Source organism: Nelusetta ayraudi, unplaced genomic scaffold (assembly GCF_046127955.1).
Source record: "Nelusetta ayraudi isolate G7.1 ecotype Tasmania unplaced genomic scaffold, CSIRO-AGI_Nayr_v1 ptg000003l, whole genome shotgun sequence".
In the NCBI taxonomy this organism is placed as follows: Eukaryota; Metazoa; Chordata; class Actinopteri; order Tetraodontiformes; family Monacanthidae; genus Nelusetta; species Nelusetta ayraudi.
The window spans coordinates 2,590,001-2,655,000 of record NW_027466053.1 but is presented as its reverse complement, the minus strand read 5'-3'; the positions used below and the strand labels follow the sequence as shown (position 1 = coordinate 2,655,000).

The 65,000-nt window shown below is 47.3% G+C and overlaps 2 protein-coding genes across 3 annotated transcripts; both read left to right on the top strand.

Moving 5' to 3' along the window:
• Positions 1 to 20,069: 20,069 nt before the first annotated feature.
• On the top strand, positions 20,070 to 21,739 carry LOC142890240 (cortexin-3). Its single transcript, XM_076029142.1, has one exon. It carries the CDS (start codon positions 20,207 to 20,209, stop codon positions 20,456 to 20,458), a length of 252 nt encoding a protein of 83 aa, XP_075885257.1. The 5' UTR covers positions 20,070 to 20,206; the 3' UTR covers positions 20,459 to 21,739.
• A 24,996-nt stretch (positions 21,740 to 46,735) lies between these two features.
• On the top strand, positions 46,736 to 64,579 carry ptpn23a (protein tyrosine phosphatase, non-receptor type 23, a). Of its 2 annotated transcripts, XM_076029313.1 has the most exons (25): positions 46,736 to 47,107; positions 48,587 to 48,661; positions 49,107 to 49,234; positions 49,362 to 49,438; positions 49,583 to 49,632; positions 50,279 to 50,410; positions 50,490 to 50,570; positions 50,654 to 50,785; positions 53,872 to 53,919; positions 54,000 to 54,056; positions 54,160 to 54,218; positions 54,299 to 54,378; positions 54,645 to 54,759; positions 54,843 to 54,908; positions 56,087 to 56,232; positions 57,657 to 57,980; positions 58,069 to 58,223; positions 58,318 to 58,649; positions 58,728 to 61,152; positions 61,930 to 62,114; positions 62,186 to 62,290; positions 62,369 to 62,507; positions 62,599 to 62,712; positions 63,344 to 63,370; positions 63,486 to 64,579. In XM_076029313.1, exons 1-25 carry the CDS (start codon positions 47,024 to 47,026, stop codon positions 64,038 to 64,040), a joined length of 5,691 nt encoding a protein of 1,896 aa, XP_075885428.1. In that variant the 5' UTR covers positions 46,736 to 47,023; the 3' UTR covers positions 64,041 to 64,579. The 2 variants fall into 2 exon arrangements, with proteins under 2 accessions (XP_075885428.1, XP_075885437.1); XM_076029322.1 differs by lacking the exon at positions 63,344 to 63,370 and having other exon boundaries at positions 46,739 to 47,107.
• Positions 64,580 to 65,000: the final 421 nt, after the last annotated feature.

Genomic DNA, 65,000 nt, shown 5'->3' with positions numbered 1-65,000 from the left:
TTGATGGCTGTTATGATCTCCTCTTTTCCTGGGGGGGTCAGTGTTGAGGTCCAGGTTGGCCTCTGCCCCCTGTATATCTGCCTCTGCTGGTGATCTGTTAAGAACTTCACTGAAGTGTTCTGTCCATTGTGCTTCTTGCTAAGTAGTTGCCCCGGTTTGTGATCCACGAGCGGAGCTTCTGTGCTTCTTCTGTATCTGCCACACACCAGCTCGGTGATCTTGTAGACTCTGCTTTGCTCTCCCCTGCTTGCTGCATCTTCTGCCTGGCTTGCAAGGTTGTCTATGTGGTTACGCTTGTCATCCTCTTCACTGTACAGTTCGCCTCCCAATACTGTTGCTTGTATCTCTCTTTAAGTCACTCAGGTTTGACCTTCATGACTTTCTTCTTGAGAAATCTTCTGTTCTCAATTGCCTTCCAGGTATTCTCTTGAATCCACTCCTTCTTCTTCCTGTGCTTTGTTCCAAGGCAGGTTTTGTATGTCTGCTGATATGCTGTCTTGAGTTGTTGCCACTTTTCGTTGATGTCTCCTGAGTCTAGTTGCGTCTGGTCTTCACCATCTACTAGCACATGAAAACAGATCTTTAGCTGTAGGATGAAGTCTATCTTCACTTTAATGTTCCCCAGTTTCTCCAAGTGTTCACCAAGTATTGATCATTTCTGAGTGAATCTGGTCTTCCTCAACTTCAATTTCCGTGCAGCGGTCACAAGATGATGGTTACTTCCCACATCAGCTCCTCTTTTTCTCACTTTGACGTCTAGTAGTAATCGCCTCCACATCCCACTCATCATCAGGTGGTCAATCTGTTTCTTGTCCCTTCCATGAGGGGTATACCAGGTTATTTTGTGGATATGTCGATGTAGAAATGACAAGATCATAGGTGGTGCAGATTTCTAGTAGCCTCTTTCCATTGTTGTTCATGGTGCCACATCCTTCTCTCCCCATGGCTCTTTCATAGTTCCTGTTGTCATTTCCAACCTTTGCATGAAGATCTTCCATCACAAGCTTCACTTCATGTTCCCCAGTTCTGCTTGTAGCTGGTCGTAGAAGGTGTCCTTGCTGTATTCATCACTGTCATTTGCCGGTGCATAGCACTGGATGATGGTCATGTTGATGTGTCTCCCTTTCAATCTCACTTGCATGAGCCTGTGTTGTTTGGCTTCCACTCAATCTCGCGGTCTCTGAGGCACACAAGCCCATCGACCACGACAAGGTGGCGATCATTCGATGAGGAATAAATAGGGTAAAAAGGGTTAGAATATCCACGTACATGTTATTTGCTGTCCAGTAAACTCATGCTTAACTTGTAATTTGCAAATTTCCCCAATGTGGGATTAGTAAAGGCTTCTTCTTCTTCATTTGTCATTTGTGGATGTCAACAATGTTAAAATTGTCTATGTCTTATTTCATTTCTTTTTGTGAAAGCATGTAGGTTGTAAGCAATTGGTGTGCATGTGTAATCATAAGCAGGAGAGAAGGAAAAGAAGACAGGTAGCACAGGTTAACATGTAACGAGTGAGCGTGGACATCCACACCTGTGGAGGAAAAGTGTGATTGTAAAACTGGGATTTATGGCAAGTTAATCTACGTAGACATTTCAAGGGAGTTGCAAACTAAAACGTCTGCTGGATATTTCCGAACTCTAACTCGAAAAGCCACTCATTAGCCCAGTGAGTGGGTAAGTAACAGTGGACGGGTTTTAGCTAACCCAGCTAGCCACAGCTAGCTTTACCTGGACGTGAATAGAAGGACTACCGGTTAGCACTGTGAGCCATCCTGGAGTTCATCTGGCTACGTGGGTTTCACCCAAACTCCATTGTGAATGTGCTCTACTGCTACGGCTGCTTTCTGGATAGACAGCCACGAGCTGTTAGCATCTCTGGATGATATCATGGGTACTGACCAGTTTTTATTTTCTGCTCCATTGGAATTGAAGTGAACACTGCACTTTTGGTCCCCACGAAACTAATCAGCAGTACAGTCCTGCAAGTATTTATTTGGTAATTGATACTGTTTTGTTTTGGGTTTGAACGTTGCAGATTTGCTTTCCAATGTGAGGAGTGACACGATCTCATGCCTTGTCTCTCTAGTTTATATTAGAATGCAAATGAGACTATCCCTCAGCAAGGTTACTGGCCATACCTACAGTCTGGTTTTAGCGCCACCTTGTTTTTTCGTTGTTTTGTTTTCCCACTTCCACAAACCCGTGAAAGGTTTAGCAGGAGGCGGCAAACACAAGGCTAAATATGCTGCTTTATTTCAGGTCCCAAGAGTTTGTTGTTTGGTAGAAAGAGTCTAGCTCAACTCGCTCCACCTTTGAATTTTGGGTGAAAAATAAGAATGTCAGTGTGTAATCTGCAGGTGAACTTCGAAGCCAGTCGCAGCAGCGGGGCGTTCATCATACGCAGCCGCAGAAGTCGCATTTTCCTTCAAGGTTTTTTTTTTTTTTCAATAGTTGTTTTTTTTTTTTAGTTGTTTTGTTTGACTGGAAAATCAATGAAAACGTTGCTTGCACGGCTGCTCCGGTTTGTTCACACTTTGGCCTTTTTCTCGGCACGCTGCAAGTGAAAATTCATTTAAGACATCAGAAAGCCAGAAAGTAATAAGAGAACAGCTGACTGTCGACAGCAGAAATCAAATATAAATCAGAGGCCGCAGCGCCGCTCACTCTTTATAACCGCGTGATGATTGCACAAACCGTTACCATCTGCCTCATGAAATATTAAAGTCACGACCTTGAATTAAGTCGGATACCTCCCCTCAACACACCCCCACAACCCCTTCCCCTGCTAAGATCTGTGGTATTTTATTCTTTTCTTACTTTTATTGAGGTTACAGCTCCCCAACATAAACTAATTTCGCTCTCAACTCTCCCTTCTTCCCCCTCTAAGCACCGAGTCAAGATTAGGGGCCGCCGCCTCCCTCACAGGAGAGAGAAAATTGTCTCTTTTCAGCACTACTCATCTTCCTCCTCCTCATTACCCTCCTCCCCTTCCTCCTCCCTCCCCCCTACCGCTGAGTCGCGGCAACAGGGGCTTATTACTCTGCGGGTCATAAGTTAATTGTTTATGTGACTCGAATGACGGCAGGAAAATATGTCATCTGCATCCCTGAGAGAGGAATAAAAACCTCGACACTGCCGTTGACTTTTGGACCTAGCAGGCGCCCAGAAGTAAGTGGATGGGGAGAAGCGGGGGTGAGGAGGGCAGCAGGGGGAGAAAAAAAAAAAGCATAATTGGATCTTGATGCGGTGCTCAAGGTTTCGAGCTGGTTGGTCAGAGCAGCCAACTTCCTCTTTAGGTCGCTGACGGACTTTTGGGACAAAAAAAAAATCTGTTAAAAAAAAAAAAAACGCCACACGTTTCAGAGGCAACAACCTCAGCGCAGATTGTGTTGACCCTCTCTGGCCTGCCTGCCTTGTCTTGTCTTGTCCCTTGCAGGCAGTGGGCGTGGCGTGGGTCATCAGGGAAGTGGCTGCACCTGAGCTTTTCAAAGCCCTGGCTGCTCACTTCTCTCTCTCTCTTCCTCCCCGGCCTGATGCAGGATTTTGGTTTGGGTTTGCTTTAGTTTTTACACCTTACAACATCACACATACGCTGTTTCACTCATGCACTCAATTACACCATTGACCGATTACACGCGTCACATTAAGTTAAGTTCCTTCTCTTGTATTAGTTTGGTAATTAAAAACATTTTAATTGGCTTTCCTTGTGTCGCGTCTCCCACTTTGTCATGGCCGTTGCAGCCCAGTTCGTGACAGGATCTTTAGCCCAGACTGAGGGACTCATTAAAAAATGCACATCAAACACACGGTGGAAGTTCTTCTCGTCAGCCGGTGGAAGAAGAGGTGACACGCTGGCACGCTGCTGGAAGGTCGCGGGTTCAATTCCTACCTAGGTGGTGGGGGGGTAGCAGGGCTTTCTGTGCGTGTGTCACAGGGTCGCACTTCAATGTGCCTCCTTCTTTTTTTTTTTCCATTTATGCCCATAAAGATCGTAGCATCACGGCGTGGCCTCACAGCCAGAGGGTTGTGAGTTTGATTCCCATGCACAGCTTCTCGGGCTCCTCCCACACTCAGAATACATGCACGTTAGTTAGGCCAAATAGCAACTCCAGAATTGTCCGTAAAACAGAAGAGTCAACATCAGCCGCCCACCTACAGCCATGATTGGATGGAAGTAAAACTCCGGCCCCGTGTCGACTCATCTCTACAACGCTGGATAGATTTTCTATTCTTCTTCTTCTAATCCATCTTATTCCCCTTCTTCTTCTTCTTCTTCTTCTTCTGCTTCTTTCTCTTAATAATAATAACCATACATTAGACTTCCATAGCACTTTTTTGGACACTCAAAGACACTTCACATAGAAAACAAAACAAAACCTCTTCTTCCTCATCATCGTCGTCTCTCCCACTTCATTTTTTTCTGCAAATTGCACCTCTGCACGCAACGCCGTCTCTGGACCATTACTGTCAGTCCAAGATTGAGGAGACGACACTTATGAGGGATGCAGATTTCTGGGCGCAGGCGGTAACATAGTCCGTCTCTGTCAGTCCAAATGGGCTTCGCGGGGGTGCTGGATTGATCTAGCGAGGCTCACCTCATTGATTTCCCTCCCCCAAAGCCCAAGTCCCCCACCCCCTCCTCACCCCGCTTCCATTTGTCTCCCGGGTCTCGCCCGATGCGAGTCACATGGAAGTCGGAATGCAATGGTGGTGGCGTCTGATGCCTAATGAAGCAACACCGCGGCCGCTTTCAGCACCACAGTCGGACTCTTTGTGCTTCATTACCGGGCAGGGCTTTTCTTTTCTTTTTTTACTTTGTTGAAGCATTTTCATGTGCATTTCGCACACACTGGCGCATAAGAAGTGGAGAAAAGTGAAGAACAGTCCTCTTCTACCTCACAAACGAAAAATAAATGCGTTGCATCTGTCTCATAGTCGGTGCACTTTCATATAATCACTATAATCTTTCTCAACTTTTTATATATAAAGGACCAAATCACATCCAAAGGTGTCTCAAAGCACTTTTGCGCAGTCAAAAGCGATATAATGCTAATTGGACTTTCCAACCAGTGAACAGCAAAGTGAAGAGGGAGGGGCTTGTGTCTGGCGTGCCAACCCTGCATTTCACCTCACTTCACCGGCGAGTTGCTTGAGGTTTCACATTATCGCACACCAGCTTCACTTTCTTCGCTTGTCTCCATCTGGGACAGAGCCCAAAGAAAACACGTTAACCCCAAATGAAAGCGAGAGGTCACGCCCCAAAACATTTGTAAAAGGCCTCGTATTCGTGTGAGCAAGTTCTGATGGCCAGGTAGAGAGCGTGCGTGTTGCGCGCTAGTGCTAACAAGATTGTGCGTGTGTCTTGTTGCCGTGATGTCACGGTGAACATGTTGCAGGTGCAAACAGGATTGTTGGAATCAGGGTTCTGACAGAAACAAACCTGTTTGTTGAAGATGATTGCAGGAGAAAATGAATTTCCTTGCCATGGAGGAGGAGGAGGAGGAGGAGAAGGTGGACGAGGTAAACACACGGGTTCTCGAGGTTGCCAAGAGAGGAGGAACAGGAGGTGACATCAGGACAGAATGTCACTGTATATGAAGATAAACAAACCCAAGTGCAGACGTCGGAAGAGCTTGTAGGAAATCAATTTGCTTTGGACGCATGCTTTTGCCGCAATCCCACAGTCCTCCACGCAAACGGCAACCATCTGTGCAGGAGGAGCTGCAGCCTTTTGGAAACAAGCTGGATGAAGATGAGGGTGGTTCCAGGCTTTGTAAATCAAAAACGCAAAAGCTTTGGGTCAGAGATTGGATGCGACAACTACATTGCACGGTTCCAATGTTTCTGCAGCATCTCGACCTGTGACTCCAAGTCACTGCATTTTTTACCTTCATCACATACAGAAGGCGCTCATCTCATCCAGGAGGCTCCACACCCCCTGGCCCTTTCACAGCCTTGTGTGCCTCTGATGCGGAGAAACCTATTGAAAATTTTGAAGGTGTAACGAAAACTTTGTTTCCCAACTGTATCAGTATCAAACAAAGTGACCAAGCAAACCACAAAGTTTCATCCCTGTTTCTGAATGTGAGCTAAGTGTTGAGATGTCTTTTGTCTGTCCAGAACAGAACGGCTGGAATGCAGACGGTTGTCTGCAGCTGGTTGGACCCTCTCTTGGGCGGCTCAACAAGCCCCAGAATGTCCTGGGATTTTTATCTGCTGATGAGCTAAATCCTTCCATGCTTCCATCCATCCATCCATCCATCCATCCATCCATCCATCATCCTTTCATCCATCCATCCAGTCAGTCGTCCCTCTCACACTCTGTCGTCAATTGCTTCAGGTTTCCCTCAGTCTGCCTCATTAACTTACATACAGCCACCCTTGTTGTGAGCTAATTAGCCTCCAAAGTGGTCCTGCACAGATGATTGGCTCTCTCCTTCTTCCCTCTGAAGGAGCCTGTGTCTTCTAAACAGAGCAGACGATGACAAAGAAAGGAAAAACAGCTAAATGGAGAAAACGACAACTGCGTGATTTCTTGTCGCAGAGGTAGAGGGCAGCGATGAGGTAATGTCCCAAAAAACACAAAGGGCTCTGTGTGTGTGTGTGTGTGTGTGTGTGTGTGTGTGTGTGTGTGTGTGTGTGTGTGTGTGTGTGTGTGTGTGGAAAGATTTTCTGCACCTGAAGGGCCCATAACTCCAGCAGATAGTCACTTTGGTAAATGAAACACTTGTCCAGTTGCCTCGATGCTCCTCAGTGCGCCGTTCACGTTCACACACACATTCACACACACACACACACACACACACACACACACACACACACACACACACACACACACACACACACACCTAAATCCGAACTCAGCTTTGTCACAAATTCCTGCAGCCCCTTTTGTACCCGGCGTCGAATTTCAGAACAATGGCTACACAGCGACACCAAGTGGCCATATGCTGGTATTTCAGGACGCATGGATTTTTATTTCTTTTTTATTTAATTTTTTTCCCACACTTTTGCATGCACCACCACCACCACGTGGTCCATTGAGCACCCTGGCTAGCGCTACTCGGCGGAATTAATCTTTAATCAGTTAGTCGAGTAAATCGCGGCTCACCCGCTCATTAAATGGTTTTACTATTAATGTCGCCATATTAAACACAAAATATTGATTTACTTTACTGCTCGGAAGTTTCATCAGGTCGGTCAAATCATTTCACAATGTAACTGACTCACAGGGGCCTTTTATAAACGTCGCCTGAATAAAATGACCCGGAAAGAAATGTATGTCCGTTGCCACCCCCACCCCCACCCTCACCCTCAGAAATGTGTTGAAATCTTACTCCGTTTTCTGTCAATGTTCTACTCATTCCACTCTCTCCCTGTTTTTATATATGCTGGTTTTGCATATCAGTCACATTGTTTTTGTTTGTATTTACCACCTGTCTTTGAGTGTTTAATGTTTCTTTGTTGTAATTCTTTCATACCGCCTTGTTATCAAAGACAAATTTCTCCAATGGGGGACAAATAGAGACCCTTTGACTTTGACCTTAAGGGGGGAGTGGGTGGCACATCCTATTTTGCGTCTGTCACTAGGGTTGCCACCTCCTAGAGTTTCAAATCCGGGACATCTCGGGGGGGGGGGGGGTTCTCAAGTCATGGCAACCCTATCTAGACCACAGACGGAAATCAAATGAGGTTTTGTCATTTTCCCTAAAAAAAAACGGGACAAATTGTGTCCCGGGAGAGTTTATATTTTTCCCGGGACAGGTGGTGAAAAAACAGAACAATTCTGGGAAAAACGGGACGGGTGGCAACCCTATCTGTCACAGGTGGTAGAAAGGGTTTCCCAATATAGGAAAATTGTTTCTACTTCTTTTTTTTTAGAGGTAATTGGCCATTTGAAAGGCTTTTTCGACTACAGAAAAATAAACGTCATGCCTTGTATAACAAGGGGTATCAATTTAAGAGCGTTCACGCGATTTGGCAGGTCGTCACGTGTGGAGCTGAGGGAAGGAGGCAGGAGCGTTGTGGATGAGGATCTCCTTCTGTGAGATCAGATAAATGAAAATCTACACAGCAGCCATTTGCGCAAACACTCGATCATGTCTGAAACACTGCTGGAGATGATTCAAGGCTCCAAATTGGATTAGAGGAGAAACTTCTGCCAGCAATTAGACGGATGGAATAGAAGAGTGGGAGGAGGAACACTGTTTTTCATTAATGCTGGGGGGGGGGGGGCAGGGGGGTGATGCTGCAGGGTTGGAGATGAGGAGCTCTGGGAGTTTGACGTGTCACAAATCAATGAGGCCCAGAGTTCCAGGATGTGGCTCTACTGCCTCCCTTGGAGATAAGTTTGCTTGGAAAAAAAAAACTATTTGGTTTGACGTTTTTTTTGTTTTTTCTCACACAGTCACCCTGCACCCCCCTCGGTCAGAAATTTAATCTGAGGACTCTGTACAGCGAGCAGGCTGGCAAGTGGTCGACATGAAAAAGGCTCATGTTGTGGGCAGGGAGAAAGGAGGGGCCGGGGGGGCGACGGTGGTCGGGGGAAATTGTCTCATCATCAAATGCAACTCCGGAGCAATTCCCAGAGCGGAGTGCACTCGAGTCAGCCGCGGACCGCCAGTCTGACTGCCGGTGTCGGACACGCAGTCAGGCCCTCTTTAAATGCAAATCGGGTTGTGTAACCCGGCTGCACGGGGCTGAGGGAGGCAGCCAAATAGCTCCATCTCTCTGAAGAATACTTGAGGTGGAAAAGACTTTTTAGACAGGAGTCACTGGTGCAGAAGCACGAGAGCGACATACAGTGTGTGTCTAAGGCTTTCAGCTGTTCATAGAGCAGTTATTATTTTCATTTCAAAGTCACTGTGAGGATTAAATCCAATATTGGTGGCTGAATGTCTGAGATTTTAAGTCTAATACGTTGTCAATCCGTCTTGACAAGATTTCACCTCCACTGTTTTTTCTGCCAATCACAGACCCATCGGTGTCATTTCAAGGAGGGAGAGTTCAGCTGTGATTCAAAGTGTGTGTGTGTGTGTGTGTGTGTGTGTGTGAATGCTGCAGTTTCTTCAGTCTGATTAATTACAATTGGACCAAATTTACTCATTAGAATTAGTTTTCATGGGAACTACAGGTGCTGAAGGGTTTTCTCTGCTGCTGATTGGCTCTGTATACTGAATCTCCTCCCACTTTGGAGTCACCCTTCACACCAGTTCCAGTCGATCTAAGTCGGCCCTGCAGCAGTTTCCCGGCCTTTTGGTCCTCAGTGAGCTGAATTCTCTCGGACTAGAGCTCTAGTTGCCCGTGGCTGCTCCGCTGAAAACCAAACAACAGCTCCTTCAGCAAGTCAAGGATAATTTCTGGAGGGCCAAAAGAAAAAGTCCACACTCAACTTAATTGGTGCTGCGAGAAAGAAGCCGGAGAGTTTGCATCATGGCGTCATTAGTATTCATCATGCAGGCAAAACTTCAAAACTGCTCTGGAGGAGAAACTCTGCTCTTTGGAGAGTCCAGAGGCTCCTCAAGACGGAACATTGGAATCCTGCAACAAAGGATCCCCGAAACCTCGCAGTGAGGCTCCCCAGCAGGAATCTTCTTATTCTGGCACCTTTCCTTTGGATCCCTCCGTCGAACCAATTGGCAGCCTCTCTGTCCTGCCACTGAACTCTCAGAAGTTCTGCTGTTCTGGAGAAAATCATCCCATTGTGATATCACAGAATTATCGGATACTTCTTTCAATGTTGGCGACCACACCCACATTTAGGTGTTGGCACCGCCCTCTGGCAGGTGTGGAGAAGGGGCAGGGGGCAGACCAGCATTTCAAAACAGGGATTTCTATGTCAGTATAAACCCGATTTAGTTCAGCTCAACTTCATTCCATTTAGCATTTTAAAATAAAAAACTGCAGCTGAAACAATTTGCCCTACATTATTGAATATAATAACACACATGGATATAATTTGAAAATCAGACATTAAAATACTAAATAGAATAAAAAACACAAAAACAGAATCAACTTAAACAAGCAAAAATTGAGCAAATACTAGTTTCAATAATTAAAAGTTATAACTATTTTTAGATTAGATTTAACTTTCAATTGTCGACACTGGTTGAGCCAAACACGCATGACTGAATGAGAGGCCATTAAAGCGCTTTGGAGTACCATGAAGGTGCTTATTAATGCATCCCATTTACCATTTCTATATGGATATATCCATATATTGACTTTGAGACTTATTTTCCTGAAACAATTCCAAATACGAATGTGGAGTTTGTTTTCCTCTGAGACTAAAAGTGCCTCATGTTGTGTTGTGTGTGGACTCAGAAGATCAACAACGTCTCAGTTAGTCCGATCAAAAAGCACGTTGGCCTGTCAGGAACCTGCGCTGGTTCCACCGCTGGATGGTGTGCATGAACCTCCTCCAGTTGCTGCACCCCCCCCCCCCCCACGTACCCCAACCACCACCACCAGCACCACCCCTTCCTCTTCCCCCTCATCCTTCTGAAGCTCCTGCTGAGGGCTGAGAGACTGACACGGCAGCGGCGGCAGCCAATCAGCTTCCCCTGCTGTCCAATCAGCAGCTCCATGCCTCTCTGTAGCCAATGTATATATTTTCACACTGAAGCTGATCAAGTCGAGCAACTTTGTTTGTCAGTGCGGTCGACGCGGACAAGGTGGAAACTGTCACATCAAAACAGCTCCTTCCTGTTATTCCAGCTGACGGCTGCATCAAGTCTGTCTAACATGTACATTTGCAAGCCTTTTGTGCTATTGTGGAGTGTGTGTGTGTGTGTGTGTGTGTGTGTGTGTGTGTGTGTGTGTGTGTGTGTGTGTGTGTGTATTATGTCCCTGTGTACATTTAAATACATTGCCACATATTGTTCAATAGTATTTTCATGCACACACACATGCACACACCAATGTGTGCACATCACCGTCCAAAACAAAACAAAAAGGGAAAGATTTCTTTATCTATTTATTTAGCAAATATGTGAATAGAAATTGCCTCCAGATGTCAAAAAAAAAGTGCCTGTAGAATGTTCCAGTCTCGGTTCAACACATTTGTATGATTTGCAAATAATTCAGCCCCGTGTAAAGATATTTTCTTGCCGTAATTGCGCCTTGAGGAATGGTGAGGTGAGGTGAGACGATCATTCTCCCGAAAGTCCACCAGGGGGCAGTGCCGCCACAGTGTTTGAACACCGCTGTTGCTCGCGGACCCGCAGCTCATCCCTCCCGACTCCTCTGCACCGTCACTGTGGTTCTGACTCCTCCTGGACCGTCACGTCCTGCAGGAGGTGCAAAGGGACTTTCAGACAGTCAGTACGAGACGGCAGCAACTCTGCAGCCTGTCACTCCTTATAAATAAATAAATAAATAAATAAATGAATAAGCGGGATTCCTGCTTGAGATGCATGTACACAAGGATTGCTGCAGTATTGCACAGTAGTGTACAGTAGTGAACAGTATTCGTCTCATCTTCGTTTCCTCCTGTACATCCTCTGGTGTCTCCTTTATAGAAACGCCCTCCTGTCCTTGGCGTTTTCTCAGAATTTCTTTTAAAAAATAATAATAATGATAATTAAAAAAAAAAAAAAAAAAAAACCTGCCTCGTGAAGTGAAGTGTGGGGGTCTATTCTTGACAAGGAAAAAAATGTACAATATTTATTGAAGAATAGATTAAATATTATAAATGATATCTTATCGTCAATACACATTTTGTTTTACATCGGCGCCTCACAACAATTTTTAAAACACTGCCAAAAAAAAATTAAAGTAGCAATCTAAACTAGGAGTCAACGGAGGAAGTGATGAAGGAGGGAACCATTTCAGAGAATTACACAGTTCAAAAATCAGCCCATGTACTCCATCCTAGTCTGTCATTGTGTCCTTGGATCTCCTCTCCTGATCCACTGCCACCGTGAGGCAACATCTGCTGCCTCCAAGACCTCCTTGATGGCCCTTCACTTCCTGGTCCATGTGATGCCCAGCATGTTGTAGTCTCTGCAGAGGGACTGGCCTGCGAAACCTCTGCAACCAACCTCAATGGGCTCGCACCTGCTCGCCACCCGTTGCACCAGCACTCCTCTACCACTTCCTGATACTCGGCTCTCTTTCTTTCATTGGCCTCCTCGATATGGTCTTCCCAAGGGGCCGTGAGCTCTAAGAGCACGACCTGCCTGGGGCTTGCTGAAGTCAGCACCACGTCTGGCCTTAGCGATGTTGTGGCAACATTCTCTGGGAACTTTAATTGTTTCCCCAGATCAACTGTCAGTTCCCAGTCTTGCGCCATTGAAGATGTCCTGGCAGCAGCTGGTGGTTCTTCCCCAGCCCTGATGAAGGAGATGGTCTTCTTCACTGGGTGGGTGGGCTTAAGGTGAGCAATTCCACAGTGGATGGTGTTCGCTAAAGACCGACTTCAAGACCTACGACCCTACCCTTACAAGAGATCCGTGAAACAATTGAATATGTAGTCAAATGTAAATAGGATTTCAGTAAATTAATTCATGTTTTATTTATTTGAATGCAAAATAATTCACCTGGGTGTCCATAATTTATGTACAAATATATTACAACTTTTGATTAAATAATGGAAAATTCTATTATTTATCCAACAATATATTTGCTGGCTTTATTTTTGTACTTGTGCCCAGTTTTAAAAAATATTTTTTTTTAAAAAAAGCAGCGCTCCCTCACACCAAAGCAATGTGCTTTAACCAGTAGATCACAGACAGTATCTGAACCAGCATCACTGACGACCGACTGGGAGGAACAAAAGCACACAACCAAGGCCTTCACGAACCTCTTCTGGTAGATTTACACTTACTTTATATTTTGGCTGTCTGCTTTCACATGTTGACTCTCATGAGAGTCTAAAGCACAACCTCCTCAGTCAGCCAGCACCTTCGTGAGCCATTTGCAGTATCATGATGGCCTCGTCCCTGAGTCTTCTTGCCCTTGTCTTCTTGTCTTCTTGCCTGACTTCAAACCACTGCCAAAGACAGGAATCTCCTGTACCACCGTCAGCTTTCCACCACAAGATATTCATGCCGCTAGACAGATCATCCATCCATCCATCCATCCATCCCTTTTCAACTTCCTCTCTCTGGCTTTAAAACCTTAAGTTACTAAAGGGGGATTTGAACCTCCAACCTTCTGCACCTGCAGCTGAGCCACTGGTGACCGATGACATCGTGTTTTCAGATTGTGGCGTGATGACATTTTAGGAAGTTTTTACGAGGGTTGATGCTAAAAATAAAAAAAAAAAGGGGGCGACACGGTGGCGCAGCGGTTAGCGCGGCCGCCTCACAGCAAGAAGGTTGTGGCTTTGATTCCGGGGCCTGGGACCTCTCTGTGTGGAGTTTGCATGTTCTCCCTGTGTCTGCGTGGGTTCTCTCCGGGTTCTCCGGCTTCCTCCCACACTCCAAGAACATGCACGTGAGCTCAATTGAACGTTCTAAATTGTCCTTAAGAGTGCATGTGAGTGTAAATGGTTGTTTGTCTCTATGTGGCCCTGCGATGAACTGGCGACTTGTCCAGGGTGTCACCCTGCCTTCGCCCTCCAGCAGACCCCCGCGACCCTGAGCTCAGGAAGAAGCCGGTATGGAAAACCAATGGATGGATGGATGGATGGATGCTTAAAAAAAAAAAAGGCTTACACTATTTTTTTTGTCATTTGTGGTTTCAGACCACAAATTGAATTTGAAATTGTGATTTAGCAGCAGGAGAGCAGAATGGAGACGGTCTTGCAGGAGGAGGAGGTGGTGGTGATGAGGCTCTGGGAGCTGAGTTCAGAGCCTCCCGTGCCTTCTCGCCCTCCTCCCTTCCCCCCTCCATCCCCTCTTCTCTCTCATTTCTCTTCTCCCCTGCCTCTTCCGTTCATCCGTCGGCAGCGCTCAGCTCCGAAGCGCCTACCTGGAGGATTGCTATGGCAACAGGTTGCGCGCGAGACAGCGGGGATGAGCTGCGCGCGTGAGGATTAAAAAAATAAATAATAAAAAAAAAAAAAAAAAAAAAAAATCGTGCGCACACACTCACACTCACACCCACACAGCAGTAGCATCTGAAGCGGCAGCAGCGGACCGGAGAGGGTGAGGTCTGCCGGTTCCGGGCTGCACGCGGACCAACAACAACAACAAGCCGCGCGGGAGCTGCTTGCCAGTCGGCGCAAGGGAGCTCGTGGTTCCGCCTGTGGCCGCACGAGTGTGGGAGACATTGGCAGTAGCAGAAGCATCCGCGCTGGAGCTGGAGGTGGAAATGGAGCTGGAGAGCCGCTGAACGGACGGACGCGGAGGGAGGCGCGCGGGAAGACAACAACAACAGGTTAGCGGTTTACCTGCACTCACTTCCGCGGCTCAAGAAGCGGGTGACAGAGATTATCGTTTGTGGTTTTGTGTTTATATATTTCGCTCATACGTCCACACGTGTGGCACCGGCCGTGCGCCCCCCTCGGACCGGCGCGCGCACACATACTGCGGACGCCACACGACGCGCGAAGGAAAAACGCGCCGCTGCTGTTTGACAGAGAGAGAGAGAGAGAGAGAGAGAGAGAGAGAGAGAGAGAGAGAGAGAGAGAGAGAGAGAGCTTTAATTGCGTCGATTGCGCGGCGGCTGTTTGTTCGGCGGTGGAACCGACGCCGAGGCTTCGGGTGTGTCCAGCTTCACAGCCACTGACTTGGCGTCAGGAGGCCGTCAGATAAGAGCATCAGCATCACAGGCATGAATTATTAAAAACATAATAATAATAATAATAAAATAAAAGCTCTGTGATATGGTCGATTAGGCTTAATTTGCATGAATTTCACCCATTTAAAACAGTTGTGTGCACATTGGCAAATACTTGTGATTGTGTCATAGTGAAACAAAATGGACCTAAAATAAATAGAAACGATTCTTAACAGACCGAAATCATAGACAAGAAATATCAATTTCAGACAACTAGGAAATTTGAATTTCAACTAAAAGAAGCATCAGATTTGTTGGAATTACTAAAATTAAGATTATATTTTTATCCCTGCTGACACAGTGTGTATGTTTGTGCGCGAGCGCGCGCACGCGCGCGCACACACACACACACACACACACACACACACACACACACACACCTGCAGGTCAGCCTGATAGACTTCATGTCTAATTTCTGGCCCCCTTTTCCTCATAGATTTTCTCTGACATGGTTCTCTTTCTTCTTTCTTCTTTCTTCTTTCTTCTTCTTCTTCTTCTTCTTGACTTTCACTGCCGCCAGTGATGCTGCTGCTGCTGCTGCTCCCTTGGACCAAAATAACTTCTAAAGGCAGGCAGGCAGGCAGATGTATCAGCAGCAGCAGCAGCAGCATCCAGAGCAACATCAACACCATCGACTCATCCACAGGCCTTGAAGCCTTCACAAGAATGTATGTTGTTGATCTCTGACAGCGCGTCGCTTCCTCCTTTTCTCTGCCTGGTCACACCACAGGGCCGCCCGCACCCCTCCACACCCCCAACCCTCTCCCACACACACACACACACACACACAACCTTGTCAACCCAATACATTTTTCCGCCTCAGCACGACGTCTACGGGCGTCTTCCTGCGATCCCAGCGTGTCAGAGAGAGAGAAATAATGAAGGGTGACAAGTGAGATATAACACGCACACACACACACACACACACACGCACACACACACACACACACACACACACACCCTGGCTGTGTAATACGTATGCAAATGAATGCAAATAGCCACCGCCTGCCGAGTTGACACCAGCATGGTTTTGGCAGTGTGAGACACAGTGCAGACAATGGTTTGTGCCGCGTGTCCAAGGGGTCGGCAGGTTAGAAAAAAAAAGGATGAATAAAAATGTTTAGAATCTTAAATATTGGATAAAAGCTTAGCTCCTGTTTTACAGGTTGAACTGAGACACTTGTGGGTGCATGACGTGATGTTTCTTTCCTTACTGCCTGTCGGCAGATGAGATCGCGTCCACTGACGACGTTTGGCTAACTTGTGTTGTGCAGATGATTTGTGTGTTTTGACTGTTGATGTTCGAGGATGCTTCGAGACGCTGCGTTTGTCGTGACCCGGCAATCAAACGAGGTTGTGCCAAAAAGAAAATCCATTTTTTTTTCTTTAGCTCAGACGGACAGATGTAACAAATGAGTGACTGTTGTGCGTTTTCTTTGGAGAGAGAAATGGGAAATACATCACAGTGAAAATGAATCGCAGACACATTACATTATTACAATTTCACCCCGTCTGTATTAATAATAACGACAACAGATTTATGCTAAGTTCGTAATTCAGAGCAGAAGCATCAAATGCTTTAAGTGAAATAAGGGATAAAGTCACAGGGCATCAATGACACTGTTAAAAAAAAAAAAAAAAAACATATATGAATACATATTTGACTTCATAATCTCACAATCGGAGTTACTGATCTCCAGTCTGAAACCCGATTCCCAGGGACGGCCACAGGATGCTGCAGAGGTGCTCCTCTCGACCAGCCGCCACCCCAGCACTCAGTTGTGAACATCAGAGTTCGATCTGAGTGGCTTCAACCAATCACCTGCTGACTCTGATTAGCAGCGTATCCTCTAATTACCCTACAATTCCCCCGCCAGAGTGTCGCCGAGCCGCCCGGTTGAAGCCTCCGTCCGTTTGTCTTGAGACTCGGTTCTTCATGCAGCTCAAGCTGAGCCAAGCATTGCTGCACTTTCACGGGCCTGCTAACAAACAGCTCATCGCCGGGATGCGGTCGTCACCCCAAATTACTGGCTAACCTCGGCGTGCCCTTGGAGGGCCGGGAGGCGGGGATCAGGCTCCGACACCGAATGGTCGTGGAAAGCCAGCAGATGGAGGAAAACGGACGATCCCCTGTCGTTTTTCACCGCAGGGGCAGCAAGTCGCGGTTGTGAAATATCTTTTCTTTTTGAGTTTTAAGTGTGATGGATTACAGGCAGCCGATCAGCCAGGCAGCGCTGCTCCCTCTGGAGATTTTTTTTTTTTTACATTTTCCTTTTCCCTTTTTTTTTTGAGGGGGGTGCAGCTCTGCGTCTGCCTGTCTTGTCACGTCACGCGGGTTCATAACACGAAGCGCTCCTCCCCGGCGACTGGTCGCTTTGGCTGTGACAGCTCTTCACGCTCGCGGGAGCAGAACCAAAGGTCTGAGTGACGAATCGCTGGAGTTTAGCTTACGCAAACATCCCTCAAAGGCGATTAATAATTGGGGAGGTGTCTTGAAATTTAGCTGGCGGAGGCAGGACATTTTTTTTTATTGCATAGCTTTCGCAACCAGGGTTGTATTTCTTTATTCCAATGTAAAAACTTAGTTATCAAGTAATTCTGCGCAATAAGGTTAAAATTTGTTTGTTTGCAACATGAACTATCAAACAACGACCTCGGTGGTTACGACTGCCTTCACGCGGGCCGGACAGAGACACGCAGCTGGCCGGATGTGGCCCGCGGACCGTAGTTTGGGGACCCCTGATTTAGAGCAATAATATGCATGACATCAAAACCCCAAAATCTGGGTATTCGGCTTCATCTTGGTTGTCCGGGAATAACACACATGAATCACAAATCTCTGTACTTTGATAGGAGATAATTCTTTAGATTTTTCTTGAAGGAGACTGGTTGTGACATTTTGGTGTTTTCATCAAGCTCATTCCAAATCTGGGGTCCTCTGCACACGACACTCAGACTAGTGTGTCTATGCTTTTTCCATGTGTCATGTGAGTGCAGTGGACGGCAGACTGGAACAAGGTTACATAATCGACTGTTCCAACCGTGTACTTACCTGATACATCGTACATGCATTGTGGAAAATGTTACATTTTGTGAGCCTCAACAGGCCATAGGCATGAAAAATTGTGCTGTTGGTGCATTGAAGTAAGACCATGATAAAGAATTAGGAAATAATTATGTTCGGATGAATTATGTTTTTACTAAGAATTTATATCAATAATTTTCAAATATATAATGTTTTGAATGTCAGTTTTACCTGAAAGTTAACAGGTAAGGTTTCATCTGACATCCAGACATGGTTTTTGAGAGCTAGCTCCTGTCTGCCATAGCTCGTGCCTGACTAGCTAAACAACATCTGCCACAGCTGTTTACCATAGATAGATAATGTTTTCTACTATTGTTGACCACAGCTAGCTAATGCCTGCCAGAAGTGGTTTCCTGATTGCAGCACCACAGTTTACTGTCATAAACAGGGTCGCGTAACATTTTCTCATATCTTGTCGGTAACAATACGTTTTCCCATGTGACGTAGCTAGGTTGCGAGGCGATGGTAGCCAACAATCTGGCATCTGACAACCTTAGCTCGCTAACATAGGCCTGAACAAGCCTGTAGCCTTGTTGCAGCTTCCCTTCACCAAATACCAGCTAACGTCTACTCCTGCTAACATTTGTTACTGCGCACTAACATTCCAATAGACTAAATGCACTCAGAAAAACAAGCTCATAACGAGCTCACAAAGGTGATGATTAGTAATGGCCGGCAATAATTCCCAACTGAATTGCAGCGCGCTAATGTTTTGTTCTGTGAAGAAAAGGATCCTGCCCACTGAAATCATCTTAAACATTGTCCTTGCCTCTCGCCTCTCCTGAACAGTGGAAGGGTAGGAGAGCGCTGGTGTGAAACGTGAGTTCCCCAAATAGCCAAATGTACCTTTTGACTTTGTTTCCATAGCAGGCACGATGACGGTCATCTCTGCCAGAACATGTGAGGCGCGCAGCACGCTGCCCCTTCTGTTCTCACTCCATGTGAGGAGATAGTAGAAAACAAAAAAAGCGTAGAGTTTGTGTATGATGTAAGGATATCGTGTTGGGTTTTCGCCCCCTTCTAGGCCTACACACGTTTGCAAAAAATATTATATCACATAATAGGCATACCAAATGTCCACACGGTATAGCATTGCATAATGACATGCTGTTATGTCACTTTTGTGTGTGGGTGGAGACTGATGAAACCTTTTATCACAGCTGTTGGAGAAGGACATACAGATTAAAAATAGAACCTTGATTGATTTTTGCGGCGGCAGTTTTACGCAGTGGAACGGCTCACAGTTGGATCTCAGCTGATTGTATTTGCGGCTTAACAGTCAATAAACTAAAAATAAACATGTCTAATAAATTATGGAACATGGTATATTACTTTAGGAAATAATAATATCACCATCCCTGATAATTCCTCTGGCACTCAGCCTGAGGGAAACTTCCTGGACTTTGAAACTGGATTCTTGATCTCCTTGCTTCTTCAGAAGTCGCCTTGTTAGATTGTTATTTGCCCGTGAGTCTCGTCAGGGAGGAGAAATGTATTTTCCTTTTAATAGCGTGTCAGAGCCAAAGAAATACTGCAGTGTATTATTAGTGTAAGAATAGGATGTACAATGCATCAGAAATGAGGGGAGGTGGGTTGCAAGTGGAAGATTATTGTTCAGTGATACGTCGCTCTTCAAAGACTCACACAGCAATCTGGGCCTCAGGAACTCAAATCCTTTAGCGGAGCTAAAAATCTGGGAGCCAATTGCTTCTGTTTCACCCCCCCCCATCCATTTGTAGTACCGAGAATTGGGACTTGGTTTTGCGACTGTCGAGTCGAGAGAAAACGATCCCACCACGGGGGCAGTGTTGTTGCAACTACAGGTTTCCCGACAGATTGGATGCAAAATTCATCCATCTTCTATACCCGCTTATTCCTATTCAGGGTCACGGGGCTCTGCTGGAGCCTATCCCAGCTGTCTTAGGGCGAAGGCAGGGTGACACCCTCGACAAGTCGCCAGTTCATCGCAGGGCCACATAGACACAGACAACCATTCAAACTCACTTGCACACCTACGGACAATTTATTGTGTTCAATTGAGCTCACGTGCATGTTTTTGGACTGTGGGAGGAAGCCGGAGAACCCGGAGAGAACCAGATGCAAAATTAATCTTTGAATAGTCTTTGCAATTCTGTGTCATTTTTTTCAGTGTGAAATGTTCTGTACTGTGAAGCTCTGTGACCCCACTGTGAAGATTTTACTGTATTCAGTCCCGGTGATTAGCAGGATGATGATTTCAGAACCTAATCTAAGCCTCCCGTCCCTTTGGATTCTCCCACAGGTCCTGGTCCACCAAGCCCGAACCCCCTCCCCCCCTCAAAAAAAAACCCCAACTTCCTCCTCCTAAGATCTGTGCAGCACCCCGACAAAGCACTGGAGCCCAGACGCTCAAGCATGGACGTGCCCAGGATGGCCGAGGGGCTCTTCAGCAGCACGCTCTCCTCGTCGGGCGGCGGCCACCACGTGCCTTCCTACCTGACGCTGGAGCAGAAGGCGGCCTTCGTCTTCGTGCTGCTGCTCTTCATCTTCCTGGCACTGCTCATTGTGCGCTGCTTCCGCATCCTGCTGGACCCGTACCGCAGCATGCCCTCATCCAACTGGACAGACCACACCGAGAAGGACACGTTTGATTACCGCATCGTCTGAGCAGCGATTGGATAGAGAGAGAAAAAAAAGAGAAGGGGAAAAAGAAAAAGAAATTGGAGATTTAAAGAAGAAATGTCTAAAAAAAAAAATACATTTGATAAGATTTGATCATGACAACAACAACAACAACAAAAAATAACACAAAGCACCTTGGGCCCTAAGAACAAAATGACTTGCGATTCATCAGGAAACGACTTTCAGGTTGTCTGAAAGTTGAGACGGACAAACCAATCAAATAGCTTCTCCCTGCCAAAAACCAGAAGGAAAAAAAAGAAAAATGAAAAGAAAACTCTCTTCTGCGTCAATGAATCAGATCTCCAATTACAGTACATTGACCCCTGACCCCTGGTCAGTCCGGGTGATGCACCATTAGCGTCCCAGTTGTCCTTGCCATCCGTTCTCTCGTGGACTACCTCATTTACCTCCTCCATCTCGCTCGGCGGTGGCTGTGCAAAGATTTCCTCACACGGTCCCTCACAGGGTCAATTATCTGTTCTGGTCCAAAGCGGCCGGAACCACCACAGAGTTTACATCTCTCCACGTTTACGTCCTTAGAGGGATTTATTTTTTATTTTTTAACATCAATATAGACAATCAGTGTTTTAAACCGTTTGTGACGTGGGGGTGGGAGTGAAAAACAAATGCTACAGTAGTAAGAAAAAAAAATACATGGGATCTTTTTGTTTTGTTTTTCTCTGGGTTTGTTTTTTTTTTGTTTGTTTGTTTGTTTGGTTTTGTTTTTTTTTAATGTGTCGTTTGTCAGACAGGAGGAGTAAACAGAAGACTTTTTCCGGAGACTGGCAAGATGAATTTGATGCCTTATGTCTTTGCTGGAGGTCATGAAGCAGGGTAGGTATTGACGAGAGAGACCTTCTCCCTTTAATGTCGTGGGTTGAATAGATGCTAGTCACTGTTTGTGCAATTTAAAAAAAAAGAAAAACTTACAAGAAGGTTTCGTCCTTTCCGTATCGGAGGGGGTGGAGATCTGGGCGGTGACAACGTTCACGTCTTTAGATGTCAACAACCAAATGAGGTACTTAAAAAAAACAAAAACAAAGTTTACTGTGTTGTACCGTGTGCCTAATTTGAAAACAAAAAAAAACACGCAAAACAAAAACAAACAGAAACAACAAAGAAGACAAACAAATGAACAAAGACAGAGATTAGTGTTTTGAATTCAGATAGGAGTTTCGTTTCGTATTTCATTCGTCAATGTGTTCAGTTGTGCTGTGCCCATTTTGAGTGTGTGTGTGTGTGTGTGTGTGTGTGTGTGTTTGGGGTGGGGGGGTAAAAAAACAACAACAACAACAGCATTTTACTGCCTGCAGGTGGCGTATTGGCAGTTGGTATGCCGAGACCTGCAGATCGTTGACAAGGCTTTTTTTGTGTGTGTGTTTTACATCCGAACCCTTTACGAAGCGATGTTGTGGCTCTTCTGTCTGTCGGGACGGAAGTTGTTTTTTTTTTTTGTTTCGTTTTGTTTGTTTTTTTTCTCAACTGTGCGCCTTATAGTGTAGATTGTTTACAGTGTCGTAGGTAGCGGAGACACCGGAAAGGTTGCTAATGCTGATGCGGCGGCTGTGTTTTTGCACTTCACGGAGATGTCATTTTGAAACCCCGCCCTCATCCCCCCCCCCCCCCCCCCCACCTGCTGAAAATAGTGAGAGAGAAAAAAAAGAAAAAAACTTCTCTCCTTGTTATTATTCTTGCTCTTGTTCCGAGAAGTGAGCCTATTTCCTGGATGATGTGTTCTGTTGTCGTGAGCTGCCGTGGCCTTTTCCTACCTGTCGCAGACGTTGCCACCTTTAAATGAGTCGCTGTGGTTTCTTTTTTGTTTGTTTGTTTTGTTTAGTTTTTTTTTTATTGATTTTTCCTGTGCATGTAATATTCCTTCTCCTCTCTGTGCATGATAAATGGTGAAGTGCTTTAATCCTGATGTGTTAGCTGTGGGTCAATCGCTAAAAGCAGCTAATTCCTGTTTTCCCCGGCGTCTGAATTAAGTGTCGCCGTCGTTCTATCGCAAAAACGCATGTTTTGTTTTCTTTCCGGGGTGCCGGTGAACCACTGATGACTGTATGGGAAAGAGGGGGCGGAGTCGCTGTGACCCTTTGTGACCTGTTGTGACCCACTCCAAGTCTGGAGGAGGTTGGTGTCACGCGTGACCTTCTGGGCCGTTTTGAAATGGGAATATTCCATATATGGATGTGTGTGTGGGGGCGGTACCAGGAGGTGAGCAGTGATTGAAGCGTGAGATCAGCGTGTGACCCAAACACCTGCTCAGCTTTAGCCCCACCTACAAATTTTTGGCCCTTTTTACTCAAAATTGGACCAAACCAGACAAATTGGACAGTAGAGCTGATTGGCTGAATTTAGCAGCCCTGCCGCCCCCTAAAAACGTTAACCAGTTTGTAACGGTGTGAATTTAGGGTTCCTAAATTTATGTTTATGACATACTGACGGCCAGTCATTTTTTTGTCTTTTTGCAACCAACTTTGGCGGTCCCTGCTGGCCAAACAATAGAATGCAAGGTTTGGGAAGGAAGCCCCATCTTTTCATACAGTCAATGCATTTAACGCTGTCCACAGGAGGGTGTTTTGCTTTGGGTTTTTTTCTATTGCTGGAAAAAGATATTATGGGGTGGCAGTAGTTGTGAAAGTGGATCACTCAAGACTTCTGGAAAGCAAGAGCAAAAAAATCAAAAAGCGGCATAAAAAAAAAGCACAAATCCTGTAATATCTGTGTACTAATCAGCAGTTCAACTTTCATGAAGATAAATGATTGGCCAAAGACCACGCACACTTGTGATGCAATATTTTGTTTTCTTCGATGTAGAGGGTGGGAAGAGAGGTGATGGAGGGGCATCATATCTCAGTGAAAACCCTGTGGACGGCGTTAGATAATGCACATTCATCTGAAAAGAAAATCTGTAAAATGATGTGCAGAAGGACTTTAGTGGCGGCGGTTTGTACGGCTTCCCGTCACTGTTCAGACTTTTCGTTGTTCAACAGGGTTTCCCTTTAATTAACTTTTTTTTTTTGCTTTTTTGTTAAAGCTGTTGTTTATTTTGTATCTGTCTTTTTAATAAAAGTGACAACACCACAGCTGGATATTGTGTTTTTCTTTTTAGGTACTGTATAGTAGCAGGAGGAGGTGGCTTGGCGAGCTAGCTTTCTTTACAGGAAACCTTTGCAACGAGCCGGTGGAAAAACCATGATTTTCAAACAACCCCTTCCCTCTCTTATTGAAACAACAAGAAGAGGAAAATCACCACTCCTAAGATTAAACACGCACGCACCTGAAGCCGCTGCACATTGTCCATAATTTTGCTCTTTGTTGTGTTCTTCTCACATAACTTGCTGATGTGGTTGCGTTTGTGCAAAAAAAAGAAGTTGGAATATCAGTTTTTAGGGAACAAACTTGCAGCATTGACAGGGGATGACAGCATCATAGAGGACAAACCAGGCAAACAATCACGGGATGGACGAGGCAGATGAGATGGATGTTCTCTCCCTGGCAGCTGCGTGAGCTGGAGGCCACCGAAATTCCATTGGCCGCTTTATCAGCGTCTGGCAGTGTTAGCCAGCAGGTGTCTCTATTGGTTTTCTTTGAAACACACACACACACACACACACACACACACATACACACCAGGCCCGGGGCCCTGCATGCTCTTTGAGCCAAGACCCTGCGGAGTGCCGTGCGGAATAACAATCTTCGCCGGCTGTCGAGTCTGACTGCGAATAAGTTGATGCAAAATCATCATCTGCTTCACGCTAACGCGAATGCTGCGAACCCTCCCAGGAAGGAGAAAAAAAACAACCTGCAGCAGCTCTGGCAGGGCCAGACCAGACGTGCCAAATGCTCACTAGTGTATAATTCCTGCTGAAAAAAAAAAAAGCACATCCACAGCACATCCACAGGTTTTCAATCTCTTGCATCTCTGGGTTTGTTGTTTTTTTTTTTTTCTTCCTCTGCAAGAGCGGATCAGAATTTTAAAATGTTAGCTGATCCCATCGAGGACAGACGTGCAAGTTCCAGCCTCTCTGGATTATTATATAAGAGACGAGCGAGCGAGTCGTCTTGCACTTGAGTCCTTTCCTTATTTTTTTTTCCACTCACCGCTAAAAGTCAAGATGGCGCAGCGAACAACCATCCCGGGCGGATTAATGCAGCTGTTACTCTGGCGCGACAGTTTGTCACATGAGAAAAGCTGTAAGAAGTCTTAAAGCACTTTTTTATTCTCAAGGGATCAACTTACTGGAGAAGAAAGTCTGACACCTGGGCTTAGTGACAGTGAGGCAGTGAGTTCTGTATTCTGCAGCGGTGAGAGTTTTAGAGCTGAGGATGACATCACATACACACTGGCTGCCCTGTTATACCTCCAAGTTGTGTTTATTTTTTAGCCCCACACTTTGGTTGTTCAATTTTTATTCAGAGTTTCAGGGGTCTTTGCAATCCATTACAGCTGCACACCTGACATTTACACCATTTGTTAGCCACTTAGCATGTTATTATATTATGCTAAGTCGTTACCAGCTACAAGGAACCAACGCAGCCATTCTGATGGTCGTTTACAATGTTTTATCTGTGTTGGGAATTTGACTTGGTAGCTACAACAGGACACAGCGTAATTATCACATGACAGGAATTATTATGGATCGATATCATGGCCGTGCTTCATCCACTCATGTAGAGGCGAACCGCTGATAAGTGTAATATTCTAATCAGCACGAGCGTTAGGATTTATTTCCAGACGCCTCGTTGGGCCTTTCAGTTAATTTAATGTCCCCGGGATGTCTTTGGAGCAAGGCCATCGCATCCCTCTGAATGGGAGCCACTGTAGGACAAGTGACGGGCGACTGATATTAGATAACTGAGTGTGTGCAGCGATCCTCCGTCGTTCCCGAGAGCGGCCTGTGTTTACAATCTGTCATCTATTGGCTGATGAATAGCGAGACTGCTGAGCAGCACGGCCACAGAGAAAATATGATTATCGAATAAACTGTCTGCAGCCGCCGGGGGGGGGGAAACGTTCCACCGTTTCACTGCCTTTGTGTTTGTGCATAGGGAAAGCGTCACATTTCTTTTTCTTTTTTTTTCTTCTAAAAAAAAGAAATGAATTAGCCGGAAAAAACTGAGAATCAATCAGCGACGCTCATCTCTCTGGAAATAAATCCAAACATTTGCTTGGTTTCGCTCTGTAAATATGATTATCTGCTGCTTTCCTCTCATTTTGCATAATGAGCAGTCAAGTAATTGCGATGTTGTCGACAGATGAAAAGAGGGAGTCAATTTTAAGCTTTCTGAAAAATGACTTCTGACTTTTTATGCACCATACAACTAATTACAAACACTGGCAAACCAACAATTAAAGGCCCCACAAGCAGTTATTCAAATACAAAATAACATATTTTAGCATATAAACTGCAATAGTGGAATTAGTTGCATGATTTGAAAGTTTGGTGCTGAGACGACCAGGCTGGTGGGTTTCTGCAGATCCATCTAAAAAAGGTTCAATGCCAAATTATTTCTTCATCATCATCATCATCATGCTCCAGGGTGGAGACCAGGCAACAGAGTTGTAGTCCTACACGCTACAAACTACTCATAGGCAGATGATCGCCCTCTGGAGTCTGGTTCTGCCCTAGGTTTCTTCCCACAGGGGAGTTTTTCCCAGCCACTGTCGCATCTTGCTTGCTCCGGGGGCGCGGTTGGTTCTCTCTGATTGTATAAAGCGCTTTGAGACGCCTTTGGTTGTGATTTAGCGCTGTACAAATAAAAGTTTATTATTATTATTATTATTACTCTGGGCTTCTCTCACTGCCGTCCCCAGCCGTTAGTAAGTCCTCGAAGCCCTGCCAGTCTTTGCCAGTAGAAGTTGTGTCGGTCCCTCGCACCTCCAAACCTCTTATACTGTGCAAATCTCCAATCGATTATAGTAACCTAGTTTGAATAGATTGTAGAAATAAGGGGGCCCGGTCGGAGGTGGCTCCAGGGTCTCCCACAAACAAAATGGTGAAATGTGGCCTTCTTAGCATTAGGTCTCTACAGTCCAAGGCAGTTTTAGTTAATGATTTGATTAGTGAACATAGTGTTGATATTTTCGGCCTCACAGAGACATGGCTACGTCAAGATGAATATTTTAGTCTTAATGAAGCCACTCCTCCTAGTCATATTAATACTCATAAGGCTTGTGATAGTGGTCGAGGAGGTGGCGTTGCAGCTATTTATAATTCCAATTTGTTAGTCAATCTCAAGGCTCAATCTATTTATAGTTCATTTGAGAGTTTAGCGATGTCTATTTCGCTGTCACCTGATAGGCAGGCAGATTCCGTTGAATTCATTGTTGTCTACCGTCCCCCCGGTCCATATTCTTCTTTCTTAGATGAATTTTCAGAGTTTTTGTCTACTTTAGCATTGACTAAAGACAAGATCATAGTGATCGTAGAGATTTTAATATCCATGTCGACATTGAGAGTGACAGTCTGAGTTCTCATTTCAAATCTATCCTCAACTCTTTAGGCTTCCTTCAAGTTGTGAATGTACCCACTCATAAGCATAGTCATACTTTGGATCTTGTGCTCACTTTTGGACTTGGTGTAGAGCAGCTGACAATCTTTCCCCGAAACGACGTTTTGTCTGACCACTTTCTGATCACTTTCTTTGTGATCCGCTTTATTGTAGCGGATCACATTCCCCAAGCAAGGTCTATAATGAGTGGAAACATTTCGGACTCTGTAGTTGCTGAATTTAAAGAGAGGCTTCCTGATCTGCTTGATGCTCTTGTACCTCTGGACATGCTTCCGGCCTCTCTCCCCATCCACTTGACTGATCTTGATCTAGACTCCTTGACAGATCGCTTTTCTTGTATTCTGAAATCAACATTGGATGATCTTGCCCCTTATAAGGTAAGTATGAAAAGACAGGATCGATCAGCCCCTTGGTTTACTTCCTCCACTCGCAAATTAAAACAAAATTTGCGAAGGCTTGAGAGAACTTGGCGTTCGTCAAAAACAGCTTCATCCTTCAAGACTTGGCAGGATTGCTTTAGGTCCTATAAAAAGGCCCTGCATATCAGTAGAACTTCCTACTATTCTGCTCTTATTGACTCCAACAAGAACAACCCAAAGTTTTTATTTAGTACAGTTGCTAAGCTGACGAGGAGCCATCATTGTGTTGAGCCATGCGTCCCTATTGGCCTGTCAAGCAACGATTTCCTGAATTTCTTCCAGCAAAAAGTAGAAGATATCAGAACTGAGATTGGGAATTCTTTGTCTTCTTTGTCTTCTTTGTCCACCACTGATCGCATGGCAGATCTTTCTCAACATGGCAACCCCAGTGTTTATTTCAGGAGTTTTCAGCAAGTTGGACTCTCTGAACTTGTTTCTCTTGTCTCCTCTGCTGAGTCGACCACTAGTCTTTTGGACCCAATTCCAACCAGGCTTCTCAAGGAGGTTTCCCCTTTGCTTTATTGTGTCATTCTTAGAATTATCAATCATTCACTATCAACAGGTTTTGTCCCTCATGCTTTCAAAGTGGCTGTAATCAAGCCTCTGATCAAAAAACCCAATTTGGACTCGAGTGTGCTTTCAAATTATAGGCCAATCTCGAACCTTCCGTTTCTCTCCAAGATCTTAGAAAAAGTTGTTGCTAGGCAGCTTGTGTACTTTTTGAACGACAACAATCTACTTGAGGCTTTTCAGTCAGGCTTCAGAGTTGGTCACAGCACTGAAACTGCATTGCTTAAGGTAAGTAATGATCTATTGTGTGCATCTGACAGAGGTCTTCTCTCTGTTCTGGTCCTCCTAGATCTTAGTGCAGCATTTGATACAGTTGACCACACCATTCTTCTTAGGAGATTAGAAGATACTATCGGCATCAAGGATCGCGCCTTGGACTGGTTTAGATCTTACTTGTCTGACCGTTTTCAGTTTGTTCATGTTCATAATCATTCATCAGAACGTAGGAGGGTTAGTCATGGTGTCCCGCAAGGGTCTGTACTTGGGCCACTCCTCTTCAACATCTACATCTCACCTCTTGGTGACATCATCAGAAAGCATAGCATCAGTTTCCATTCTTACGCAGATGACACACAGTTGTACTTTTCTTTTAAGGCAAATGAGGCTCATCAGTTGGTTAAATTGGAATCTTGTCTTAGTGACGTCAAAACTTGGATGACACAGAATTTCCTGTTGCTTAATACCGACAAAACTGAGGTCATTATATTTGGATCGCGAGAGAGTAGGGACAGAGCCTTTGATGGACAAGGTGGTCTATTTGGTACTACACCCAGTTCTACTGTGAGGAACCTTGGAGTCACTTTTAATCAGGACCTGACCTTTAATTCTCATATACAGACTGTAGGGAGGTCAGCTTTCTTCCACTTAAGAAACATTGCAAAAATATGAAGTTTTTTGTCCTTCAAAGACGCGGAAAAAATAATCCATGCTTTTGTTACGTCTAGGCTAGATTACTGTAACTCAGTACTAGCAGGATACCCAAATTCATCCCTTAGAACATTACAGTTAATCCAAAACTCTGCGGCACGATTGTTAACCGGAACTAGAAGGAGGCAGCATATTAATCCAATCTTAGCTTCCTTGCATTGGCTGCCAGTCAAATTTAGAATTGAATTTAAGATTCTAGTTTTAACTTACAAAGCTCTTCATTCTCAGGCTCCTTCTTATATTAGGGAACTAATTGAACTTTAACATCCTCCAAGAGCCCTTCACTCTGAGGATTCAGGTCTTTTAGTTAGCCCAAAAATTTCTAGAGTTAGGTCAGGAGGTAGGTGTTTCAGTTTCCTGGCACCTTTATTTTGGAATCATCTTCCAGCCTCGGTGAGGGGGGCAGACACAGTTAGTTTATTTAGGAGTAGACTTAAGACTTTCCTTTTTCTTAAAGCTTATAGTTAGACTCCATCCACTGTCAGTTAAGCTGCTGTAGGCTTACGCCGTGGAGGGAGATCTTTCGCTCCCGTTACAGGGATCGTTGCTCTGTGCAGGCGGAGCCTCTATCACTCTCCTCTCCCAATCAATCTTTGACTCCGCCTACTCTGTCCAAACTAGCTCTCATTATGCTTTGTACAGTATGCTCGATATGCATGATACTGCCGCAGTCTCTGCGTCCCTGGCAGGTGATGACCACTGCGCCAGGAGCTGGTTGTGCTGTCCTGGGGGTCTTGGTGTCATCGCTTCATCCCACCACCACGCTTAAGACCTGGACTAGTCCTATCGGCAGATTGTCCATCGAGCTAGGCTCTTGCCTTCCAAAGCATGGACACTTACACTCCACATGGACAGCAGCCTTGAATTAGTTCCTATTCTTTGTGTTTATATCCGTTTTGCCTGGTTGGTGTATCTGTTTTTCACTCTGTCCTGTCTGCCACCCTGGCTCACTCTGCTCCTTTCTCTCGTTCTCTGTCTCCCCTCTATCTTTCTACTTCACCCCAACTACTCATAGGCAGATGATGGCCCTCTGGAGTCTGGTTCTGCCCTAGGTTTCTTCCCACAGGGGAGTTTTTCCCAGCCACTGTTGCATCTTGCTTGCTCCGGGTGCCCGGTTGGTTCTCTCTGATTGTATAAAGCGATTTGAGACGCCTTTGGTTGTGATTTAGCGCTGTACAAATAAAAGTCTATTATTATTATTATTATTATTATTATTATTATCATCATCATTCGTCATCAGTTGGTCAAAATATTAACAAACATGGATGCTGCCGTGTAAACTGTTTGTGTGTGTGTGTGTGTATGTGTGTGTGTGTGTGTGTGTGTGTGTGTGTGTGTGTGTGTGTGTACGTGTGTGTCAGAGAGAATGCCCCACTGTGCTCAGTCTGGTTACAACTGGACTAAACTTTTCCACATTCACACAGCTTTTCTCGCCTGCTGATTGGCCGTGGATACGCTTGTAAACTAAAGTCCACCCAGCAACTGGCTCCACTGTTAAAGAAAAAATATGATTGGCCCATTTTGAGATCCAAAGACTTTGGAGGCTTTTACTTTGAATAAATGAAGAAAAACATTTTCTACAGGCTCTTTTCAAGATGGGCATGTGAAATAAGCCTAAGAGGATTTGGATGCAAATCCTGTCTTCAATATCAGGTGAGTAAAGTTCAGTTCCAAAACTTAATAAATAAATATTAGACAATATTCTGAAGCCTAACTATAAAATCTAATTCATCGTGCACGTGTGTGACCTGTAAAATGTTGCTTTTGTTCATTATGGACAAAAACAAGGATTCATCATGTCATCAACGCATTGTCAAACAAATAAAACAACAAAGTGCTGTGCTAAATTGATCTGCTCTGAAACAGGAAGAAGGAGGAGGAGAGAAATGAGTTTGTGCTGCACCCCGAGGGAGGACGAGGAGACTCTGAAGGTGATCTCCACTCCGCCGGCTGTTCTCAGGTCGGCAGGTGGTCTGGAGCCTTGGTGTCCAACTCACCGGGGCCGCCACAGGAGCCCCCTCCGGCCCATCCAGACTGCCGCTGCCTCACAAGAAGCTAAACGAACCACGAGGGCTCCACATCAGAAAATCTGCTGTCAAGCAGGTGTGTGTGTGTGTGTGTGTGTGTGTGTGTGTGTGTGTGCGCGTGTGTGTGTGTGTGTGTGTGCGCGCGACTCTGGCCCCGTCTTCCCGCTATTTCGACAATTTCAGAAACTGAGAGCTAATGCCTTCACTCCTCTATGATGTGGGACTGCAGGGTTCTGGGTATGGGATGACAGTCATTCCAGCTGAAGGATAAAAACATTGGGACAATTACGCCTAAAATTGATATGTAATTGCTTTTAAACTCATGAGCGAGTGGTGAATCTATCTTTTATCATCATGTTAAATTAGTGAACACTCGCGTGATGCCACTATTTGACCATCAAAACTCTTTGAGTTCATAGATATGAACATTAGTAGACCTTTAAACATGATGTTGTTGGTATTCTATTGTATCCAAAATGCACCAAATAATAATAATAATAATAAAACACTATTTGTACAGCGCTAAATCACAACCAAAGGCGTCTCAAATCTAATCTACACCAGAGATCTGCCGTGTTAAAAGTCTCAAAGGTGTCGAGGACTGGTGCAGGTCTCTCTGCCTGGCTCAGACCCAGAGCTCCGGTTGCCAGGCAGCTTATTAAGCTTTTCTGGGGGTTTGAAAAATGTAACTGGAGTTGTGAGTTTATTCAGCGGGTATCTCCTCATTGTGGAGGTAACTCGGGCATAAACTGGTTCCTCACTGGGGTCAGTGCCAAACTTCAAGCTGAGGGAGCTTCTGTTGGACCAGATGGTGGGTTTAGAAGACAGACTGCACGGTTGTTGTTGTTTTTGCTCAGTACTGTTTTGTAAATAGGGACTTTGATTTGTATTGATTCATCATGTTGTGATTTATTGATCATTAACATAAACACAAAGCACTAATTCACAATATAATAGAAAGCGAAAGCAGACTTTATTGATTTCATATTTTTATATATTTTAATACATATTGAACTTTATATGTAATTGTATACAAAGGTAATATTAATGAATGTCGAGCAATCAATCGAACAGTCTTTTTCTCTTCCTTCACGTCGTATTGTTTTTTTCCCAGGACCTGCACAAAGGTGGCAGTGAACATTTGCAGAGGCTACTGCAAAAAGATTAAAAAGATTTGTGGTCTGATAGTCAGAGTGAGAGATTGCAGACTGCTGACTGTAGGTCACCCTGGATGAGAGGACAGGAAGTGCTCTTCCTGTAAGAACTGGGCGATTATCTCTGGTCTGCTCTGATCGTCTCCAAGGTCTCAGTGACGCATCTGTCGGACGATCAGAACTCCAACTAGATCTGCTGCCACATGAAGCCCAAAGACTCCAGCAAACAGCTCCAAGCTGCTCGGCGTCTCCTCACTAGACTACGTGATTGTTTCAGCCAAATAATAATCACTCAGAGGTTTTGGGAAGCTCCAGTCTGATTCCTTTTTTTTAGTTTTCTGTTGGAGGCACAGTGCAGGGTGCAGTTATAACAGAAAGTGTGGCTGACACCTTTGCGGTGTAACTAGATGACTGGAGATTCCATTTTTCTGCATCTTTGAGAATTCTTTGGAAAACTAATCTCCAATCGGAATGGTCATCCAGGACTAATCCTACCTGCTGGCAGAAAATAAAGCAAGGGTTAGGCAATCCCCCAGCAACCCAAGGTCCTCCAAAATAAATATGTATATATATATATATACATATATATATATATATACATGATTTAATAATATTGATTAAACTACAATCAGGCCATATCTGTTAATAGTAAGAAGAAAAATCAAAATATTATTTGATTTTATTCCCCAATTTTATGTGGCACCTCTATTGACCCCTATCGAGCCCCACTTTGAAAACCACTGGTCTGAACTACAACCGTCAGTGCATCTGATGTGATACATTGTGAATTTCCCTCCTGCAGAATTGCTTCTCGGTTTCTAACAGCTGCTTTAAACCTGGAGAGAAGCAAAGTCTTCCCACTCACTTCTACTAACTCCGCCGTCCACCGCGTCTCTTCGCCAGTCATTCGTCACTATGGCGCTGACCCTCTGCCCGCCAACGCCTACCCACCACATGCTGTGAGCGCTGAATCTGCAGCCGTGGATTTCTGCCTGCAGACAACAATAGCTCAAGCTACTAGCTCCAGCTGTTAGATAACGTCCAAGGTGATAGTGGGCTGCAGTGCCGGTTGGGTGGGGGGCGTGTTGATGGGAGCGGAGGGTTGCAGTCTTACACAACCATGACAAAGACTCAAAATAGGGAAGGGATTCGGTTCTGCTGTTCAACTTGATGAACCTGATGTTTATTTACGACTGGTCATTGGCTGTACCATCGTCCCTGAAGGCAACGTTGCACAGAAAGTCTCCTCAGGTTTCTTATTTCTTTTTTTTAATTATCTTTTTATTTGGAAAGGCAAATTACTTTTGCATACATTAGTTACAGACTTAGTTGTTTTTTTTTACTATAACTTATTTTAGTTGAAAACAATATTGATCACCAAACAGAAAAGATCTGGGAAGCTCACCACTTCAGAACATCCAAGTATCACATAAGAAAGCAGGACAGGTTTATCCCAGGCACAAGCACATTCACATGAAATCAGATTTAATTGGTTTTATGTACTCAGTCCATTTGGACCAGATCCATTTGAACTTTTATTTTTCGACTTTGAGAGAATATTTTGCATACAATGTCAATGCAATCATTAATGGTGGGTGCTTCTACTTTCAACCATTTCCTTGTGAATGTCTTACAAGCTGCCAATACTATATTGAGTATTTTTTTTGTCTAAGATTTTCCATGTTTTAGACAAAATATTACCCAAATACAAATATTAACAATTCAAAGGGAAGTTGACACTAAATACATTTTTTATACGTTTGTACATCTCTGAACAGTAACATAGTATTGTCTGGCAGTCCCCCAAAAATATGGAAAGGTTGGCTCCATTAGATCCACACAGTCTCCAACAAGCGTCTCCACTGCCTTGGTGACATTTCTAAATGGGTGTAATGAAAAATCTACTGATGTTTTTCCAACAGCGTTCAGTGTTTGAACCGGTTGTGACCCATTGTAGCTGGCATACTTTTCTTTGTTTCCATGCTGCGTTGTATGTTGGTGAACATAAGCTGACTAAAGGTCTCAGTTGGGCTACATCCCACCCTTATCTTTTCTTAATTGTAGCATGTTGAATTTAATTCTGGCCATTTCCCTTGCAACAAATCCCATGCTATCAATCTGTCCCATTCAGATCAGATTCAGATTAGATTTATTGTCATTGTCAGAGAAACAACAAAATTACGTTTAGAGCATCGTCACTATGCCACAGGTGCAAAAAAAAAAACAAATCCCAAAAACAATAATAAAGTGCAGGGCAGGAACATACTGTCAAATATATTGCAATGGTGCAAAGTCCAATTCAGTCCCAACGGACGTGGCTCCCGTTCATGGGCAGTGTTCAGCAGTCTCATAACCTGAGGATACAGGCTGAGCGGGCCTGTATGGACCTGTACCTCCTACCCGAGGGAAGCAGTTGGAACAGGTGATGAGTAGGGTGGTTTCAGTAACGCAGGATGTCCCTCACTCTTCTCAGACAGCGTGTGGTGTGGTATCTATCCCTGGGAGAGTATTCCCAATGATTTTCCCCACTGTTTTCACCACACGCTGGATTGCCTGCTGGTCCACCTTAGTGCAGCTGGTAAACCACAGCAGGAATCCATATGTCAGGACGGTACTGATGACACAGTTGTAAAAGTTCACCATCAGAGATCTGGGGATATGGGTGCTACTCAGCTTCCTCAGGTAGTAGAGATGTTGGGCATTCCCCGCAGCTAAAGCGATGTGAGAACCCCAGGATAGGTCCTCCGCCACAGCCACCCCGAGGAAGCTAAAACTGCTCACCCTCTCCACCTCCTCCATTCTAGAAGCAGACCAGGTGCCTCATGTACAAAAGGTACGTAGGCACAACATGCCTTTCAAAGAGAGCTGTCACACTTCTGTTCGTGGGACACAGTACTTTTCCACTCAGCATGCCAGCCACTCCCACCTCATCAGCCACTCCACTCACCTGTGCTCACAGCTGCTCTTCATCTGCAATCAGCTCAGTATATATGCTCCTGCTCCACACCCATTCTTTGCCAGATTGTTCTTTGTCCTCATATGCAAGACCTTCCAGCGGCTCTCTGCCTGACCACCCGGTGCCAACCGAGCCTGACCCGATCCTGCTTGGATTTCCCTGGTGTTCTGACCTTCCCGCTGCCGCTCTTGGTAATCTGCCTCCTGCCTTCTCGGTTCCGACCCCGTTTTTCCCTGACGTCCTGCCCCCCAGCAACCCGACCAGCCTTCAGTCCCCGACCTGCCTCGACCGCCAGCTCTCCGGCAACCCGACCAGCCTTCTGCCCCCAACCACGTCTACAGCCTCTGCGTCTCTGGTGTCTGTCTGCCTGTTCCCTGGTCCTTGTTGGTTCGGGCCTGCTCCTGATCCAACACCTTCCCCCTCATTGCAATCTCTACTACGCTGTTTGTGCTGCATTTGGGTTCACACCACGCCCCATTTCAAGAGCTGGCAAACCTATTGGTGCCAGTCGCCCCTCAGTGCAACCATGAGCTTTGTGTTACGGAACCATCCATGTGTCAACCAGATAGATCAACACGACAATAAAGCACAATTTGCAGCGAGAGGTTGATTTCCAAACGTAATTGGAACTATCAACTGCACAGACATTGCCATAAAGACGCCATCACACGATAAAAAAAACTGTAACCGTAAGCATTTCATTTTTCATTTCTTTCCATGAATGTAGATCATCAGTGGTGCACGCACATAGCTATTCATATTGTGGCGAGGGCTGCTTCAACAAACAACTGAGTTCAGCTGGTCTCAAACTGGCATGGTGCGCGATGGTTGACTCTTTGGCAGACCTGGGCAAATTACAGCCCACGGGCCACATCCGGTCCTTTCTGTGTCACTGTTCGACCCGCGTGAGGCAAATCATAGTTTAGAACATTGAGGCTTTTAAAAATATTTAGACCGTGCATACAATATAACTGTGTTGCTTTTATTTTGAAAAGCGTTCCGATTGTACTACTTCCGTATGGACACATGCATGCATGAGCCGTGAGTGAAGGTGAGCAGCGACAAGTGACACCAGCCAAGTTACACTCGAGGTGCCCGCTCACGCCAAGAAAAGAAAAGTTGATAATGAATGTCATGTTTTCAACAGGACATGGACTGCCAAGAACCTCTCTCTATAAAAGGGAGCATTTGGGACCGTGCCACGCTCGCGACGTACCGTAACAAGGCGGGTCGAGGACATCGCTGGAAACTCGGAGCTTCAGCTGAAGAACAGACTTTGACTATTTTTCTCTGGCTTTGGATGAGAGCTGTGATGTACATGACAAAGCCCAACAACACATCTTCCTACGTGGTATAACTGCAGACTTTCACATCACGGAGGAGTTGGCAGCCCCCGGTGAGTTTGCTCATTTCTGGTAATCATCAAGAGACCATTTTTTCACATCCTTGACTATCCCGAAGTTCCTATTGTTCTTGGGCATCCCTGGTTGGTCAAACATAATCCACATATAGACTGGACTAGCAACAACATTTTAGGATGGGGGTCTTTCTGTCTCTCCCACTGCCTTCGAAACACTTTGTCCCCTCAGCCTTCAGTTTCGTTTTCCACAGAAGAGTTTTTGGACCTCTCCAGCATTACTCCCGTGTACCTGGAACTCAAAGACTTTGTAAAAGCGTGCTCCACTTGTGCAAGGAACAAGGTCTTACCTGTGCCTAGGAGACCATGGTCCCACATCACCCTGGACTTTGTTACGGGACTGCCATCTTCACATGGTCACACCACTGTTCTCACCATAGTCGATCGGTTTTCAAAGGCGGTTCACCTTATTTCATTAACAAAACTACCCTCAGCTAAAGAAACGGCAGAATTACTCATCCAACATGTGTTCGGGTTACATGGTCTTCCTACTGATGTGGTCACAGACCATGGGCCCCAATTCACTTCACACTTTTGGCGGGCTTTTTGTAAGCTCCTGGGCGCCAAAGTCAGTCTGTCTTCAGGTTTTCACCCCCAGACGAATGGTCAGACGGAGCGGGCCAACCAGCAGATGAAGACGGCTCTGCGCTGCCAGAGGTCACAAGACCCTAACTCCTGGAGTCTCCAGCTGCCGTGGGTTGAGTATTCTATGAACTCCCTCCCATCCTCATCAACCGGATTGTCGCCTTTTCAACGTTGCCTTGACTACCAGCTGCCACTGTTCCCTATCCAGGAAGACGGAATCGGGGTTCCCTCTGCTCTGGTATTGATTTGGCGCTGTCGGAGGACGTGGAGGCGCTCCCGGTATGCCCTGCTTCGTGCTCAGGCGGGCATCAAACGACAGGCTGATCATCATCGCTGTGAAGCCCCCCCCGCCCCCGAGGATGGTTGACGGGTCCGAAGTCCACACCGTCCGCCGACTGCTGGATGTTCGGCGCTGAGGTCGGTCCGTCCAATACCTGGTTGACTGGGAGGGTTACGGTCCCGAGGAGAGGTGCTGGGTTCCTGCCCAGGATATTTTGGATAGCAGTGTTTTTGTCTCCCTCTGTTGGTCGGGGCTCACAACGTCCTATTGTCCTTATATGGTCAAGTTCCTGTTGAAGAGACTTCCCGCCACTTTTTGCTACTCACCTGTTCCTCATCTGCAGCAATCAACCAGCCTATTTGAAGTCATGATGGACCTGCTTTGTCTGATCGTCAGTTCAATTTCCTTCATGTTCCTGACCTGCCGTGAAGCCAGTTACTGCCTTTTTTCGCAACGGTTATCCTGACCCTGCCTGTTTTGACCTCTGCCTGGTTTTGACTCCAGAATCTGCCTGCCAGTTTGGATTTTCCTGCTTTGTCTGATCCCCGCCTGTTTTTGGATTCTGATTCTGCCTGCTGGAACTAAAATACCTATAAATAAAGAAATCTGTTGCTTAAATCTGCTGGTGGTTCCTGAGCCGAACCCTGACAGTTGCCTTTAGGCTTTTTACGATTACAAAAGCTGCAAGTAATTCATCTTTTGTAGCTGTTAGCTTTATTCAAAACATCTTCACAATGTTATTTTTCCTTATCAAATAAATAAAAAACCAATCAAAATTTGCTGAACGTCCAGCACTGACATCATGTGTCTCATCTCTTCAGATCTCATCGGTCATTCATTGCTTGCGGTTTTAAATAAGACAGGTCCTGTTCTTTGTTGAGTCAAATTCAGATTTATTTTTTAAAAAGCCCCCGAATTCCTTTGTGTGTTTAGTAGCTGTCCTGTGTTTTCAAAGTCCAATAGTGGGATTTAAGAGTGTTCTTCTAGGGGGAGCTCTAGGAATAGGATTCAGTATTTTTAGCTACTGGATTTAGCGTTTGAGTTGTTGTTCAACCCTCGCCAACAAGCTAGTCTGCTTTGCCTGTTGAAATGTTATCAAAGTTTATGTTATTAAAGCTCATTTATCTCCACACAACGCTCGTCATTTTTATATAAATAAGGAGATATAATACTGGCGACGAGGCGGATGTGGTATGCCCTGAGGCTGTGGAGACGTACAAGGACTCACACAAACGAACAGAGACAGATGCGGCTAACAGCTGCCAAGCAGCTAACAGGATTCAGTAAAGTTGGACTTTAGAAAACTATCAAGTACTAATAAGTACTAACTACTCACTGTTCAAATCATGGGTACTTTCGGGAGGATTGAAGAATTCTCGGGGGATAAAGATGCCATGGGAGTATTCAGGGCGGCTGGAATGTTTGTTTTTTTTTGTTTTTTTTAAACAAATGAGATTAATTCAACTGAAAAGAAAAGAGCTGTGCTGTTAAGTGTATGCGGAGTAGCCAAATATTCCATGCTGCATTCCCTGGTGGCCCCAAAAAGACCTACTGAGGTCTTATGTATGATGAACTGATCGGTTGTCTCAACCACCATTTCAATCCAAGGCCTTCTGAAATAGTGCACCGTTTTCATTTTCACAACTGTAAGCAGCACGTGGGTCAGTCCATTTCAGCATTCATTGCAGAGCTGAGGAAGTTGTCAGTGGATTGCAATTTTGGAGACCAGCTTGAGAACATGCTCCGTGACCAGATTGTCTGCAGGGTGCAGGACCCGGCAGAGACGGTCAGTGTTTGCTGCAACAGAGGTAGAGTTCTTGGGATTTTGTGTGCACAAGCATGGAGTGAACCCCACAACTGAGAAGATGGAGGCCAACAGGAATGCACCCACGCCCAAGTCAAAAACAGAGCTACTGGTGTTCCTTGGACTTCTGAACTTTTACAGTTGCTTTTTAGAGGGTAAAACAACAATTCTGAAACCACTGCACCGACTGCTGGATGACATGGAGCTGGACTGCAGTCAACGATGCAGCTTACAGACAGGCAAAGGAGTTGCTTCAGGCTGACGGGGTGTTGGCCCATTATGATGAGAAAAAGACTCTGGTGTTGGTTTGTGATGCCTCACCATATGGAGTTGGAGCTCTGCTGAACCACATGGAACCAGATGGACGAGAAGCTCCCACATGTTTCGCCTCAAAAATCCTCACTCCAACAGAAAGAAACTATGCACAGACTGACAAGGAGGCCCTAGCTGTTGTCCATGCTGCAAAGAAGTTCAATCAATATGTGCTGGGGAGGGAGTTTGTTATCTACACAGACCACAAGCCATTGTTGATGCTAATGCATCACTCCAGGCCAGTCCCACAGATGATATCTCCTTGCATGCTGAACAGGCCCGGGAAGAAGCTGGCTAATGCAGATGCCCTGAGCTGTCTGTCCTTGGTCCACAGAGAGGCCAAGGCCCCACCCCCGCTGGAGGTATTGTTGCTGGAAATGGTTCCTGAAGCCCTACTCCATGCAGGATGGATCAGCAGCCTGACACAGAAGGATCCGGTGCTATCTCGTGTGTTACACTGGTTGCTCCACAGAAGGCTGGCAGGGAGGCAGGAGGAGTGTTTCAAACATTTCATTTAGAGCCGCGACAAACTGTCTGCACACAAGAACTGTATACTCTGGGGGAGCAGAGTAGTGGTGCCCTTGGCAAAAAATGCTGCATGACGCTCACCCAGGGATTGTCCATATGAAGGCCCTGGCGAGGAGCTATGTTTGGTGGCAGTTTGGAGGTCTGCCAGCTCAGTCGTCATAACCCACTCAAAGCTTCGCTGCACCAGTCGTTCGAGGATAGGACCGTTCCGATTGTGATGGATGCCCACTCGAAATGGCTGGAGGTGTCCATCATGCCATCTACAGTATGTCTTCTGGTACTGTCATCAACATACTGCGGTTACTGTTTGCTGCTCATGAGATCCCTGATGTCCTGGTTTCGGACAAGGCTTTCATGTCTGCGGAGTTCAAGGTTTTCACCCAGAGAAATGGAATCAGGCATGTGACAACGGGCCCATATCATCCCTTCTCAAATGGTCAAGCTGAGAGAAAGGATGCGCTACGGAGGATAGCCGTTGGGGACTGGCAGACCCATTTAGCCCATTTCTTGTTGGCCCAACACATCGCACCAAACTCGACGACCGGGAAGAGTCCCGCCAAAATGTTGATCGGTCGTCGGCTGACGACTGCTCTGGATCACCTGCACTTAGGCCCTGTTTGCACTTGGTCACTTGCAACTGTTTATGGGGATCGGATCACGAAGAACGCATCTCGAAGCATCTGTCCGCACATAGCATTAACATGTGTCTCGAGAGTGCTACTTGTGATCACGTTAGTTTTTTTTTTAACCTCTGGGGGCAGTAAAGCGCAAAACCATGGCTAGTTTCCCCTGTAAACGAATAAGAATAATCTTCCTGTCTGCGGACTACATCAAGACGATTCTCACTGTTTCGGGCAACCCAAAAGTGGATCAACATGTATAAGTCACTTGTTTTAATTCTACTGCAGCTTGTCCGTATAATCGGAAGTCGTGGACAAAGCCGGTTAATGCTCTTAGGGCGCTGACTAAAGAGAAGATCAGCATGGAGAAAAACAGTGGCTGGCAAACTTTCAGATGAAAATACGGATTTGGACTGTTTTCACTTGGTTACTTTGTGTGATATTTGCCGATTGGAACACGAAAAACACTTGAAATGACCAAGTGCAAACAGGGCCTTAGACTCACAGGATGAGGTGCACACAAAGCAATAGGAACAGGCCTGTAACCAACAAAAGGCCCAAAGGTACATAGGCGCCATGTGGACCAGTTGAGAGGGCATGCCCCAGAGTTCGTGCCAAAGGGTGGGATGATTATGAACACTAACAAGGGGAAAGGAGTGTTATGTATTTAGTTACGGTAAATTCAATTGTGGGATTTAGGAGTGGTCCACTAGAGGGAGCTTTATGCATAGGATTCAGTGTGTGAACTACTGGATTTAGTGCTTGAGTTGTTGTTGAAATGTTATCAGAGCTTCTATTATTAAAGCTCATTTATCTCCAGATAATGCTCGTCATTTTTATATAAATGAAGTGATATAATAGTAGCCCTAAGTACGTCAATTAAAGATGTGCGTTGTTTGGTGACGTATTTTTCTGGATTTGAACACACGTCAGGTTTTAGGATGAACGCCATGTTCGTTTTTGTACATGAGGCCCCAGGAGTGCTAGTGCTCGACTACACTCCTAGGGGGTTGCTGGTGAATGCGTGCGTCACGGTGTGCGTCCAGAGGGAAAACACACACACACACACACGTATATGCATGTTTCATCAACTTTAAATCAAAATTTAAAGTAAACAATTTCATTTAACCTTTGAGCCATTCTTGGGGGACTTCTAAATGCATTCTGAACGGTGCCACTCTGCAATTGACATGATTGAGCAACCAGCAAATAGCACTTAGTGAGCCTCTGTAACAGTTTAGATGATATTTTGACTGGCAGACACTGGAAAAGGTACAGCATCCGAGAAAGAATATTCATCCTGATTGACTCTATAACATTGCATGCAACGGGTCGTAATTAATGTCATACAAATTTGAGAAGTCTCTAGATAGCAAGATGCCCAGGTTTCTTCTTTCCGCTTGACAGATTTTAATTTAATTTTATTTATTTATTTTACTCGACACTACAACCTGCTTTGGCTTGCTCATGGTTGCTGCATGTCATCAGTTCTGCTTCCTCCACCACCACCAGCCTTCTGCGGGAAGTCGACCTCAAGCACAGCGGTTCCAGTGACAATGATGAGAACCGATCACATGGAACTTTATAAGTTCGATGATTGTTCTGGCCATCCTGGTGTTCACACTTCTTATCCAGCCTCTACTGCTTTGGGTTGAGGTCATTTGCTGGAAAGAAAATGTGTTTAGCGTGATGTTTAATCCAAGTGAATGCTTCGCACAAATCTGAAGAATTTTTTCCCTCAGTGTGCTGCTGCGATATCAGACTCACCTAATGGAACCAGGACAGCTCCAGGGGTAGAAACCAAGCTCCACTGTTTCGTCTGAAACAGCCTCTAAATGTCGTTTAGCGTCTGTGCCTGACAGAGAGCGCCGCTTTCCCGTAATTGAGTCTAATTTACCTCCCTTACTTCCAAAGAACAAAAAATAAATGTAACGGCTAAACAGCTCAATGCCCTCAGGTGGGGACGGCGCGGAAATGCTGTGGCTGAAAATGAGCGCCATTGTCATTTGGCTGTTGATGGTTTTAAGATGTTCAGCCCCAGAGCTGTCTAAACAGATGAAGGGAAGCGATTCGGTGTTTGTAGTTATTGAGCGCCCAATTTCGACACAAGCACATACTTAACAAAAATGTCGTCAGCTGCGATGTAACCCTCCGGGGCAACTGTAACCGCCACAATTGTGCGTTTTTATTCACTATTACTGTGTGGACGCATCACTCTGGGGGTGTAGCATAGTTGAGTGACTATGGCCCTGTTTGCACTTGGTCATTTCAAGCGTTTTTCGTATTCCGATCAGCAAAGATCACACGAAATAACCAAGTGCAAACAGTCCAAATCCGTATTGTCATCCGATTACTCAAACCACCTCCCCGAGGTGGTTTCGACACTTCGCATAGCATAGCATATCATTCCTCACGGACGTGTGAACAGAATGCGAGCTCAGTCCACATTAAGGACCGGCTACTCCACTCACCTCTCCCGTGTACGTATTTGGTCGGCACCCCACCTCCCGGCGTCGTCGTTATAAAGTTACAAACAAGAAGGGAAAACAAATCATTTTTGTTGGACTCTTTTATTAGGATGCTAATAAATTTCATTCTGCATTAGCGTATTTTGTCAGTGGAGCAGCGGTCGCAGTTTCCCACATATGAGATTAAATGTGCGACGTTGCATCCGAAAATTTGCCAGCCACTGTTGATCCGAAAATAAAGTCGTCACCACTCTGTCCCACCAGTCGTTACTCCTCGTTCGGATCCATACGAGCTGCAGTAGAATTAAAACCAGTGACTTGATATAGTCCGCAAACAGGAAGTTCATTCTTATTGGTTTTCAGGTGAAACTAGCCGTAGTTTTGCGCTTTACTGCCCCTAGTGGTTAAAAATGCACAAATGCGATCACAAGTGGCACGCTCGAGACGCATGTTAATGCCATGTGCCAACAGATGCTTCAAGATGCGTACTTGTGATACGATCCCCCAAAACAGTTGCAAGTGGCCAAGTGCAAACAGGGCCTAAGACTTTGACTCTAGATCCTCAAAATATGGTTTTCCGTGGGCCAATCAACATACTTTGAGGAGAAGAAGGCAGAGATAAAGCCACATGATTTAGCTATGTTGGCAACAGGAAACTCTTGCTAGTTTGCAGTGGCTCTCAAAAAGAGGGCCGCCGAAGGAGGGCAGCATAAAATTGGAGAGAAGAAAAAGAAATACAAATAATAGGATAAATAATTATGGCCATGGTGTAGAAAAGTTTGGGAAGCCCTGGTATACAACATCTACGTCAGTGTGGATGTCAGGAAACAAATGCAACAAGTTGGTGTGAAACATTCTGTCCAATTTACCTGAAGTTGAGCCATCTGTGTTCTTTATCTGACGGATGTCGAATAGAGGGAAACAGTAGCCCTGGAAACAAAACTTTTTAAAATCTGCTGTGTGGTTTAGTCGTGACATTTGTGAAATACACAGCCTGGATGAATCAGCTGCTTTCTCCCATTTTCTCGCCCGTGAGACGGCCACGCTTGTAGGTGTCGGTGCACTGCTGAGGTCAACCTTGTGTTTTGGCCCGAGGCATCCTCAGGATGGGAGCATGAGCTCGACGAGTCACGGCCACGGCGAGGACTGATCTGACACCACACAGTCCCTCCCACCCGGAGGCCCACACTCTCTTCTTGCATAAGACCTTCTTCTCTCATGTTGCCCAGTTCTGTTATCTTCCTTTCTTCTTTTTCATTTTTTCATTTTTTTTACAGGTGCTCATTCGACTTATTTCAGCTTGATCTTTTTCCACCGTCATTTTGCAAATGAACCTGGATCTCTCTCCGTCTGCTCAGCCTGCCGAGAGGGGCGGGTGCTCTTTTGTGGAAGTCACGTGCAGTCACGTCTGCAGCCTCCTGTTTTCTGCTTTTCTCCTCCTCTTCCCTCCTCTGTTATCCTCCTCTCCTCAGACTTTTCTCATCTCCTCCTCCTCATACGTTTCTCCTCCTCTGCTCTCCTTTTTTCTCCTCCCCTCACACTTTTCTCCTCCCCATCCTTTCTCCTCCTCCTCGTGTTTTCTCCTCCTCTTTCTTCCTCCTCTTCTCTGCTCTTTTCCCATCCTCTCATCACACTTTTCTCCTCTCCTCCTCCTCTTTTCTCATCCTCCTCCACATGCTTTCCCCCTCTTCCCGTCTCCTCTCTTCTCTTCCTCTGCTCTTCTTCTCTGGCTGCTCCGCCTTGTTTTTCTACCCTCCCTTTCCCCTACTGTTGCTCTCTTTCCCATCTTCCTCTCCATCCAACTTTCTCGCTTCCTAACCGCCTGTCTGTCATCCATTCATCCGACCCTGCGTCCATGTCTGTCCGTCTGCTGCTCGTCTCTCGCCAGGACTCCACCTCCCCTCTGCTCTGAATTGCTCCGTCACTGCTGCTGCGTGTCTCCTGCTCTGCCATCTTGCTGCCGCCTGAGACTCGAAACAGACATGACCTCAACTTCCCTCGATGCCCCGCCCCTTTTTTCTTTCTTCTCCCTGTGACTTTCCACGTCTATGGTCGTCTCTTTTCCTCCCCCCATTTTGGCGTTCAGTGTCTGCGCAGCCTCTTTCTTGTTTTTGTCCCTCCTCTCTGTCTGTTAACCCCCCCCCCCCTCCTCCTCCCCACCACCACAACCCCTCTGTCCATGCACCTGTAGCAGCCTTCCCCTCCTTCTCCTTCTTCTCCTCTTCCTCCTCTTCCTCACTCCTCCACGCAAATCTCACACAAATGGTCTTTTGGTATACGATGCCAGTCAGGCCCAGCCTGCACTAACACACAGCGCCCCTCAGTGACAAGGTAACTTTTTTTTTTTTTTTTAAAGGAATGTATAGCACAGCCCTGCGATGATTGGTGACTTGTCCAGGGTGTCACCCTCCTTTCACCCTATGACAGCTGGGATAGGCTCTGGCAGACCCCGCAACCCTGAGTTCAGGAAGAAGTGGGTATTGCAAATGGATGGATGGATGGATGGATGGATAGCACAATGCTGCAATCATTTGAGATTGTCATTTAACAGTAAAATAATCTGAGGAGTTTCAGGTGATTTCCCTCCTCTGATCAATAATGGAATGAACCGACAAGAACATTTTCACTTTTGCCTCAGTGGCCTTTCTCAGGAATGAATGCTAGGAAATCCCTCAAGACGAGCGCCCAAAAATATTGACGTCATCCCCCGTCTTCGCTTCACTCTCCCAACCTTTTTATTTCAATAGTGACATCTACTGGGAGGACAATGTTATAACACTTTGGAGGGGGCGGGGGCGCGGGGATCCACCTGACGATGCAATGAAACAAAACAAATCAGAGCCTGGGCCAAGGTAGAAGTGATTTCCACAACAATACAGATATAATCTGGACTAATTGAAGGATTATTAATCTGTGGGAACAATTGTAGAATTGCCTGCAGAGGAAGAGAGAGAGAGGAAAAAAAACAACGTCACAAACCAAGCCGACGCTCACAAACAGAGACGTTTCCATGGAGACACACATCAGCTGAACAGAGATCACCATGAGCGGAGGAAAAGGAAGGAGCGCCACCTGCAGACACTCCCACAGAAACAGGTAATAATAATAATAATAATAATAATAATAATAATAATAATAATAATAATAATAATCAGAGCAGGCCTTCGCTGAGGCTCAGTCCCGAATAATAAAACAACAACATAAACAACATAAAATAAAATTAATGTGTGCCTTCTGCCTGTGATCACCCTAAACAGAGTTGTGTTTAAGTGATGCCAGAATGAGGATGCAATGCTGTTTTGTTTTGTTCTGTGTGGTTTCTGATGCTGTTTTAGCTTCATGTATTTTTTTGTGGTTGCTGTTTTTTGCCTTGTGTGTGCTGGTCATGGACAACTCTATGCACACAGCAGTCATTGGGACCCGAGTAGATATGTGCTATTTATTATGAGATAAATAGCAAATATACTTCTTGATTGAATTTAGGAAAACCATATGAACAACAGACAGTGAGAGTGAGGCACTCGCGCTGCTCGCTACCTTCTCGACTTCTCAGTCGATCGTGGTTCGAGGACACGCCCACCAGCACACGAAGCGGTCACTAACTTAATAAAATGAAGTGAAACATAAAAATAAACGAAATAAATAAATCTATATGAGATCTACAACAGTGTGACGCTCCTTACTGACAAATTTGTTTCTCAAAGTAAAAACAATAGACGTAAGGGGAAAAAAAAACTCGATTTACGCTTCCAACTACATTTCCCACAAGGCCAAGCGCTGCATATTGACGTGGACGTCACGCGCGGCTCCAGCTTCCGGTTAAACTGTAATGGACCCATGACACAGTTTATTCGGATGAAAGCCGTCTTCTTCAGGAGTACTGTCACGTCCAGCCAGAAGCTCCGCGACGCGGTTTCCCGTTTCCCACTACCACCGCGGTTGATAGTCTTCCGCAGAACCGGCCGCCATGGAGGCCGTCCCACGCATGCCGATGATCTGGCTGGATCTGAAGGAGGCTGGGGAGTTCCCGTTCAGCACATCCGTCAGACAGGTGAGCTGGGCGTGGGGGGAATTGAGCAACTAGGCTGAGGCTCAAAATCAACTAAACAAGGATTAGCGGCGGCGACATGACCCCGTTGTGACGCCGGTGTTAGCGAGCCTCACACCGTGCGGTTCGTCTCCGCTCTCGTCAAGGAAAATTCTCGAAGACGTCGCTTGGAAGCTAGCTTGGAGTCTCTGAGTCCCGGCAAATCCCCCCTCCCTCTTTGGACCACCGTCAATTGTTTGCTAACGTTAGCCGCTAAGCTAGCTCATAACAAGCTAGCAGCTTTGAAGTTACGGGCTAACTTGTTCATGGGGTGTAAACATTAGGACAAGTCCCGTTACTTAGTGCTCGCAGTGACAAGGCAGGCTCGTCACGGCCTGGTGTGACTGGAGAGAAATTAAAAAAACAACAACAACAACAACAACAACAATGAGCTCACTGTCACAACCAGCCAGACTTCAGCAGGTTTACAGACACGTCGCAGCACAGCACAGGGACAAGATCGCTAACAAGCTTATTTACTGATATATTTGTTTTTGTTTTTAAGGTGACGCACATTCAACAGAAAAAGTGGAAAATACCGACGTGTTTAGAAAATAATTCCTGGCTCTCCCCAACTGTCCTCATAAGAACACCCCCCTTGCACGTGAAGGGTGGAGGTGACTGTTGTTTGTGTTACTGTCAACGTGAAGTGCGTACTTTGTCACTTTTGCGTTTTGCTAATCGTGTCATTACAAAAAGTGTCTTGTTGTCATACACCCGCGTCAGAATTGGTTGATTTATTTCCTTCAAGCTCACTGTCACTGCAACAACGCACTGATTTAAGTTACATTGTACATGGTTGACAATTGATTAACGCGTGGAGGCGTGTGCGTAATCCGGGCTGCGTGGCCTCATATTTTCCTCGGTGACACACTTTACAACACCGTCTTGGGTGAATTGCACACCTTTGCCCGTTGTGTGGTATCGTGGCTCCGTCTTCAGTGATCTGGTCGAGATTATCAGAGCTGTCATTTCAGTCACAGTTCCAAACTGTCTCACTTTCACATATGCACAGCAGCGTTGATCCATAATGATCGAGTTCTATTCACTTTGGTCAGAAACAATTTAAAATGAGTTGGGTTTTTTTTTCATATCTCATTAACACAAATTCAATTCCAAGGATAATCTGTCAACCAGTCTGCGTTATTAAATATCCAATGTTGTGAACTTGTGGCTGGAACAAGTCAGAATAGCGGCCGGCTGTCGTTGGTCTCGCTTGACTCTTTGACCTTCTTGCATCCATTATTTCATTATCAGCAGAAACAAAAGTCAGTAGTTGTGGTCGCCTCCTCCTGACCTGAAATGACAAATCCTGCTGCTGATTGGATGGAATCATGCGGACTGACGCATTCTTGGCAAAACACTATGGGGATTTTCAACCTTTTTTTTTTTTTTTTTCTTCATGTGCTGTATTAACCCACTTCCTGTTGAACCCTCCTCTAGTTTATTCTGAGGAATTATGGGGAGAATCCAGACAATTACAACGAGCAGCTGAAGAAACTGGAGACTCTGCGGCAGGTGAGCGGTGCACGCAACACCCCCACATATCTGCCGCTGCAACCTACCTGTGGGTTGACTGGCGAACATTCTGTCTCTGTGTTTGGATTTTGTGAAGAGTTTATATTATCAAAGAATATAAAATAGGAACATTTGGGGGAAAGATTGATGAAAATGAAATGACAGAATCATTCATTTTCCCCATCTGAGGAAAATCATGTCGGCAGTGAGAGTGGTTTTGAGGGCCTGTGTTCAGGTTTTTTGTCAATGATTGGTGTGAGATGAGCGCTTTGTCTGCTGCTGCTGCTGCTGCTGCTGCTGCTGCCAGCTACTAGCAGGCTAACAAATGTTTCAACCCAGCCGGTGGATATTGTCTGCATTAATACTTGCTCTGTGTGTGTGTGTGTGTGTGTGTGTGTGTGTGTGTGTGTGTGTGTGTGTGTGTGTGTGCGTGTGTGCGTGTCAGAGTGCGGTTAATGTGACACGGGACTTTGAGGGCTGCAGCACACTGAGGAAGTACTTTGGCCAGCTGCACTACCTCCAGAGCCGGGTTCCCATGGGAACTGGCCAGGAGGCTGCAGTACCCATCTCCTGGTAAACACACACACTTCAGTTCTAAGCTGTTGACAAAATTGTGTCAACCTGCTCATTACTTTGTAATGTGTGTGTGTGTGTGTGTGTGTGTGTGTGTGTGTGCGCGTGTGCGTGTGCGCGCGCGCAGGACAGAGATTTTCTCCGGCAAGACGGTCTCCCACGATGACATCAGCTACGAGCAGGCCTGCATCCTCTACAACCTGGGTGAGTTTGGCCACCTTTTGATGTTGTAATGTAATTGTGGCATAACAATGATTATTATATTGTCTTAACTGTAATATAGTTGTGTGTCATAATTCAGGGTTTCAAGCTGAAGTTCAGACATTTCTGTGTTTTTCCTGTTTGTAGGCGCTCTGCACTCGATGCTGGGAGCCATGGATAACAGGGTGTCTGAAGAGGTAACACACACACACACACACACACACACACACACACACACACACACACACACACACACAGCTATCCAATATGGAAAAACTGCCCTTTTTTTTGCCTTGCAAGACCTCGGTCGCAAGGGAGAAAAAAGTACTAATAATTTGTGTCCAAGAATTTTCCCCAAAAAACCTTTACAAAGAAAGTGCAGCTCAGCACGAGGAGGCATCTGAAGTTGATGTTTTCAGCAGATAGTGTCGTGCAATCCCAGGACGTCAAGAGTTTCCGAGCTCCCAGCCAGCCACAGCCTCGGAGACGCTGCCTGTGCGGAGAAATGAGGAAGAACTGCGACTGCCCAGACGCTTCTTTCTAAAAACATTTGTTTAAAGGGCAAACTATCATAGTTTGCTGGCTAAAAATAGAGTGTACTTAACTTTTCTGACTTGAAGTAACTGGAATGCCACCAACCCGGATGTGTAGTCACTCCCGTTGGGCAGTCAAGGTTTTGTTTCCTGCTGAGCCGACTGCAGAGGTGTGAGATGAATTGATGTTTGGAAGCCTCGCACACACACAGCTTGAAAACTGTTGTGCGTTTGGGTCACGTGGGTGCTGCACTGACACGGCGTATCCACACACACGCACGCACACTCACACTCTGCCTTCTCTCTGCAGGGCATGAAGGTGTCGTGCACGCACTTCCAGTGCTCAGCCGGAGCCTTCTCCTACCTGAGAGACCACTTCAGCCACAACTTTAGTGTGGACATGAGCCATCAGATTCTCAGCCTCAATATCAACCTTATGCTGGTAAGTTAGACACACACACACACACACACAGTACATACAGAATGCTAGGCATGTGAAGGACACCTGCTGCTCCCTGCAGGGCCAGGCTCAGGAGTGTCTCCTGGAGAAGTCCATGTTGGACAACAGGAAGAGTTTCTTGGTTGCTCGCATCAGCGCCCAGGTTGGCTTCCGGCTCGTACATGTCACGAGTGTTTCTACTGTGTGTAGCGGGTCGTTAATGAGTGTGTGTGCGCGACGCTGCAGGTGGTGGATTACTACAAAGAGGCCTGCAGAGCTCTGGAGAACTCGGAGACGGCCTCCATGCTGGGAAAGATTCAGAAGGACTGGAAGAAGCTGGTCCAGATGAAGATCTACTACTTTGCAGCCGTTGCGCATGTGAGTGTGGGGAGCGGGACTTCATTTGGAAGTGTTGGCTTTTTCATTTTCTGCCTTTCTTTCTTTCTTTCTGTTTTTTCGTGTCCCATCTGGCCGCAATGACAAACAGATGTGTGTCTGAATGTCTTTATGATGGCCGACAGCTTTTATTCTCAAAGGTGAGAAGAGGGTGTGAATCACACGGGTCAGTTCAGGAACCTGTTGGGTGGTTTTATTATATTTTTATGGATGAGCGATATTCTGGCAATGACTGGACAGAGTGAGAAAGAGAGTAGAAAGGGGATGGAAGTGAGGAGTGAGAGAGAGGGATAGAGAGAGCAACTGGCAACATTATACAAGTGGTGTGTAAAGAAAAACAGATATTCATTTGCAGAGTTAATCATCCAATAATGAACTCATTCCAATAATAAACATATGAACTCGTCAAGATAAAGGATGAGATAAATACACACATACACACACACAGACACACAAAAAGATAACCTTGAATCAGTAAGACAATAAACTGTGTGTGTGTGCGTGCGCATGAGTGTACAGATGCGTGTGTGTGTGCGTGTGCGTGTGCGTGTGCGTGTGCGTGTGCATGTGTGAATGCGTGTGTGTGTGTGGAGGTGTGTGTGTGGGAGCAGCAGGCCCCCCCGCAAAGCTGGTCAGGAAGAGGGCGGAGCAGCAGGCCCCGCCGGCCAGAGGGCAGCCCCGGGCTTCCAGGGGCATCGAGCGAGACAATTGTTGTTAATATTATTGGCGTGAGTGTAGTCTGATGATGAGTCTTCGTACATTGGAAGTTGAATCTCTGCCTTGAATCGAGCCTGTTTGGTCAGGATGAATTATATCTCGAGTCATTTCTTCCAGTCGTCCAGCTGTGGCTTTACAGATGATTTTAAGACCAGTACTGACGGAAGTGACTGGTCTTTATCAGGCTTGAGCACGAGGCTGAAGAGAGGAGTGCAGTATTTAGGATCTCTCTGGCCATTCTATAAGAGGTCGCACTGATAGTTGGCCAAAGTGCCTTATAGAATTGTACTGGGAAGCCATCAGGTCCTGGGGCCTTATTCACTATTGTAGTTGTCTGTTCCTGATTTAGTTTTGCTTGCACAGTATTATGAAGAGCCCTATCTACAGAGGCTTGTGAGGGGTTAATACTGGAGGAATAGAAGTTCTTGTAAAAATCCCTGAAGCAGATTGTTGCTCTTTCTCTGCTTGACTTTAGTCTGTTCGCTACAAATCTACGAGAGTTATTATTGCATTGAAATTCTCCAGGCATAATCTTTGCATTGGGAATTTGAGTTTAGATAATTCAGTTTTTAGTTTCCATAGCTCTTCCCACACATGTTCTTCCTGTTGGATGGCATATGAAGATTCTAATGTTTGAATATTATTGACTAACTCACACTCCAAAGCTCGTTCCTTTTTTTTTTTCTTGTGGCATGAATAAGATATAATTTTGCCTCGCATTACTGCATGAAGCCTCCAGTTCATAGTCAGTGAGAAAGGCACCTTTGTGCAGATGTGGATGGAGGCAGGTGCACGGTCGCTGCCGGTGATGGAGTGGATCTGGGCATTAAAGACGTCTGTCAATAGTGAGTTGCTGGTGATGAAGTAGTGTGATTGTGAGTACGAGTGGTGGACAGGTGAGAAAAAGGTGTATTCTCTATGAGCCGGCTGATTTTACTGCCAGGGGTCTGATGAACCCTTTCAGTGTGTCTGCATTGGCTAGCGGAGGTGTTGGGTCTGTCAAGATCACCAGGGTGAAGTCTCTTCCTACTATCAGTGTTGTGTTTACATGTGAAGAGAGTGAGAAGAAGACGGCGTGATAGGGGGAGGGATCATCAACGTTTGGGCCATAGATACTGGCAATGCAGTGATCTTTATTGTCAACGTTATCTTCCATTAGAGTCACATATTATTATATTAGCGCTGTTCCTTCTAACCCTGCCGACCACCCTGCCCCCCCATCCAGCAGGTGTTTGAGGAGCAGCTGAAGAAGTACGAGCAGTTGAAGGTGTACATGGAGCAGAAAAAAAGGAAGGAAGGATCAGGGATCAGTTCTAGGCAGGAAAAACACACCTGTACTCATGTGGCACTTGTTTATGATTGGCCGCTGCATAGGCATAAATTGTGTTAATACAATGTTTAGCTGTTGTAGCGTAAGCCTGCAGAGAGAAGGGGTTGGCACAGCCACGGGGTTGACTGGCGGTGGTGGCACAGCTGAGCATTAACACAGAGTTTGTCCACTGCGGCTCTGGAGTCTTCGTCAAGGAATGAGGACTCTTCATGGATCCACAATCTCCTTTGGGAATCGGTCGTTCCCTCCAAAGTCACTTCCTCGGAGTTCCCGGCCCCCCGGCTCTTTACCAGCACCTTCTGCTGGAAGTGTTTGGATTTCACCACGGCCACGGCTGCTTCCCTCCCGGACCATGCACCCGGAGAGAGGTGATGTTCTTGACGCTTCGTAGGAAGCTTCAGGTTCCTCGTGAGGAAGTGCGTTACCGTCTCCTCCGGCTCTTCCTCCGCCTGTTGGGGGATCCCTGGAAACACCAGGTTGTCTCTCATGCTGCGTGCCTGGAGGTCTTTTGAGAGTTGGCTCATCCCCTCAGCGAGAGATTTTACCCACTCTCGCAGCTCTTTGTTTTCTGCGGCTAAGGGGACAACCTGTTGCTGGCTGAATGCAAGCGACCAATGCATCGCCTGGAATTCCTTGTGGAGAACTTCTGTAATATTTAATCTTGCAGCGAAACTGCAGAGTTCCTGTTGATGCCGATGGAGGAGTTACTGGGCGGTGAAATCGCTCCGGGACGGCTTTGCTTGGAGCTCGTCTTCCCCATCACTCTTCGCTCCAAGATGTCGGCTGTATATTTTTCAAAGTCCTCTAAGTTCTCCTCGGCCTCCGGGCTTCTTGGGAGGTATCGTTTGTTGAAAAATATCTGACTGGGAAAGTATTTAGTTATTTACTGTTGGCTGGGTGTCGACATTTCGGATTGGTTTCTTTTTAATTTGTAATTGAAAAGTTTTTGGAATGTTTGATTTTCTGAAGTGTGCACTTGTGCAGGTGCTGCAATTGAAGCTTTTCCCCCTCTGTTTGACAGCTTCACATGGGGAAACAGGCTGAGGAGCAGCAGAAGTACGGAGAGCGGGTACGAACGACAGAGTGTGATGTTGATTGGTCTGCATATTGTTCCTCCGTTGATCAGTCAGATGTTGTTGTTTTCAACAGCTGGCGTACCTGCAGAGCTCCTTGGACAAGCTCAATGAAGCCATCAAGCTGGCCAAGGTGGGAAGAATGTTGCAGCTGCCTTTGTGACACAGTTTTTTATGCCAGTGTTGTGAAAACAAAGTTGTGTATTGAGGAAAAGCCTTTGACTTTGGCTCACCAGGGGCAACCTGACAGTGTGCAGGAGGCCTTGAGATTCACCATGGATGTCATCGGGGGAAAGTGAGCCAATCCCTCGCATTGTTTTCTACTCTTTCACAGTTAACAAAACAATTTAATTTGTGTCAAACTTTTATCTGCAGGTTTAATTCAGCCAAAAAGGACAATGACTTCATCTACCACGACTCTGTTCCCTCTCTGGAGTCCCTGGCCTCAGTCAAAGGTAACAGGAAGGAGTTCATTGTGTTGAAACTAACCTGGTGGATGAACTCCGTCAGAACAGAAAAGGTGCACTCTGGTTTACGCACTTCACTCTGTGATAGCGTGAAACAAAATGCTGAGTGTGATGCCTGAGTTTAATTGGTGGCGGCGTGTTGAGGAAGCAAGCAGATTGCATGGAAGCCTCTGCCCATTCTCTGCAGCCACTTGCTGCTTCATCAGTCACAATACAGTGGCAGGAGCTCCAGTGAATACTGTTTCCTCTCCCAGGCGCCCCGCTGGTGAAGGCTCTCCCAGTTAACCCCACCGACCCCAGCGTCACCGGACCGGACCTGTTTGCCAAGCTGGTGCCCATGGCTGCTCACGAAGCCTCGTCGCTCTACAGGTTGGTGGGTGAGAGAGTGCGGTTGCGTGCAGGAGTGGGGAACGCTTGGCGAGGGGTGGCTGACTTCTCTTCTTCTCTCCCAGCGAGGAGAAAGCCAAGCTGCTCAGAGACGTCATGGTCAAGATCGACAGCAAGAACGAAACGCTGGAGTGAGTACAGCAGCGTGTCGCTACCTCTTGTAATTCCTCACCCAAAGCGATTATTCATGTTCTGTAGTGTTTATTATTGTTTAGTTCAGTGTTTGCCAGCCTTTTCTTCCAATCACGCCACATATTTGACATTATGAAGATCACACGGCACATCACCAAATAGATGTCAAGAAACATTTAATGGAAGAGAATGAAACTGCAGTCTCGATTTACTGACTCAAGGTCTTTACACACCGCGCAATAGTTGAAGAGGTGTGAAAATGTGAACATTTCGCTTGACATTTCTTTTCTGTACACACCAAGCGCCACGCGAATGTGCGCCTAAGATTAGCTCAGCGACTGAAGTTGAGGCTCTTTCTGTCCCGCCGAAGGAGAAACACTGGAGCCGACTACGCCCTCAGCTGATGATGTCCCGGTGATGGTTGCATTAAAAAAGAAAAAGGAAAAGAATAAAAGTCTTTGGCCACAGCCAATAGAACGCTGAGAGGTGTCACAGCTGTTAAATGAATTCAATTCAGATTTGACTCTGAGCTAAAGTGGCTCTGCTCCCTCCGTTTGGTTTGGAGATGGCGTTTAAGTTTGCTTGGAACCACGGCACTGTTGCACAGCTTTTCCCCGCACACCCAGGCATAATGGAATCTGCTGGCTTGGTTCCCCAGTAAAAGTGAATCAGTGGTTGGACCCCAGGAAGAATAGTTGCTGCTGAGGCGGTGACTAATGAGGATCTAAAGTGAAGAATAAAACCAGAACTCGTACTTGGGCCTTCGTCTGGGTCAGAATGTTCTTCTGGGTCCTGATTGAGTGCTCATTCTTTTTAATTATGTATCCATCTCTTATCACTGCTGCTGTCTCACTCGCAGCCTCACTCACTCTGCTGCTTAAGCAACAGCAGGTAGACACACAGGTCCATTCACTACCCGTTGCCATCGAGTGGAAGAGCATTAAATTGTTCTGCCTGTCGCTGCACGCTGCCCACATAGGCAGATGCACGAAGACGCGTCATTTGCGTTGAATAAATAATATTTAGACCAATCGGGTGGGATTGGGAGTTTTTCCCCCAGTACACCCGATGATCTCTCTCTCACGGCACGCTAATGGGCCACGGCACAGTGGTTGGGAAACACTGGTTTACTTCAGAATCTCTTAAGGTTTGCTTGTTTGTGTGCCTCCCCCTGCAGGCAGTTCATGGACTCACTGGGCCTGGAGCCAGAGTCCGTGGACAACCTGGACATGTACAGCCACATACCACCGGTGCTGATGGAGAAGTGTGCAGCGCTCAGCGTCCGACCGGACACCGTCAAGAACCTGATCCAGTCTATGCAGGGTCAGTGGCAGCAACAGTTGCACATACACGCGCGCAAGACTCATGGACGGGCCTACAGTCATTGGGGTTGGGATTAGCCAATCTGCATTGCCGTATCTACAGAACTACAGAACTACAGTTTGAAAGCTTGTGGTTTCATGGCTCCAGCACTAAAAACACATCCAGGGGTGGACTTTACTCACGCCTCCACCTCACCCCGACCTCAACCCCAACTCTAACCTCAGTCCCATTTCTAAACCCAACCCCCACCCTAATCCCAACTCCAAAGGTCCTTACACACCGGGCAAAAGGCGAAGCGATGCGAACAAGCGACGTGAAAAGCCGAATGTTTCGCCAGCGATTTTTTTTCTATCCACACCGAGCGCGACGCGAATATGCCTGTGAAATTGGCTAAGCAACTGAAGTGCGGGGCTCTTTCTGTCCCACCGAAGAAGAAACAAATGGAGTGGACTCCATCCTCAAGTGATGATGTCCTGGTGATGGTTGAATCAAAAAAGAAACAGAACAGAAGTATTTGGGTTCACCTAATATTGTTCTTGAGAGAGGTGTTGCAGCCGTTAAATTAATGACTTTCGTACGCCGACTACCTTAGTTTATAGTGGACATGTGCTTTCTGCTTATTGTATTGCTAAAATTATTATACTATATTATTATTATTATTATTATTGTTAGTTTTTTGTGTCTTGAGAGGGCGTGTTGTGTGCGTCAGGTGGATCTATAGGTCAGGTGAATACGCGGCGGCGCAGGTGGAAGATGAAGAAGAAGCGGCGGTAATAAAGCGTCTTTTGACCACGTTGTTGAAGTTCCTGTTGCCATGAAAGATGTTTTTAGTTTTCCTTTGGATGTTTTTATCGTTCAGAAAGCTTTTCCCAACAGATTTAAACCAAAGAATAAAAGATAGGAATTTTGTTTGGCGACACGGCTTACAAAAAAGTTCAACACGACCATCCAGGAGCTTAAATTTGACCCAGTGAAATTCGGCCAGTACTTCAGAATGTCCGTCGGGCATTTGGAGGAGCGCTCCGTCAACTGGCTGCGCGTTTGCAGAGGGAGAGAGCGTTGTCGACGTGTTGGCGCGACGTCATCGACCGTCCAACATCATTTCTGATTGGTCAGAAGTCCAGTATTCGCCTTCTCGCCTGCGAATAATTCCACACAGCAGCGAAAAAATATCCATTGCGTCTTCGCTCCGCGAACATTCGCTGCCGGTGTGTACGCTGCCATTGACTTCAATAGGCTTTAAAAAATAGCGTGAATCATTCGCCTTGCCAATTCACTCCCGGTGTGTAAGGAGTTGAGTTTTTCTCCAGCCACTTCCAGGTAGCTGAGTCTCACCTGTGTCCTCGACTCTGTTATTGACACAGTTGCTTTTTACAAGAACTTTTTCTCCCCAGAATATTAAATGGCTGCTTGCTGCTCTGCAGGGCTGTCCGGGGTCTTCACCGACGTAGAGTCGTCCCTGAAGGAGATTAAAGACATGCTGGAGGCTGACGAAGGCGGTGAGCAGGCCCTGCAGGAGGCCGGCGGCCCAGCTGCGCGCGCCGTGCACCAGGCCGCCCAGGCCCAGGCCCAGGCCCTGGCGGAGATCCGCAGAGACCTAGAGAAGTACGTGGAAGTCCACGAGAAGGCCAGCTTCACCAACACGGAGCTCCACCGGGCCATGAACCTGCACATCAGCAACCTGCGGCTGCTGGGGGGCCCCCTGGAAAGCCTGAAGGAGGCGCTGCCGCGGCCCCAGCTCAGTGAAGGTGAGTCGCTGAGCGGTGAAATAACCTGCGCTCCGCAGGGTCGCCGCCTCTTTCATGCCATGTGTCTGTGGTGCGTGCTCGTGCGCAGAGGAAGTGGCCGGGCTGCAGTGTGTCAAGCGAATCCTGGGAAAGGTGCAGGAGATGAGGGACCAGAGAGGCTCTCTGGAGAAGCAGCTGCGTGATCTCATCCAGCAGGACGACATCACCTCCACCCTGGTCACCACCGAGAGGGCAGACATGAAGGTGAGTGCGTCCAAAGACCTTCTCCAAACTCCCCATCAGCGCCGTCCTCCTAACCCGGCCGACCAACCCCCCCCCCCTCCCCTCTCTCATCCAGCAAGTGTTCGAGGAGCAGCTGAAGAAGTACGAGCAGTTGAAGGTGTACCTGGAGCAGAACCTGGCAGCTCAGGAGAACATCCTGAAGGCGCTGACGGAGGCCAACGTCCAGTACGCCCTCGTGCGCAAGAGCTTGAGCCAGACGGAGCAGCAGTGGAGCAGCACCGTCCAGGGCCTGGTGGGCTCGTACGAGGCCTACGAGGACCTGATCAAGAAGTCGCAGGAGGGCAAGGACTTCTACGACGACCTTGAGGCCAAGGCGTCGCGCCTCCTGGAAAGAGCCAAGAGTCTGTGTCAGGCCAGGGCGGAGGAGAGGAGGTCCGTCTTGGAAAAGTAGGTTTTGAAGTCCTAACCCCCCCACCCCCTATCCCTTATTCAAATCCGTTGTTTCCTTGTGTGTTCCCTCCTTAGAGAGACCCAGATGAAGCCCCCAGCGCGGCCCACCGCCGCTAAGCCCACCCTGAAGAACAGAGCTGCTGATGTGGACTCTGCTTGCTCCAGTCTGGAGGACCCAGAGTTGGCCCAACTCAGCGCCGCCATCCTGGCCCTGGGCGGCGACCTGCCCGAGGAGCTGCGCAGCCTCCCGCCCGACCTGACCTCCTTCCCTTCGTCCGCGCTCCGCCTGCCGGCTCCCGAGACCTTCATCCCCCCCGCCGCTCACCTCGCCGCCAGCAGTTCCCTGCCCTGGCCCGGTGCTCCCGGCGCCGGCCTTCCTCGCTTCCCCGCCAACCTGCCTCCCCCAGAGGTTCTGGCACGCATCGCTCAGTTCCCTACACCCGGGGCTGTAGGCGCACCTCTGCAGCTACCCAGAGGTCCCCTGCCCCAGATGCCAACCCAGGCACCCGTGTCCAGTTTCCAGCCTCACCCTCACCCTCCTCCCCCCGCCTCCCAGCCGGGACCCGCGGCCCCCGGTCCGGTCCGGCCCTCGACCACCACCGTCGACACCGTCCAGGCTCCCATACCCAGCTACGCTCCCACTCCGCAGCATCCCGCTCCACCCGCAGCCCCGTCTGGCTACGTGGTGCCTCCTCAGATGGGGGCCTATCCCCACTACATGCCTCAGCCCAGAGTCCCCGTTCACGTCCCGGCCCAAACCCCCGTACCCCAACCGCAGCAGCAGAAGCAGCCGCAGCAGCAGTTCCCTCTGCCTCAGGGGTACCCGCCTGGTCCGAGGGCCGTTCCCAGCCCTCAGCCCCCTGCGCTGGCCCAGCAAGGCTTCCCGCACGGCTACCTGCCCCCCCAGTACCAGCAGGTGTATCCGGCTCACGTCGCCCATCAGCATCAGCCCCAACCCCAAATGCCGCAAGGCTACCAGAGTCCGCAGGGCTACGCGGGCCAGCAGCACCCTCAGATGGTGCAGGGCTCCATGCCGAGGCCTCAGGGCCACCCGCAGATGCCCCCGGCTTCCCAGGCCGCCCCTCAGCCCTTCCTGCCCCACCCCAGCCAGATGATGCCGCCCGGCATGCCTCACCATCTGCATCCTTTGCCCCAGCACCCCCTCCCGATGCCCCCGGGCGCCCAGCAGATTCCGCCCCTCCCAAACATGCAGATGCCCGGTGGCCCCAGGGTCCAAATGCCCCCGGCGTCACAGAACTACATTCCTGCTCCCGGCCAGCCCGTTCATCCAGCCATGCACCCGTCGAGGCCCCCCCCCTCGCAACCACCAATGGCCCCCGGTCCTCAGGTCCACCTGCAGAGGAACACTTTGCCTCAGCTGCCCCCAGGCGCAGTCCCCCCGCAGCATCAAGCACATCCAGGACAGCACCCTCTGCCCGCCATTCCCCAGCAGCCCTTACGGATGCCCGGCCAGCCCCAGGGGCCGGCGCCCGCTCTGCCCAGTGGGATGTGCTACCCCGGGGGGGCTCCAGCGATGCCCCAACAGCCTCTGGCACCGCAGCCCGCACCGAGCCAAGCGCCTCGGGCTGCTGTTCCGCACGCAAAGCCTCCCACCATGTACCCTCTGGCCCAAGGCGCCGTGGCACCGGCCAGCGCCCCCCAGCAGCCCGCCGCCATGGGCCCGCACTGTCCCCCGACCCAGCACATGATGCAGCCTTCACCCGGGGGTCCGCCGCCCAGCAGCGTCCCTCCTTCGCCTTCCCCCTCCCCCGCACCCTCCCCGGGTCCCAGCTCTCTGAGCGTGCACCCCCAGCAGAGACCCCCGCAGGTCCCTACCCCCGGGAGCCCGGCGCCGCCCACTCTTCAGTCTCCGACCGCCGCCTCCTCCGCCTCCGCGTCGCCGTTCCAGCGGCAGAACTCGAGCACGGACGACTTGCTCTCCTCCAGCCCCGAGAGCCAACCGGGAAGCACCAAGGCGCCCACCAACGTCCTGCAGCCCACCAAAGCCGACCCCCAGGACGGGGAGCGACGAAGGAAGAACAGCCAGGGAGTTCTCCTGATCCAGGGCGACCCGTACCGAGCTCCGGAGCTCGTGGCCCGTCTTCACGGCGACCTGGAGCGCTACCGAGGCCGGGTGGACGCCCTGGAGCGGCCGGTGGACAGCGAGGGCGGCCTGTCGGTGCTGGACGCCCGCTGGAAGGAGCTGCAGGAGCAGCAGGAGAAGGACGCCCGGCAGCTCTCCATCGCCATCGCCCGCTGCTACACCATGAAGAACCGGCACCAGGACGTCATGCCGTACGACGTGAACCGCGTGGTGCTGCAGTCGGGCAAGGACGACTACATCAACGCCAGCTTCGTGGAGGAGCTGTCGCCCTACTGCCCCCGTCTCATCGCCACCCAGGCGCCGCTGACCGGCACGGCGGCGGACTTCTGGCTCATGGTGTACGAGCAGAAGGTGTCGCTCGTCGTCATGCTGGTCTCGGAGCAGGAGGTGGAGAAGGTACGGTGCTCGGCGTCGCCGCCTTTTAACAGAACCGGTTCAATTTTGCCATTTTGTCCCCATGGCGTCTTCTTTGTTTTTTTTTTTGGTTTTCTTTCCCCCCCTTTGTCCGGTCTGGCCATAATGACAAGCAGAAGTGTCTCTGAATGTCTATGATGCCTGACAGATTTTATTCTCAGAGGTAGATCTTGAGAGTGTGAGCCACATGGGTGGTTTCAGGAGCTACCTCTTGAGTGGTTTTATTATAATATCATTGGTGACATTCTGGCCATGACCGGACTGAGGGAGGGATAGTTGGGGGGGTGAGAAGAAAGTAGAGAGGGGAAATGAGTGTGGGGTGGGGGGAGAGGTGATGAGAGGGATAGAGAGAGAGGAGTAGAGGAGGCAACTGGCAACAATGTACAATTATTGTGTTAAAAGAGAACAAAACAGATCGTAAATTTGCATAGCTAATTGTCAGATAGTGGGCTTATTCAAATGATAACCTGATTAATCTAAGGAGAGAAAGAAAGAGAAAAAAAATAAAAAATAAATATATGTATATGTATATATATACACACACACATACCTGCACATTTACCCATGTTCATATGCACATAGATGCATATATACCCATATAAACATACATGCGAGTACATACAATGATAATAATAATAGCGATGATAATAATAACGTTAATAGTAATAATAATAATAATGATGATAATAATAATAATAATAATAATAATAATAATAATAATAATAATAATAATATTGGCGTCTTCTGATTTGACCTCAGGGAAAAGTCGTGCGCTACTTCCCAACCGAGCGCGGCCAGCAGCTCTCTCAGGGACCAATCACCATCGGCCTGACCACGCAGAAAGCCACGCCCACGCACGTGGAGCGCATGATCAGCCTGCAGTACCGCGACCAGAGCCTGAAGCGCACCGTGGTCCATCTGCAGTTCACCTCCTGGCCGGAGCTGTGAGTCTCCTCCGTCCGCGCTTCTCCTGCGCTGACGTCCTTCTCACCTGCTGTCTTGTGTCTCGCCTCAGTGGGCTTCCTGACAGCAAGAGCAACCTGCTGCGCTTCATCCAGGACGTCCACGGACACTACCTCCACCAGAGGCCTCTGCACACGCCCGTCGTGGTGCACTGCAGGTGAGTCACAGCTGCAGGAGTCGGGCTTGGTGTGTGATGAGCGTAGAAAACGATCCCTAATCTTCCTGTGCCTCTCAGCTCTGGCGTGGGACGGACTGGCGCCTTCTGTCTGTTGTACGCTGCACTGCAGGAGCTGGAGGCTGGAAACGGGATCCCGGACCTCCCCCTGCTGGTGAAGAAGATGAGGCAGCAGAGGAAGAATATGCTGCAGGAGAAGGTGAGACGCCTGAGTCGGGATGGCACATGTATTTCAAACCTGACCGAACACCGTGTTGATTTGAAATGAATTTCCTGCTCCGCCTCTCCAGCTCCACCTGAAGTTTTGCTATGAGGCCGTTTTGAAGCACGCCGAGCAGGTCCTCCAGCGACACGGCATCACGACTGCCACCTGCAGCAAGAACACCAACTCTGCAGCCGCAAAGGTTTGACCCGCTCCAAATCTCCTCGGGCTGCGGCGGGTTTCTGGGTTTGTGTTCAAGGTGGATTCACACCACAGGTCCGGAAGCCTCATTCAGATTGGTTGTTTCCAAGACCTCCGTGACTCGGCGCGTGTAAAACAAGGCTTCCTATTGGCTTGTGTAAAACGAGGCTTCCTATTGGCTCGTGTAAAATGAGGCTTCCTATTGGCTCGTGTAAAACGAGGCTTCCTATTGGCTCGTGTATGACGAGGCTTCCTATTGGCTCATGGGGGGATCGCGCTGAATTATCGTTGATGGAAGTTTTTTGGTATGTTTTTGCCTATAGGTGTCACTGTGGAGTCGTTAACTTTTTCCGTTTTGCATTTTATCGCCCGTCCTGACCTGCTGGTCAAATTTTGTGTGTTTTCAAACCGTCGGAAAAAAATAAACAACAACAGGAAGCCTTACAAATACATTTGGGCCCCCCAAAAACTGCCCATTTGAAGCGTGTGGTATAAATCCAGCTGGGGACTCACAGGAGGGCCAGAGGAATGTTTCTCCTCAGGCTGTTGATGTTCTGATGAGAGATTCACTGCCACCATTTGGATGTTTAACTCAGAGTTCTTTATGTTTTGCATGCCTGTTTTTTGTGAAGGAATTCTACGAGTCCTGGTCAGATGAGGTATCTTTTTCATTTCAGTAGCTAGAGGGCGCTGTCTTCTGGCATTTTTTTTTTTTTTTTTTTTTTTTTTAGCTCCCCTGATCGTTTCCCTCCCCCCCCTCTCTCCGCTCCTCAGCCTTACTCTCGCCAGGAGTCCCAGCAGGACATCGTCCTGGGCGGCGACATGCCCATCAGCTCCATCCAGGCCACCATCGCCAAGCTCAGCATCCGGCCCCCCAGCGCCACCGACCCCGGCGCGGAGCCGGCCTTCGGCGGCGAGGAGCCGGCCTTCACCGACCCCGCCCCGCTGGGGGAGGTCCAGTCGGCGCAGCAGCCTCCAGAGGCGCCACCCCCTCTTTCCCTCAGCCCGCCTCTCGCCTCGCCGACTGACTGCGCGCCGCCGCCACCGCCACCCAACGGCCTGGACGCCGCCTCCCCCGGCAACGCGTCCCCCTCGGCCACTCCCGGCGCCAGCCCGCCGCCCGCGCTCTCGTCGCTGGAGCTGCTGGCCTCCCTGACGCCTGAGGCCTTCTCCATGGAGGGGGGCGGCGGCGGCAAGGGGAAACAGCGCGTGACCAAGCAGAGCTTCCTGCAGGCGGGCGAGGGCCAGGGTCTCCAGGGCAGCCGGGCCGAGGAGGGCGACGACCCGCTCTGCAGCCTGGACCCCCTGTGGACCCTCAACAAGCACTAAAGACATCGTGCCTTTCCTCCCATTCTGACCACCAGGGGTGGCCGAGGCCTTGTGGTCCACTCCAATCCTGCTTCTTTTGTTTTAGGCAGTGGGCCGGATCATGTGACACTCTTGTGTTGGGTTGTGTGGGTCTGTTAGCATCATTGGCTTCTGGGACCAGATTTCTCTTCTCCTATGCACTTCACGTCTTGTTTTGGGTTTTTTTTTCATCGCTCTGTGCTGCAAAACAAAATGTCCCTGACCGGCACTTCACCCTCGCTCACAGGAGATCATCACAGCATTGGCAGCCTCGCCGTTGCCTTAGATCCTTCAATTCATTGTAAATGGAATCTTCACCCCCGGAAATCAAGGCTGTTTTTTTCCCTGCTTTAGGAGCGCCTGGGTTTCATGTGTAAAAAAATGTCTGTAAAACCTGTAATGCAAAATTATGTAATAGATCTTTTTTTTCCTGTACAAGCTTTCAGAATGTGTATGAATGCATGAGTGTCCCTCGAATGTGTAAATAGTGATGTCACAATAAAAGACAGGAGAACTGAAACTCGAGAAACTGTTTGTCACAAACAAACTTTACAACATGTTTGACAACACTGTCCTGCTGTCAGATGGGGTTGGGGTAATGTTAGGGTTGGTAATGGGGTTAGGGGTGGAGTCGGGGTTAGGGGTGGAGTCAGGGTTACGGTTGTGAGTTAGTGTTGGGGCTGGGGTTAGAGTTGAAGTTGAGGTTAGAGTTAGGGTTAAGCTTAGGTCAGAGTTGGGTTTGGAGTTAGCGGCCCCACCCTGATTTTCAGACACGTTGAGATTTTCTTCTCTTTCACCCTGTTTTGTGCTTAACTATCATAAAGCGGTTATTCTTGGGATTTTCGGCCTCATTTAAGCCGTATGACCCCTGAAAAAAAAATATCTTTGTCATGCAGCGCTTTGAGACGCCTTTGGTTGTGATTTAGCGCTGTACAAATAAAG

Bases quoted from the DNA above. Each gene is read 5' to 3' on its own strand.
- LOC142890240 (XM_076029142.1), top strand. From the start codon at position 20,207: ATGGACGTGCCCAGGATGGCCGAGGGGCTCTTCAGCAGCACGCTCTCC.
- ptpn23a (XM_076029313.1), top strand. From the start codon at position 47,024: ATGGAGGCCGTCCCACGCATGCCGATGATCTGGCTGGATCTGAAGGAG. The intron at 53,920-53,999 runs GTACGAACGACA...TGTTTTCAACAG, and splicing joins AGCAGAAGTACGGAGAGCGG to CTGGCGTACCTGCAGAGCTC. The intron at 54,909-56,086 runs GTGAGTACAGCA...CTCCCCCTGCAG, and splicing joins AGCAAGAACGAAACGCTGGA to GCAGTTCATGGACTCACTGG.